This window comes from Triticum urartu, chromosome 7A, assembly GCF_056163025.1.
Source record: "Triticum urartu cultivar PI428250 chromosome 7A, HENAU_Tu73, whole genome shotgun sequence".
NCBI lineage: Eukaryota > Viridiplantae > Streptophyta > Magnoliopsida > Poales > Poaceae > Triticum > Triticum urartu.
In genome coordinates this window covers 28946194-29016290 of record NC_141879.1, presented here as the reverse complement: position 1 = coordinate 29016290, position 70097 = coordinate 28946194, and the positions used below count along the sequence as shown (strand labels likewise).

Sequence of the window (70097 nt, the reverse complement as noted above, 5' to 3'; positions counted from 1 at the left end):
GGTCAGGTGGCTACCTCGTAGCCCGGCCTAAGTGGTCCAAGACTGAGAATGATCTAGTTCATAAAGGGATCGAACCAGAGACAATTAACTAGCCAGACCGTTGCCGGAATTGGTTCTTCGGGGCTGGCGGAACACTAGACCCTGTAACAGGGAAGTGCATTTGGACGAACGATCAAATGGACATACCAGTCAGTAAGCTTAAGCAGTATATCGAAGCAGCGCAGGAAGGGACGTTCTTTCCACATAGAGAGAACGACGAGCTCACAATGGCCCTCGGGAATCCTGAGCACCCTGGACGGACACGAGGCACACCAGGCTCCATTCCGTGGAAGGTTGGGTTTCCGGACGCAGGCGGTTACAAATCCCAGGAGAGGAGGAAAAAAGTGCAGCAGACCCAAATACAGGCGCTGCAAGCAAGGGTAGACGCGATAGAGGAACGAGAAGCAAATCGCAGCAAACGTACTGCCGAAGCCTCCCCCAAAGCTACCCCGCCATCTCAGCGCAGAAGCAGCGTGGCTTCCACCGAGCTGCTTCAGCTGGAGCATGCCTTGACGGCTCCTGCCAGCTATCCCGTGGATGCTATAACTGAAGGAAATATGCCCTAGAGGCAATAATAAAGTTATTATTTATTTCCTTATAATCATGATAAATGTTTATTATTCATGCTAGAATTGTATTAACCGGAAACATAATACATGTGTGAATACATAGACAAACAAAGTGTCACTAGTATGCCTCTACTTGACTAGCTCGATAATCAAAGATGGTTATGTTTCCTAACCATGAACAATGAGTTGTTATTTGATTAACGAGGTCACATCATTAGTTGAATGATCTGATTGACATGACCCATTCCATTAGCTTAGCACCCGATCGTTTAGTATGTTGCTATTGCTTTCTTCATGACTTATACATGTTCCTATGACTATGAGATTATGCAACTCCCGTTTACCGGAGGAACACTCTGGGTGCTACCAAACGTCACAACGTAACTGGGTGATTATAAAGGAGCATTACAGGTGTCTCCAAAGGTAGATGTTGGGTTGGCGTATTTCGAGATTAGGATTTGTCACTCCGATTGTCGGAGAGGTATCTCTGGGCCCTCTCGGTAATACACATCACATAAGCCTTGCAAGCATTACAACTAATATGTTAGTTGTGAGATGATGTATTACGGAACGAGTAAAGAGACTTGCCGATAACGAGATTGAACTAGGTATTGGATACCGACGATCGAATCTCGGGCTAGTAACATACCGATGACAAAGGGAACAACGTATGTTGTTATGCGGTCTGACCGATAAAGATCTTCGTAGAATATGTAGGAGCCAATATGGGCATCCAGGTCCCGCTATTGGTTATTGACCGGAGACATGTCTCGGTCATGTCTACATTGTTCTCGAACCCGTAGGGTCCGCACGCTTAAGGTTACGATGACAGTTACATTATGAGTTTATGCATTTTGATGTACCGAAGGTTGTTCGGAGTCCCGGATGTGATCATGGACATGACGAGGAGTCTCGAAATGGTCGAGACGTAAAGATTGATATATTGGAAGCCTATGCTTGGACATCGGAAGTGTTCCGGGTGAAATCGGGATTTTACCGGGTTACCGGGAGGTTACCGGAACCCCCCGGGAGCCATATGGGCCTTCATGGGCCTTAGTGGAAAGGAGAAAGGGGCAGCCCAAGGTGGCTGCGCCACTTCCCCCTCCCCTAGTCCTATTAGGACTAGGAGAAGGTGGCCGGCCCCCCTCTCTCTCTTTCCCCCCTTGGGAATCCTACTTCGAATAGGATTGGGGGGGGGGGGAATCCTACTCCCGGAAGGAGTAGGACTCCTCCTGCGCCTCCCTCCTTGGCCGGCCAGCCTCCCCCCCTCTACTCCTTTATATATGGAGGCAGGGGACACCTCTAGACACACAAGTTGATCCACGTGATCTATTCCTTAGCCGTGTGCGGTGCCCCCTGCCACCATATTCCTCGATAATACTGTAGCGGAGTTTAGGCGAAGCCCTGCTGCTGTAGTTCATCAAGATCGTCACCACGCCGTCGTGCTGACGAAACTCTACCCCGACACTTTGCAGGATGGGAGTCCGGGGATCGTCATCGAGCTGAACGTGTGCTCGAACTCGGAGGTGCCGTAGTTTCGGTGCTTGATCGGTTGGATCGTGAAGACGTACGACTACTTCCTCTACGTCGTGTCATCGCTTCCGTAGTCGGTCTGCGTTGGGTACGTAGACAACACTCTTCCCCTCGTTGCTATGCATCACATGATCTTGCGTGTGCGTAGGAAATTTTTTGAAATTACTACGAAACCCAACAGTGGCATCCGAGCCTAGGTTATTTATGTTGATGTTATATGCACGAGTAGAACACAAGTGAGTTGTGGACGATACAAGTCATACTGCCTACCAGCATGTCATACTTTGGTTCGGCGGTATTGTTGGACGAGACGACCCGGACCAACCTTACGCGTACGCTTACGCGAGACCGGTTCCCTCGACGTGCTTTGCACATAGATGGCTTGCGGGCGACTGTCTCTCCAACTTTAGTTGAACCGAGTATGGCTACGCCCGGTCCTTGCGAAGGTTAAAACGGAGTCTATTTGACAAACTATCGTTGTGGTTTTGATGCGTAGGTGAGATTGGTTCTTACTTAAGCCCGTAGCAGCCACGTAAAACATGCAACAACAAAGTAGAGGATGTCTAACTTGTTTTTGCAGGGCATGTTGTGATGTGATATGGTCAAGGCATGATGCTGAATTCTATTGTATGAGATGATCATGTTTTGTAACCGAGTTATCGGCAACTGGCAGGAGCCATATGGTTGTCGCTTTATTGTATGCAATGCAATCGTGATGTAATGCTTTACTTTATTACTAAACGGTAGTGATAGTCGTGGAAGCATAAGATTGGCGAGACGACAATGATGCTACGATGGAGATCAAGGTGTCGCGCCGGTGACGATGGTGATCATGACGGTGCTTCGGAGATGGAGATCACAGGCACAAGATGATGATGGCCATATCATATCACTTATATTGATTGCATGTGATGTTTATCTTTTGTGCATCTTATCTTGCTTTGATTGACGGTAGCATTATAAGATGATCTCTCACTAAATTATCAAGAAGTGTTCTCCCTGAGTATGCACCGTTGCGAAAGTTCTTCGTGCTGAGACACCACGTGATGATCGGGTGTGATAGGCTCTACGTTCAAATACAACGGGTGCAAAACAGTTGCGCACGCAGAATACTCAGGTTATACTTGACGAGCCAAGCATATACAGATATGGCCTCGGAACACGGAGACCGAAAGGTCGAGCGTGAATCATATAGTAGATATGGTCAACATAATGATGTTCACCGATGAAACTACTCCATCTCACGTGATGATCAGACATGGTTTAGTTGATTTGGATCACGTGATCACTTAGAGGATTAGAGGGATGTCTATCTAAGTGGGAGTTCTTAAGTAATATGATTAATTGAACTTAAATTTATCATGAACTTAGTACCTGATAGTATCTTGCTCGTTTATGTTGATTGTAGATAGATGGCTCGTGCTGTTGTTCCGTTGAATTTTAATGCGTTCCTTGAGAAAGCAAAGTTGAAAGATGATGGTAGCAATTACACGGACTGGGTCCGTAACTTGAGGATTATCCTCATTGCTGCACAGAAGAATTACGTCCTGGAAGCACCGCTGGGTGCCAGGCCTGCTGCTAGAGCAACGCCAGATGTTATGAACGTCTGGCAGAGCAAAGCTGATGACTACTCGATAGTTCAGTGTGCCATGCTTTACGGCTTAGAATCGGGACTTCAACGACGTTTTGAACGTCATGGAGCATATGAGATGTTCCAGGAGTTGAAGTTAATATTTCAAGCAAATGCCCAGATTGAGAGATATGAAGTCTCCAATAAATTCTATAGCTGCAAGATGAAGGAGAACAGTTCTGTCAGTGAGCATATACTCAAAATGTCTGGGTATAATAATCACTTGATTCAATTGGGAGTTAATCTTCCAGATGATTGCGTCATTGACAGAATTCTCCAATCACTGCCACCAAGCTACAAGAGCTTCGTGATGAACTATAATATGCAAGGGATGAACAAGACTATTCCCGAGCTCTTCGCGATGCTGAAAGCTGCGGAGGTAGAAATCAAGAAAGAGCATCAAGTGTTGATGGTCAACAAGACCACTAATTTCAAGAAAAAGGGCAAAGGAAAGAAGAAGGGGAACTTCAAAAAGAACAGCAAGCCAGTTGTTGCTCAAGAGAAGAAACCCAAGTCTGGACCTAAGCCTGAAACTGAGTGCTTCTACTGCAAGCAGACTGGTCACTGGAAGCGGAACTGCCCCAAGTATTTGGTGGATAAGAAGGATGGCAAAGTGAACAAAGGTAATGTGATATACATGTTATTGATGTGTACCTTACTAATGCTCGCAGTAGCACCTGGGTATTTGATACTGGTTCTGTTGCTAATATTTGCAACTCGAAACAGGGGCTACGGATTAAGCGAAGATTGGCTAAGGACGAGGTGACGATGCGCGTGGGAAACGGTTCCAAAGTCGATGTGATCGCGGTCGGCACGCTACCTCTACATCTACCTTCGGGATTAATATTAGACCTAAATAATTGTTATTTGGTGCCAGCGTTGAGCATGAACATTATATCTGGATCTTGTTTAATGCGAGACGGTTATTCATTTAAATCAGAGAATAATGGTTGTTCTATTTATATGAGTAATATCTTTTATGGTCATGCACCCTTGAAGAGTGGTCTATTCTTATTGAATCTCGATAGTAGTAATACACATATTCATAATGTTGAAGCCAAAAGATGCAGAGTTGATAATGAAAGTGCAACTTATTTGTGGCACTGTCGTTTAGGTCATATCGGTATAAAGCGCATGAAGAAACTCCATACTGATGGACTTTTGGAACCACTTGATTATGAATCACTTGGTACTTGCGAACCGTGCCTCATGGGCAAGATGACTAAAACACCGTTCTCCGGTACTATGGAGAGAGCAACAGATTTTTTGGAAATCATACATACCGATGTATGTGGTCCGATGAATATTGAGGCTCGTGGCGGATATCGTTATTTTCTCACCTTCACAGGTGATTTAAGCAGATATGGGTATATCTACTTAATGAAACATAAGTCTAAAACATTTGAAAAGTTCAAAGAATTTCAGAGTGAAGTTGAAAATCATCGTAACAAGAAAATAAAGTTTCTACGATCTGATCGTGGAGGAGAATATTTGAGTTACGAGTTTGGTGTACATTTGAAAAACTGTGGAATAGTTTCGCAACTCATGCCACCCGGAACACCACAACGTAATGGTGTGTCCGAACGTCGTAATCGTACTTTACTAGATATGGTGCGATCTATGATGTCTCTTACTGATTTACCGCTATCATTTTGGGGTTATGCTCTAGAGACGGCCGCATTCACGTTAAATAGGGCACCATCAAAATCCGTTGAGACGACGCCTTATGAACTGTGGTTTGGCAAGAAACCAAAGTTGTCGTTTCTTAAAGTTTGGGGCTGCGATGCTTATGTGAAAAAGCTTCAACCTGATAAGCTCGAACCCAAATCGGAGAAATGTGTCTTCATAGGATATCCAAAGGAAACTATTGGATACACCTTCTATCACAGATCCGAAGGCAAGACTTTTGTTGCTAAATTCGGAAACTTTCTTGAGAAGAAGTTTCTCTCGAAAGAAGTGAGTGGGAGGAAAGTAGAACTTGACGAGGTAACTGTACCTGCTCCCTTGTTGGAAAGTAGTACATCACAGAAAATTGTTTCTGCGACACCTACACCAATAAGTGAGGAAGTTAATGATAATGATCATGAAACTTCAGAACAAGATACTACTGAACCTCGTAGATCAACCAGAGTAAGATCCGCACCAGAGTGGTACGGTAATCCAGTTCTGGAAGTCATGCTACTAGATCATGATGAACCTACGAACTATGAAGAAGCGATGGTGAGCCCAGATTCCGCAAAGTGGCTTGAAGCCATGAAATCTGAGATGGGATCCATGTATGAGAACAAAGTATGGACTTTGGTTGACTTGCCTGTTGATCGGCAAGCAATTGAGAATAAATGGATCTTCAAGAAGAAGACTGGCGCTGATGGTAATATTACTGTCTACAAAGCTCGACTTGTCGCGAAAGGTTTTCGACAAGTTCAAGGGATTGACTACGATGAGACCTTCTCACCCGTAGCGATGCTTAAGTCCGTCCGAATCATGTTAGCGATTGCCGCATTTTATGATTATGAAATTTGGCAGATGGATGTCAAAACTGCATTCCTGAATGGATTTCTGGAAGAAGAGTTGTATATGATGCAACCGGAAGGTTTTGTCGATCCAAAGGGAGCTAACAAAGTGTGCAAGCTCCAGCGATCCATTTATGGACTGGTGCAAGCCTCTCGGAGTTGGAATAAACATTTTGATAGTGTGATCAAAGCATTTGGTTTTATACAGACTTTCGGAGAAGCCTGTATTTACAAGAAAGTGAGTGGGAGCTCTGTAGCATTTCTGATATTATATGTGGATGACATATTGCTAATTGGAAATGATATAGAATTTCTGGATAGTATAAAGGGATACTTGAATAAAAGTTTTTCAATGAAAGACCTCGGTGAAGCTGCTTACATATTAGGTATTAAGATCTATAGAGATAGATCAAGACGCTTAATTGGACTTTCACAAAGCACATACCTTGACAAAATTTTGAAGAAGTTCAAAATGGATCAAGCAAAGAAAGGGTTCTTGCCTGTGTTACAAGGTGTGAAGTTGAGTAAGACTCAATGCCCGACCACTACAGAAGGTAGAGAGAATATGAAAGATGTTCCCTATGCATCAGCCATAGGATCTATCATGTATGCAATGCTGTGTACCAGACCTGATGTGTGCCTTGCTATAAGTTTAGCAGGGAGGTACCAAAGTAATCCAGGAATGGATCACTGGACAGCGGTCAAGAACATCCTGAAATACCTGAAAAGGACTAAGGATATGTTTCTCGTATATGGAGGTGACAAAGAGCTCACCGTAAAAGGTTAAGTTGATGCAAGCTTTGACACTGATCTGGACGATTCTAAATCGCAAACCGGATACGTGTTTACATTAAACGGTGGAGCTGTCAGTTGGTGCAGTTCTAAACAAAGCGTCGTAGCGGGATCTACATGTGAAGCGGAGTACATAGCTGCTTCGGAAGCAGCGAACGAAGGAGTCTGGATGAAGGAGTTCATATCCGATCTAGGTGTCATACCTAATGCATCGGGTCCAATGAAAATTTTTTGTGACAATACTGGTGCAATTGCCTTGGCAAAGGAATCCAGATTTCACCAAAGGACCAAACACATCAAGAGACGCTTCAACTCCATCCGGGATCTAGTCCAGGTGGGAGACATAGAGATTTGCAAGATACATACGGATCTGAATGTTGCAGACCCGTTGACTAAGCCTCTTCCACGAGCAAAACATGATCAGCACCAAAGCTCCATGGGTGTTAGAATCATTACAGTGTAATCTAGATTATTGACTCTAGTGCAAGTGGGAGACTGAAGGAAATATGCCCTAGAGGCAATAATAAAGTTATTATTTATTTCCTTATAATCATGATAAATGTTTATTATTCATGCTAGAATTGTATTAACCGGAAACATAATACATGTGTGAATACATAGACAAACAAAGTGTCACTAGTATGCCTCTACTTGACTAGCTCGTTAATCAAAGATGGTTATGTTTCCTAACCATGAACAATGAGTTGTTATTTGATTAACGAGGTCACATCATTAGTTGAATGATCTGATTGACATGACCCATTCCATTAGCTTAGCACCCGATCGTTTAGTATGTTGCTATTGCTTTCTTCATGACTTATACATGTTCCTATGACTATGAGATTATGCAACTCCCGTTTACCGGAGGAACACTTTGGGTGCTACCAAACGTCACAACGTAACTGGGTGATTATAAAGGAGCATTACAGGTGTCTCCAAAGGTAGATGTTGGGTTGGCGTATTTCGAGATTAGGATTTGTCACTCCGATTGTCGGAGAGGTATCTCTGGGCCCTCTCGGTAATACACATCACATAAGCCTTGCAAGCATTACAACTAATATGTTAGTTGTGAGATGATGTATTACGGAACGAGTAAAGAGACTTGCCAATAACGAGATTGAACTAGGTATTGGATACCGACGATCGAATCTCGGGCTAGTAACATACCGATGACAAAGGGAACAACGTATGTTGTTATGCGGTCTGACCGATAAAGATCTTCGTAGAATATGTAGGAGCCAATATGGGCATCCAGGTCCCGCTATTGGTTATTGACCGGAGACATGTCTCGGTCATGTCTACATTGTTCTCGAACCCGTAGGGTCCGCACGCTTAAGGTTACGATGACAGTTACATTATGAGTTTATGCATTTTGATGTACTGAAGGTTGTTCGGAGTCCCGGATGTGATCATGGACATGACGAGGAGTCTCGAAATGGTCGAGACGTAAAGATTGATATATTGGAAGCCTATGTTTGGACATCGGAAGTGTTCCGGGTGAAATCGGGATTTTACCGGGTTACCGGGAGGTTACCGGAACCCCCCGGGAGCCATATGGGCCTTCATGGGCCTTAGTGGAAAGGAGAAAGGGGCAGCCCAAGGTGGCTGCGCCACTTCCCCCTCCCCTAGTCTCCCTCTCTCTTTCCCCCCTTGGGAATCCTACTTGGAATAGGATTGGGGGGGGGGAGTCCTACTCCCGGAAGGAGTAGGACTCCTCCTGCGCCTCCCTCCTTGGCCGGCCAGCCTCCCCCCTCTACTCCTTTATATACGGAGGCAGGGGACACCTCTAGACACACAAGTTGATCCACGTGATCTATTCCTTAGCCGTGTGCGGTGCCCCCTGCCACCATATTCCTCGATAATATTGTAGCGGAGTTTAGGCGAAGCCCTGCTGCTGTAGTTCATCAAGATCGTCACCACGCCGTCGTGCTGACGAAACTCTACCCCGACACTTTGCTGGATCGGAGTCCGGGGATCGTCATCGAGCTGAACGTGTGCTCGAACTCGGAGGTGCCGTAGTTTCGGTGCTTCATCGGTTGGATCGTGAAGACGTACGACTACTTCCTCTACGTCGTGTCATCGCTTCCGCAGTCGGTCTGCGTTGGGTACGTAGACAACACTCTTCCCCGCGTTGCTATGCATCACATGATCTTGCGTGTGCGTAGGAAAATTTTTGAAATTACTACGAAACCCGACAATAACGGAGTCTCAAAATTGCCACCTTATGACGCAATGGATGAATTTGAAGGTCAAGGCGGCTGTTGGCTCTGTTTATCCTACTGAACCCGGCGCAACTTTTCACTACCGGCCGATTCCAGAAGGATATGCTAGGGTGATGGTGGATGAGATAACGGAGGGATTTGAGGACCTCCAGCTTGACCACCCTACCGGTGAAGGGGAGACTCGGCTGGGGTCTGCTCTGAAGACTCCATGCCTATGGCGGAAGGAGCTCATCAACCTTCCGAACTGGACGCCACCGCCTCCTCCTCCTCCTCCAGCGAGTCAGGGCACTCCGCCTCCACCGCCTCCTCCTCCGGCGAGTGACGATCAGGGCCCTCGGCCGGCTCCTTCTCCGGCGCGTGGCGGCACTCCGCCTCCTTCTCCGCCTGCGCCGACGCGCCCGAACAGCCAGCCTCCTCCTTCTCCGCCTCGTCAGCAAGGGCGGAAGAGACCTACCGCCGCTCCAGCTGCTCCGGCGCGTCGTAGTCCTTCTCCTCCGCCGCTTAAGCAAGTAAAGAAGACAACCGCCCCGTCTGCTCGGTCGGCGTCTAGCAGTACAACCAGAGGCGGGAGGACATACAGATTCGGTCCTTCTCTGAAGACTCCAGAGAAGTTACCATATGAGAGGACCCTGGAGGAGAACGCCGAGATCGCGCGAGAAGAAGTGAGGAACTTCTTTGAAGGGGCGAAAGCAAAGAAACATCCACCTCCGGAGGAGAAGGTAGATCGGGTGAAAGTGAAGCGCACTCTGGCTGCCCTGACAAAACCACCGAAGTCTGATCCGCCGAAAGGAAACTATGACCGCATTATTGGAAAGGAATTTGCCGAAGCGGAGCGGTCGGGAAGTACTGTCAGTGATCAAAGGCTGAAAGAACGACGAGCTGGGAAACAAATTGCCCAGCTCGGCGAACAAGCGAAGTAATCGTGCCCCCCGCTCAAGGTGCCTAGCCACAACGTCGATAATGATCCGAGGATGGTGCCCGGTTATAGCAATCTTGCAGATTACCTGCCCGACGAAGTACATTATGAACCCATGGAGGTGCAGATACAAAGATACGAGTACGGGAAGCCTCTCGTCAAAGATGAAAGATCTCTATCAACGATGATGCGAAGATTGCATGATTGGTACTTGAAAATCTGCAGAGACTCTGGGGGGAGGAGTACTTTGTATGTGAAAGTTAAAAAGGAGCATGACCTCGTTGGAATTGATCTGTTGCCTGTTCCATTTGAGGAGTTCTATCAGTTTTTCAATCAATTGGCCCTCGATAAAACAACGGTCGCCTGCTACTGTCTATAAGTAGTACTACTTCTGTCATTAAGTTTCTCTATATAGCTTAGCTCTTTCATTGCATGTATTTATAATCATCCTCACTATATTACGCAGATTGAAGATCGTCGAATTGAAGAAAAGACAAGTCGGTGATATTGGGTTCATTAACACATATCTCATAGATGCAACTCAGGTTAAACTTCATGCCGCAGCTACCGAGGCCAACTTGCTACGATCGTTCGTAATAAATCAAAACAAAGATATAATACTCTTTCCTTACAACTTCAGGTGAGTGTTACTGTCTTGTGCGTATTCGGTTTCCCTTATATATTAGTCAAGGTTATAGTAATGTAATTCATGAGTTATGCATGTGTGTGCAGTTTTCACTATATTCTCCTAGAGATTAAGCTTGAGCAGGGAGTAGTAACCGTCTTGGACTCTAAACGAAAAGATCCCAAGGAGTATGCGGACATGACTGAAATCCTCAAGAAGTAAGTTAAATCGATCATTATCCACCATATCAGCAACTTTGTTCATTTCCTGATATCAAGTAATTGTTTTCTTTGTCCGGCAGGGTTTGGAGAAAATTCACCAAAACAGTTCCAGGACTGCCGAAGGAGCTGGAATTTAGACACCCGAAAGTAAGTACTATAGTAGCATGTTCCGCGCATCTCCTAGTGATTCAAGCGCTAGTTTCATCAATACCATTTAGCATTCTTGCTTATCAGTTTGATTGACCTCTATTTCTTGTAAAGTGGTTGTGGCAGGAACAAGGGAATGATTTCTGTGGATACTACATCTGCGAGTCCATCCGCCACACGACCTGTGAGCGGGGCGGGTACTCTAACGAACAATATGAAGTATGTAAATAACAACATTCACAATTTTATTTTATTACCATCATTTGTGTTGAGTTTCATTCATTTATATATATATGTATTGACCCCCTTCTTCAAATTAGATGTTTCGGAAGCGGGATGAACTCCTAGCACCAGCTCGCATGCAAGCAATTCAAGAGGAATTGGCGGCATTCTTTCTTGACCACGTGATCCCTGAAGATGGAGAATTCTATGTGGACCCTGAGTCCGTATGATTATATTTGTAAGAGATAATTATTGTATATATGTAGCCGGTAGTGTCAGATAGATATACGAGAACTTGTTGTTCGACCAATCTCTCGAAGAAGGAGAGGTGGTCGATATCACTTCTCTCTATATATATGCATATATGTTCATGACGATCTTCTGTTTCCTTCGTTTGCTTACTAGCTAGCTAGCGTGTCTAGTCCTCTCTATATACGTATGTATAGTACGTAGCGTCGACCAAGCACGGACATAACAGAGGACACTTCTCTCTATTAATTATAACTAGCTAACACAATATATGAAACACCTAAATTAACCCCCCAAAACCCCCAACCCCCCTCCCCCTTTCAAAAAAAAACAAAAACCCCAGCCACAGAAGTGCTGACGCGTGGATGCCTATTGGTCCCGGTTGGTGCCACCAACCGGGACCAAAGGGTCTCCTGACTGGGCTCTGCGCACTGCCCACGTGGAGGGCCTTTAGTCCTGGTTCTGGATTGAACCGGGACTAAAGGGGGGAGGTATTAGTACCGACACTTTAGTCCCGATTCCGGAACCGGGACTAAAGGCCCTTACGAACCGGAACTATAGGCCCTTTTTCTACCAGTGCTAGTCTTGCCTCAAAGAATAGCTCATGTATTGATGATGATATTGTTTTCCTGATCATGAGCATTGTTAGGATGCTATCAATAATTGAGAACACCATTGTCGTTGGATAGACCCAACTTATGATTTTTTTTTACTACGGACCCAACATATGAATTAGTGAGAGATGTTTTTGTTGTTATGTTATCGGTAATTTCATATAACTTTTTCATAATTGCCTAGTTCCTTAGACCATGAGAATATTGTATATCAACATACCGTATGGTTACTTTGGGGTTACTGTGGCCCTATTTGGTTCAGCTTTTATCGACAGATTCCTCTGCCGCGCAGTAGAATCTGAACCAAAGGGCGAACCCAGCAGAATCGGATTCCGGAAATCCGCTGCCAAAATCTGAACCAAAAGCGGAAGCAGTCCAGGACGTGCTTTCCAAAATCTGATTCCGCTACGGGCCAAAATCTGAAAAAGCTGTATCAGCTGGTTTGCCAAATGACCTATATCTTTTTCACATTAGATTTTCCACAGCTGTTTTTCCACAACAGATTTTTCACATCTGCTTTTAGAAATTCACAGTCGAACCAAACAGGACCTGAATGTCACTCCGTAACTTGATGTGAATAAAGGTGACTTACGGGTATACTGGAAAAATATGTCTTGATATCGATAGTTCAAGATTGGGATCCTCTCACGGTAGAGAGATACCCTCTAGGACACTTGGTGTTATTGTATCTTTATCGTCTGGTCAGACACTGGTGGTTATGATCACGGGATGGCGGAACACAGACACAAGTAAAGAAAACAAAACCGATAACGAGGATAACCGGTATAGTGATCAAAGTATTGATAACTCCACTAAGTTTTACTCCACTCCTTATATATAACGACGTAAAGTTTCATTTTTTCTAAACTTATGCAATTCTAGTGTACATTGCAACTACATATTAGCACATATATAGAAACTAAACATAAATACGAATGTTCAAGCCAATCACGAATATAGTTTATAAATCAAATTCAGAGTTTACAAACTAAATTATTCAAATATGTACACACTGAATGGTCCAAATGTAGCAAATAACACGTGATAGAACAACTAGGAAGCACTATGACGTTGCCAGTGATGCTCAATAAGATCAATGAGGCCATGGTGGATAGATGCCATCGCAAGGTACTAACCCCATCGAGTAGTTGTGCCCATTGACCGAGTAGTTGCAAGCAGGTTGGCTTCGGAGCAAAGTAGTCTCATGATCTTGGCACGGCCCTCATCTCAACCTCTTCAACTACAATTCAAACGGCTAGGTTCAATCTAAATGGTTCGGTTCAAAAAGAAACGAATGAAAAAACTCATCTAGGTAATTCGTCGAACACTTGTGGTGTGGTAGTGATGCACCAGCCAGCTACCGCCGTTTCAGCCAAACCGGCGGGTGGCGAAGCCTGAAAATGACGTGCAGCGGCATGGAAGCAAGGTCAGGGAGCGGCGGCCTCTAAAGAGGAAGAAAAAGTGAATCAATCCGTCGAATCGGTTATGGCGACGACGACGACATTTCACCTCGATTCCGGCAACGGCGATGGTGGACGAACGGCCTGGGCGTCTGGCAGAACGGCGACGAGGGCCAAGGGAGGCAACGCTGTAGCGACTAGGGCCGGCAAGCGGTCACCGGCGAAGAGGTAGTGGCGGTGGGGAGGGGGGGGGGGATATAAATACGCGAGAGTTATGCTCCAAGTGGTAGCGGCGGAGTAAAAATAGGGGTGGGATTGACGCTGGAGAATAATTTATCCTCCGCTAACGGCTATTGGGGATTGACTAGGTGCGTGCTAGAGGAGGATAAACGAATTTATCCTTCTCTAACACCGGACAAAGGATCGGTTAGAGTTGCCTTAAAAGCATCTCACCACACTCCTCAAAACTCTCACATATCGAGATGGATAGTCCTCACTCGATCGGGCACAGAAAAGCCCGTCCAGCAAGACTTTTCAAACTTCCCTCATATGTTCGAGCATTCCAAACCTAACTCATATATGGTGAAGAAATGAGGCTGCCCAAACATCCGCAACATCATCTCGACACATTCCGGACCAAATTATCACTTCCCCTTTTTCTCTCTTCATCCCCTCTTAATCACATGCAAAAAAATAAAAAGACGACGTTCAAGTAAATGTAGTGAAGCGAAAACGTAGAGTTACTACAATTACTAGTAGTACGCCAAAACCAGATGGAGGTCAAGTAAATAATTGTAATGAAGTGAAAACGTAGATTTTCCTCTCTTTTACAGCCACAACGATCCACAATTACTAGTAGTATTGCCAATTACATCCTCTCTACGTTTACAGCCACAATAATTGTAATACAAGTCATATATTACAAAAAATATATCAATATAAACTTTAGATGTTCTATTTTCAAATGATATAATTTTTATGTTATATAGTTTATATTAGGGTGATAAAATTGGCAACCTAAGTATACGCGTAGGATTTGTAAACTGAAACGGAGGTAGTAGCAGAAACCAGATGGAGGTCAAGTAATAATAAATGTAATGAAGTGAAAACGTAGATTTTCCTCTCTTTTACAGTCACAACGATCCTCTCGTCCATTGCATTGCACCTGCGCACGCAAACGAAACCAAAATAAAAGACGCGAGGCTACCGGCTGACCCGCGGGGCCCACAGGCGTCGCCCCGTGCCTGACGTGCGGGCCCGCCGAGGGATGGCCCTCCCGTGCCACTGCCACTCTCCCCGAGAGCAGATCCACCCCCGCTACTCGAGCCAATCCCGACCTCCCTGCACTACGCGCACCCAAAACCCTGCCCCCCCACCCGCTGACAGCCATGGCCCACCGCGCCCCCGCCGCGCTCCTCCTCCTGCTCGTCGCCGTCGCCGCCGCCGCGTCGGGGGAGGGGCCGGCGTCGGAGGTGGTGGTTGGGGAGGAGACGGCGGAGGCGGGGATGCTGGGGCAGCTCGCGCGGCTGGAGGCGGTCGCGGAGTCGCTCGCCAGGTCCGTGCGCGCGCTGGAGGCCGCGCTCGCCAGATCCGCGGGCCCGGGGCCGCCCCCGCCCGCGCAGCCGCAGCAGCAGCAGCAGGAGGAGGTGGCGGTCTCCGACGCCGTGGCGGAGGAGGCGCCGGGCGGGGGCGGAGCGGGGCGGCGGGCCCCGCAGGGCGTGGCGGTGACCAAGCGCCGGCCTTTGTGGTCCGAGCGGTTCGTCTTCGCCGCGGCCGTGCGGCTCGGGGACGGCGCGCACGCGGCCGCCCAGGCCGCGCTGCCCTACGAGGACGCCGACGGCCTCACCAAGTACTTCGCCGTCGGCGACTCCCTCGGCCGCGTCTTCGTCTTCTCCGCCGCGGGGGACGCGCTGCTCGAGCTCGGCCTGCCCCCCGGCGAGTCCTCCTCCAGCCCATCCTCCCCGGTGACCGCCCTGCTCGCCTACCTCTCCCCGCGCCGCGCCGACTGCCTGCTCTTCGCGGGCCACGCGGACGGCTCCATCGCGGCGCACCGGCTCACCGAGTCCTCCCCGCACGGCGACGACTGGCTCACCCTCGCCGCGGCCTCCTCGCGGCTCCTCGTGCGCGGCCTCGACGGCGCCCCGGTCCTCCACCTCGAGGCGCACCACGCGGGGCGGTCCCGCTACGTGCTCTCCTGCGACGCCGGCCGCCGCATCCGCGTCTTCACCGAGAACGGCACGCTCTACGGCACCGCCATCGCCTCCTCCACGCCGCTCGCCTTCGTCAAGCAGCGCCTCCTCTTCCTCACCGAGGCCGGCGCCGCCTCGCTCGACCTCCGCTCCATGACCGTCCGGGAGACGCCCTGCGAGGGCCTCGCCGAGGCGCTCAACGGCTCCCGCCCCAGGTCCTACTCCTTCGACCCTTCCGAGCGCTTCAAGGCCTACGGCTTCACCGACGCCGGCGACCTCGTGCACGTCCTGCTCATGGGCGACGTTGCCAACCTCAAGTGCCGGGTCCGGGCCGTCAAGAAGGCGGAGGTCGACAGCCCTGTTGCGATACAGACCATCAAAGGTTACCTCTTGGTGGCCAGCCAGGACAAGATCATGGTGTACAACACCTCGTCTCAGTACTATGGGAGGGTCGGGGCGCCCCGGCCGCTGTTCACCACTGCCATTAGGGACATCAAGGCTGTGTTTGCGGGTTCTAGCGCCGTCATGTCAGCCGCACCAGCTGGGAAACCTCTTATTGCCGCGGACCGTGAGAAGCTCGTCATCTTGGGGCTTGGGGATGGTTACATCGCCATATACCGTTCCAACTTCCCGGTGTACAAGCCGGAGAGCAATGCTGTTGTGTGGAGTGGCCCGGCGCTGCTCTTCCTCCTCTTCTTGATTGGCATCTGGCAAGTCTATGTGAAGAAGAAGGATTCGTTGGGATGGACACCGGAGGAGACGTTTAACACCTCGGTCACAGCTCCTACAGGGAGCATCTTGAATCATCCAGCCAGTGAGCGAGCATTCGCAGACAGCACGACAAGAGCTGCTGATCGAAGCTATGTGGATGGCACGACCAGAGCAAGCGACAGAAGCTATGTGGATGCCACTGCAAGATCTACTGACCGAGGCTATGCTGAGGCTACCAGGGCTGTGGACCTACGCGGCGGGGCGTTGAGAAGTGCTCCGAGAAGGTACGTGTCCCCTACTAGGTATGCAGGGGCAGCCGGTATTCCGTATCGACCTGTTTCGGCCGAGCCCGGGCTTAGAGGAGCCACTCCAGAGCTGAAGTACCGAGGCCCAGGTATGGAGCCCCCTGGTTTCCCCAAGAAAAGGGAGACATTGTTCTCGAACAACCAAGCCGTAGTAGATGATCACGTCGAATGAGGCCGCCGGACTGTCGGTGCAGACAGTCGCCCCTAAATTTTGGTCTGGCTTGAAGTTCCTGCACCTAAGAGGGATATATGCCGCTGATCCACCCGCCTGTTGTTGTAAGTTGTAAAACTCAGGAAATGTTTGTATGGTACGAGTACATTATGGCCATTAGGATATCCGGCTGCAAATGGTGGAATAACATGAAGACTATGGGTTGCATCTGTGCATTTTACAATTAGAGGGACTCCAACCGTCTAAGCATGTTTACTTTGCTTTTCACCTTTAGCAATGTAAGGCAATCACTCTAGTCTCAAGTTTACAATGATCTCCAGCTGTGCTGGGATGCTTGGAGTCCCTCTACTTCTGAAGTGGTTTTCTAAGTAGCAGCATAAGATTCTCTTTTTATGGTAAATAGCAGCATTAGATTCTCTTTTTATGGTAAGTAGCAGCATTAGATTCTCTTTTTATGGTAAGTAGCAGCATTAGATGTCTTAGTTGCATGTGAAGATTTGCCCCAGCATTTAAAGTTTTAAACTAGGAAGAACCAGTAGATTCAGTCAATTACATTAGCATTCTGGTAGCCATAGGCCATATGTTCAATGTTGCTGAAGATGCAGGGACATCTTTTTGTTCTTCTGAGAACTTGCGAAGGATCGATCTGTGCACTCTAAAAAGTTTGGTGCGTCACGTGCTGCATTAGAGCTTCCGTTTCCTGTCACTATCTAATCCCTGTTCTATTTTTTTCTGCATCAATGTAAGGATGATCTGCTCACTTTCATTGAAGATACTTTGGCAGTGCTTGATAGCGCCATTTACCAAATCTGCTGACATGGACATGGGGGTGCAGTTATCCAATTTTGAGTTTTTTTTTCTCCTTGTCCGTTTCTCGTCAGTTGTGGCTCCTTCTATCTGCTTATCTGCTTCACATTTGGACGATAACAACGTTTTGTCTGCTTCATATATGTATGCTCCCAAACGTACATAAACATCTTTCTTTTAGTGAAAATGTACATAAATATCTTGTGACAACAAGGCCGGGTTCCGTCTATGCATTTCATACTATCCATGGGTAGGTCTAAGTCATTTTTTATATGCTTTTCATCTTCAACTTTCACCTTTAACAATGTAAGGACATTGCTATCAAGTTCATAATTACCTCCAACTTGCTGGGATGCTTGAGATTGCTTTGGGACTGAATTTCTAAAGTAGCGGCATTGGGCGTCTGAGCTGCATGTGAAGATTTGCCTCAGCATATATTGTATAGAGGTTGCGTCAATCAATTCGGATTGGAGGGAGTAGAACCAGTAGATTCAGTCAATTACTTTTAACATTCTGGTAGCCATAGGCCATATGTTCATGTTGATGTGAAGATGCAGGGGTATCTATTTTTTTTCCAAGAACTTGCGATTTGTGATTTTTATTTCAGGAACATGTGACTACTCAGGAAGGGCACGGTTTGCCATGTCACGCGCTGCATTGAGCTTTCATTTTCTGTCGCTACATAATCCTTGTTCATGATATTTGTTGACATTAACGTGATTTTTTATCTGTTTTTTAAATATGCATATAATATATTTTTAAATACACGATGTAAACTTTTGAAGTGCACGGCAAACTGTTTTAATGTAGGGTGAACTTTTTTTAAAAACACATTGAAAATTAATTCAAAGTCCACGATGAACCTGTTAAAAGTACACCGAACGATTGTGAAAACACCATGAGCCCAAAAAGAACCGGAAAAAAAAGAAAAAAAGAAAAAAAATGGAAAGAGAAAACTGGGTAAAAGGAACGAACAGGATAGGAAAAAAATCGAATTAAAAATCCTGATACTAGCGGGCTAGTAGGAGGAGGAAGTAACACACAGAGGAAAAAAAACGCACCAACTGTAGGTGGAATGAAACACACAGAAGGAACAAACAAGTTGTAAAGACAACCGTGCTACATGAAGTTGCACAACAAGTGCAGTTTGGTGCTAAAGTTGAAAAATACGGAAAATTGGTGCCAGAACCTGTCCCAGCGTGCACGCACGGTCCAATTCTCGTCTACATAAGTCATATGTAACGCTTCGCCAGTTTTCCTCTCGTCCCTGGCGGCTGCAACCCTAGCCGCCGCCAGGGCCAATCTCCCAACGCCGTTCTTCGGCGGCTTCCCTCCGCCGGCGACCTCGGTCGTCGATGGTGAGGGGGGCCGCCAGATCCATGCGTGTGGATCGATTTTTCTCCTTTATAGTTTAGGTTTTTAGGTTGTTTATCGTCTTTATTTCGGTGATGGCGATGGCGGCGCTGAATAATGAATCTTCGGATCCTTCTCTGACGAGGCCATCGGTCCTATGGTTGGGGATGGATTTGGAAACCAGTCTGTTCAAGCAAGGATGGTGTGGCGGCGGCGGCATCCTTGTGGTGGACCTGTGCCCTCGGGCTCCGCCGTTGCGACGACGTTTGCTCCAGCGTCGACGCGGAGCTTGGGAGGTAGTCCAGGAGCGGATGCAGATTGTGGTCTGCATCGGCGACATCTGGAAGACGGAATATCTACTGGGTTCGTGGTTTGTGGATGGAAGGTATGGTTTCCTCCTTCGGCGTCTTAGTCGTGGTGGAGTGCCAGATCTGGAATTCGATGGCGTGTCCGGGGTGTTGCCCCGGTCTGATTCGTTCAACGGCAAGGGCTTCACTTTTGGTGAGCCACTTTGGAGGTCCGCAAAGCTGCATATCAGCGATGGAGCCGCGTCGAGCTCGGGTGAGGTGGTGATTCGTCATTCTTTTTTTCGGTGGCTGCTGTGGTGGTGCCGGAGATGTTCTACTATCTTTTCAGTATTGTCATGTCGGTCTTTACGTGATTTGTACTTTGTTCTTTATGATATGAATGAGACATATATGTAAAAAAAAAATCTCGTCTACATACGCCGCTCACGTGGCATGACAGCATGGCGCTATGCCCACTGACAGTGACGGTTGGAGGCTGGAGCATTGCTGTTTTGCAGAAAACCCTAAATTAGTACAATATCTCGTAAAAAAAAACACCCTGAAACGGCACCTATGCTTCTATATGACTGTCGGCTCCCATCTGTCGATGCACAGTACAAAGAAATACTCCCTCCGTTTCAGAATATAAGGTGCATAAATATCCATGAAAGTCAAGAGCATGTATGTTTGATCAAGCTTCTAGAATAAAATATCAACATCCACGATACAAAATAAGTAAAACATAATAATACTTTTCATGATGGATCTAACTATACGAATTTGGTATTATAGATATCAATATATTCTTATGAAAACTTGATCAAACATGCACAAGTTTGATTTTTGAAAAAACTAACACACCTTATATGCGAGAGTATCAGCTGTGACATATATGAGCGTAGCGATAGCGGTATCTTTTGATAGAAGCCCACATGCCCACTCTTCTATCCCACCTATCCACATAGGGTATCATTGGCCTCGTGAAAACAACTATATGAAACGGACTTATTTTTTAAATGACCAAAAATACAAAATGGAACTTGAAAGAACAAAAATCACGAGGCAAATCGAAAAGAAAAGAAGGCATAGGGAGAGAGATATGGAGCGCTTCTTCCAATGGACTATTAAGAGCGACTAGAGCAGTGGCTTCGTCCGCTTCCGCAGCGGCTTCTTGATAATAATTTGATGCTTCCGCAAAATTTGCTTCGACATCACCAAGGGCCTTTTTTGCCATTGTTGCTTGCTCTTTCTAGACAGAAGCTTGCTTCAGCTCCTCCGCTGCGTTCTGGATCCGTTGCACTTCTTGTATATGAGCAACAGCCCAAATGAACCTCTCACAATGGTACCTGTTTGTGATTAAATCCAGACAGAGATCAGCCGGCCCTTCTCCCCCATTTTTTGAAACATATAAACGTGATTTTTCTAAAATGGTATCATCGGAGCATTTAGGGTGTGGTATCACTGGATATTTGCCCGCCATATTTTTTGGAATGGAGGGATCATTCATATGAAAAATCGTGCCCACACAATCGTGTTTGATGTCCATATAAAGGGATAACTGCGCTCAATGTCTGGTGGGCTGCAAGCACATTTATCCTTTGTAAGAACACGCTCTTGGGGCTTAGATGGGCTGCAATCACTGCAGCCTATTTTTACATGTTAGCTTATTTTCTTATTTTTTTTTGTAATTTTGCAATACATTTCTAAATTCTAATCACAGTAAAAATTAAAACTTGGAATATACGTGTTCATATATTTTAGAATATGTTATAGAAAAAGTGTTCATATATTTAATAAAAAATATTGACTAATGTTCGTAATATATTTCATAAAACATATACACGTAGTAATTGGAAAAGTATTCATATAACTAAAACAAATTTAAGAATTAGTAACCTTTTGTCTAATTTTAAATAATATTCAATTAAGGATCTGCAGTCTAGGGGCTTACTTTCATACATCTTTTCCTACTTGTTTTTAAGAAATATATAAATATTTTTTTGGCAAACACACAAACTTTATTAAAGCACATGAACACTTTATAAGAGAACATACCACATTTCTCATATATTACATGAATATTTTATTAAAACCATGGACATCTTACAAATTATTCAAACGTTTTCAAAAATATTTTTAAATTATAATGATATTTTTATTATATATACGTACACGTTTTCAAATTATACAAACATTTTTATAATTCATAAATATTATTTTAATTATACGAACATTTTAAAACAATAAGTGGTTTTTTAGAAATTTTGAAAACGATAAGTTTTCTTGGGAAATTTTTAAAACAATAAGTGAAATATATTAATCTTCATGCCTCACGCAAATAAGGGCACCGGAGAGAAAAAGAAGCGTCGGCTGTGGCACAAACCTCCCATCAACCACGCGTCCCTCTAGCCAAGACCATCTCCGAAAATGATGCGTCCAATGGTAATAGTAGTAGTTTTTCCAAGAAACCAAGAAGATGAATAATATAACTTTGAAGCTGTAAGTAAAGAATTAATCTGGGCCGTCCGATTTTCAGAGCCTGAACCTGAGCTCTTCAGGTGTACCGAGGCCAAGGTCCTAACTCCTAACAGGAGAGCAGCGACTGCGGAGAGCTCGGAGACGGGAGAGGAGCGGGGGAGGAGAAGGTGTGGGACTGCCACAACAGTGTTGGAGTCTCAAGTTTACAATGTTGTGCTGGGATGCTTGGAATTCCTCTACTTCTGAACTGGTTTCCTTTAGTAGCAGCATGCGATCAGTTTTTTCCAACGGTAAGTAGCAGCATTGGTTGACTTAGCTGCACGTGAAGATTTGCCTCAGCATATAGACTAGGAAGAAGCAGTAGATTCAGTCAATTACATTAGCATTCTGGTAGCCATAGGCCATATGTTCAATGTTGCTGTGAAGGTGCAGGAACATCTTTCCTTTTCCTTTCAAGAACTTGCGAGGACTTGTGAAGGCACACTGAAAAGTTTGGTGCGTCGCGTGCTGTATTCGAGCTTTCGTTTCCTGTCACTATCTAATCCGTGTTCTATTATTTCTGCATCAATGTATGGAGGATCTCCTCACTTTCATTGAAGATACTTTGTACAGTGCTTGATAGCGCCACTTAACCAAATTTGATGACACTGACATGGACTCCTTGTCCTTTTGTCATCATTTATGGCTCCTTCGATCTGCTTATCTGCTTCACATTTGGATGGTAACAAATTTATACGTTAATCTTACCATAATTTAGTCTGCTTCATATATATATGCTCCCAAATGTACGCAAATATCCTAATTTTTATGGAAATGTATATAAATATCTTGTGACTAAAAGACTGGGTTGCATATGTGCATTTCATACTGTCCTAGGGTAGGTCTAAAGTCATGTTTGATATGCTTTTTCACCTTCAATGATGTAAGAAAGACATTGCGATCAAGTCCATATATAATCGCCACCAACTCTGCTGGGATGTTTGAGATTGCTATGGAGCTGAATTTCTAAGTAGCAGCAGTAGGTGTCTTACCTGCATGTGAAGATTTGCATCAGCATTTAAACTAGGAAGAACCAGTATATTCAGTCAATTACACTAGCATTCTGGTAGCCATAGGCCATATGTTCAGTGTTGATGTAAAGATGCAGGGATATCTTTTTATTTTTTTTCCTTTCAAGAACTTGTGACGACTCGTGAGGCGCGCAATTTGCGCACACTAAAATGTCCGCCACGCACGTGCTACATCTGAGTTTTCGCATCCTTTTCATTTTTTGGGGACCGGAAGCTTTCCTTTCCTATCACTGTCTAATCACTGTTCTATCTTTCTTGCATCAATGTGTGGAGGACCTGCTCACTTCCTTTGAAGGTTTCTCTTGCATCAGGAAACTTGTTGACGTCGACATTATGTTCCATTGTTCAATTGTTCAAAAAGAAATTTTCAGTTGCTCCCACATTTCTGGCTCTTCTCTACATATAGAAGATCACACGCGCAGAGATCTGTACTAGTGTTGGGCCATAGTTGGGCTGTACTTTCACAGAGACCTCTACTAGCTGTTGGGCTATAGATAGACTTGTACCAGTGTTGGCCTATGGTTTGGCGGAAGCTCCCGCGTTGGGGGGAGCCCCAGATCGGCCGGCCCAGCCGCGCCGGGAGGCCATGGCCTGTTTTTTGTTTCATTTTTTTCTCGTTTTTTGCTTTTTTTTGTATTTTTCTTTATACTTTAAAATATTTTACATATATACAAAAAACACTCTTCAAAAACATATTTGAAAAATGTTGAACAAGTAATTGAAAAAAGTTGAATAAGTATTAAAAAAATTGAATCAGTATTTAAAAAATGTTGAGTGAGTATATGAAAAATGTTGAATAAATATTTGAAAATGCTGAATAAGTATTAAAAATCTTGAACACATATTTGAAAAATGGTGAATAAATATTAAAAAAAATGTTAAATGAGTATTTGAAAAATGTTGAATAAGTATTAAAATGTTAAACAAGTATTTAAAAAATGTTGAATAAGCGTTCGGACAATGTTGAACGTGTATACAAAAAATGTTGATCACTTATTAAAATATGTTTTTGACATATACGAAAATGTACAGTGAAAACGAAAACAAACATAAGGAAAAAAACAAAAAATGAAGAAGAAAATAGAAAACCAAATAAAAAATGGAGAAGAAAAAAGATAAGCAAAAAAAGGAAGAAAAAACAAAGAACTATGAAAAACAAAAATAAAAAGCAGAAAAAAAAACCCCCATGAAAACCAATGGAAAAATCGGCTTTGTTCGCCTCAAGTATATTACACGCCTAGTCCTAACCATGTGCAAGACAAGTGACCTCCTAGGAGACCACAGATCGATCCCCACTTCTCCTATATCTTTCTCTTTTTCATTTAACTCTGCGCGAAAAATAGGCTGACCCAATTACTGTACCCTTCAGCGAGAGTTCCTACGTTCTCTGGCTTAAAGCGAGATATAGTCGCCGCGATAGTATACCCCGACTTTCAAGTCCCTTTTATTAGGAACTTCAAAACCCTAGAAAGGAAACTTTGGCTCCCATGGTAGGAGCAAGGCGCTGGTCGGGCTCACACCGCCGCCTATTCAGGGCTAATTGACGATTGAGTTCTGGCGGACGATGGGGTTCATGATGACTGGCGGGTCAGCGGTGTGAGGCCAGGCCTGGAACTTGGCGTCTGTGGCCTGCCACCACTCCTTGTCGACCACCATCTTGCAAACGGTGCTTGGAGCCAAATGGAAGAAGCAGTGTTAGATGCATTCTTCCAAGAGGTTAGGGGCACAAACCTCCAAAGATCTTGTCAGAAACGATCGTGTCGCATGTTTGAAATAGAGATAGATATCTTTGTAACAACTTGTGTGTAATCTCAACAAACTCTATCTCCTCTCCCTCTCCACGCATCTATCCTCTCGATGTAACAAACCGAATCCTAGCGACCGGTTCTGATGTAAACGCCACGGTAGGGGCTTTTCCTACCCAACATCAATATAAACCACGCGGCTCTCCTCCAGGAGAGTAGGAACGCTTCCATCTAATATGGTATACAGAGCCATCCTCTTCCTATCGATCTAGCCAGAAGCTTTCTTCCCATTGCCTTCGCCATGTCCTCCACCTCGGCAACCATCACCCTAAACCTAGGAGCTCCACTAGCCGATAAACTCACCAAAACAAACTTCATCCTATGGAAAGCTCAAGTCATGCCTGGCCTGCGAGGAGCACAGGTCACCGGCCTCCTTGACGGAACCGACGCTGCGCCACTGAGGACGGTGCAGACGCAGCAGACGGACAAAAGCACCACCACAGAGCCCAACCCTCTGTATGCGCAGTGGGTCTTGAAGGACCAGCAGGTCCTGAGCCATCTTCTGAACTCCTTGTCGAAGGAGATCCTCGCCCAAGTCATGAGTAAGGAAACATCCTTTGAACTTTGGACTGCCATCACCATACTTTTTGCCTCGCAGTCTCAATCCTGCATCACAAACTTGCGGATCGCCATCACCAACACGAAGAAGGGATCCATGTCCTGCAATGCCTTCATGGCCCGGATGAAAAATCTGGGAGACGAGCTCGCTGCAGCGGGCCCGCCGGTCTCGGACCTGGAGATGGTGGACTACGTTCTCGCCGACCTTGACAGAGACTATGATCCTGTCATGGCGGCCATCGGCGCTGTCAAGTCCACGATCACCGTTGATGAGCTCTTCGCCCAGATCGCGATGTTCGATCAGCGGGTGGAGATGCTCGGCGACGGTGCAGATGCCGGCTTCAACTCCTCCGCAAATATGGTGTACAGGGGGCACGGACATGGCTACAGCAAAGGCCGCGGTCGCGGCTACAGCAGGGGGTGCGGCCGAGGCAGGCGCCCCCCTTCAACTCCCTCTGGTGGCAGCGGCGGTGGCCGCGGCCGTCCACAACAGCAACGTCAGCAGCAAACCCGCGACTACCCGGAGTGTCAGATCTACCTCAAGCATCATCCAGGAGGTGCTCGAGACTGAAGGAAATATGCCCTAGAGGCAATAATAAAGTTATTATTTATTTCCTTATAATCATGATAAATGTTTATTATTCATGCTAGAATTGTATTAACCGGAAACATAATACATGTGTGAATACATAGACAAACAAAGTGTCACTAGTATGCCTCTACTTGACTAGCTCGTTAATCAAAGATGGTTATGTTTCCTAACCATAAACAATGAGTTGTTATTTGATTAACGGGATCACATCATTAATAGAATGATCTGATTGACATGACCCATTCCATTAGCTTAGCACCCGATCGTTTAGTATGTTGCTATTGCTTTCTTCATGACTTATACATGTTCCTATAACTATGAGATTATGCAACTCCCGTTTACCGGAGGAACACTTTGGGTACTACCAAACGTCACAACGTAACTGGGTGATTATAAAGGAGTACTACAGGTGTCTCCAAAGGTACATGTTGGGTTGGCGTATTTCGAGATTAGGTTTTGTCACTTCGATTGTCGGAGAGGTATCTCTGGGCCCTCTCGGTAATGCACATCACTTAAGCCTTGCAAGCATTGCAACTAAATGAGTTAGTTGCGGGATGATGTATTACAGAACGAGTAAAGAGACTTGCCGGCAACGAGATTGAACTAAGTATTGGAATACCGACGATCGAATCTCGGGCAAGTAACATACCGATGACAAAGGGAACGGCGTATGTTGTTATGCGGTCTGACCGATAAAGATCTTCGTAGAATATGTAGGAGCCAATATGGGCATCTAGGTCCCGCTATTGGTTATTGACCGGAGACGTGTCTCGGTCATGTCTACATTGTTCTCGAACCCGTAGGGTCCGCATGCTTAAGGTTACGATGACAGTTATATTATGAGTTTATGCATTTTGATGTACCGAAGGTTGTTCGGATCCCGGATGTGAACACGGACATGACGAGGAGTCTCGAAATGGTCGAGACATAAAGATTGATATATTGGAAGCCTATGTTTGGATATCAGAAGTATTCCGGGTGAAATCGGGATTTTACCGGAGTACCGGGAGGTTACGGGAACCCCCCGGGAGCTATATGGGCCATGATGGGCCTTAGTGGAAAAGAGAAGAGGCAGCCCCTCATGGGCCACGCGCCCCTCCCCTCCCTTGGTCCGAATAGGACAAGGAGAGGGGGCCGGCCCCTCTCTCTCTTTTCCCCCTTCCGCGAATCCTATTCCAACTAGGATTGGGGGGGGGGGGGAATCCTACTCCTAGAGGGAGTAGGACTCTCCTGGATCGCCCTCCTTGGCCGGCCAGCCTCCCCCCTTTAGTCCTTTATATACGGAGGCAGGAGCACCCCAGACACACACAAGTTGATCCACGTGATCTTTTCCTTAGCCGTGTGCGGCGCCCCCAGCCACCATAGTCCTCGATAATATTGTAGCGGAGTTTAGGCGAAGCCCTGCTACTGTAGTACATCAAGACCGTCACCACGCCGTCGTGCTGACGGAACTCTTCCCCGACACTTTGCTGGATCGGAGTCCGGGGATCGTCATCGAGCTGAACGTGTGCTAGAACTCGGAGGTGCCGTAGTTTCGGTGCTTGATCGGTCGGATCATGAAGACGTACGACTACATCAACCAAACGCTTCCGTTGTCGATCTACTAGGTATGTAGATCACACTCTCCCCTCTCGTTGCTATGCATCACATGATCTTGCGTGTGCGTAGGAAATTTTTTGAAATTACTACGTTCCCCACAGAGACTGCTGGCATAGGTATGATGATGATGAGCATGAGGAGAAGGGGACAAACCTTGTCACCGACTCCTATGGCGTTGACACAAATTGGTACGCGGACACCGACGCCACACACCACATCACCGGCGAGTTGGACAAGCTGACAACAAGAGACAAGTATCATGGGCAAGATCAAGTCCACACCGCAAGCGGTTCTGGTATGAACGTTACTCATATTGGTCATTCAATTGTTCAAACCCCTATAAAAACATTGCATCTTAACAAAGTTCTTCATGTGCCCCAAACATACAAAAATCTCCTTTCTCTTCATCGCTTTACTCGAGACAATCGTGTCCTTATTGAATTCTACCCCTATTTCTTTTTGGTCAAGGACTTGGACACGAGGAGAATTCTTCTTAGGGGCAAATGCGTGGGAGGTCTTTATCCTCTCATATCTTCGTCATCATCATCATTGAATAAACAAGCACGCATCGCCATCAAGCCTTCATCATCAAAGTGGCATAGTCGTTTAGGGCATCCTTCTTCAGTTATTGTCAAGTTTGTTCTTAGCAAAAATAAACTCCCCTACTCAAATGAGTCTAGTATTGAGTCAGTGTGTGATCCATGTATGCAAGCTAAAAGTCATCAGCTACCATATCCTGTATCTACTAGCATATCTACTGCACCCTTACAACTTGTCTTCTCAGATGTTTGGGGGCCGGCTCCCACCTCAGTTGGTAGATATTCATACTATGTAAGCTTGATTGACGATTACAGTAAATATACATGGATCTATCTTCTCAAAAAGAGGTCTGAAGTGTTTCAAGTTTTCTCAAACTTTAAGAATCTTGTTGAGAGACAACTAAACACTAAGATCATTGCTATGCAAACTGACTGGGGGGGGGGGGGGGTGAGTACAAGAAGTTGAATTCCTTTTTTCAACAACTTGGCATCTCCCATCATGTTTCATGCCCTCACACACACACCAGCAAAATGGCTCCGCTGAAAGAAAGCATCATCATGTCGTCGAAGTAGGCCTAGCCCTACTTGCAAATGCATCTATGCCACTCAAGTTTTGGGATGAAGCATTCTTGACTACCACTTATCTCATTAATTTACTTCCCAGTAAAGTCATCAAGTTTGAAACTCCTGTCACACGTCTTTATGACACCACACCTGATTACAAATCATTATGTGTCTTTGGTTGTGCGTGCCGGCCCAACCTTCAACCATATAATTCTCGCAAACTCGCTTTTTGTTCCAAAAAGTGTGTCTTCCTAGGATATAGTCCTATTCACAAAGGAGTAAAATGTCTTGATGTCGCCAGTGGCAGAGTCTACATATCCCGTGACGTTGTCTTTGATGAGTCCGTATTTCCCTTTGCATCTCTACACCCAAATGCCGGAGCCATTCTCAAGAAAGAACTCATTCTCCTTCCTCCTAGCCTTCGAAACTTTGAGCAAGGGGGCGATGATTGTACTGAAAAATATGATAACCCAACCAGTTCCAGTTGTGTATCTTGTCCTGTGCAGATCCATGGAGAAACAACAGAAGAAAACGATGCTCAAAATGACCAAGATTTGATGCAAAATGGTGCTATATTGCATGTGCTGGAGAATCTGGAGGCAGGCGCGGCGAACGAGGCTGATTTGGAGCAGCATGCGACTCCGCAGCAACTGGCGGCCTCGGATCAGGCGCAGAGATCTTCGTCGGATCGCGCGCTCGCCAACGGCCCGTCTCAGCTGGCCACGTCGTCCGCCAGTGGGCCAGCTTCGAGTCGCGCGCCCACCAGCTCGTCCCAGCCGGCCACATCGTCCGCCAGTGGGCCGGCTTCGAGCCGCGCGCCCACCAGAAACCGGCCCCAGCCTGACACGGTGGGCTCGGGATCGCCAACTCCCATGCGTGTGCGCGCCTGGACAGCAGCGCCTGAAGGATCCTCTGCGGCGCGCAACTCTGCAGAAGCTGACTCCGCAAGTACAAGGGCAACCACACGATGGGCTACAGAATCAGGGTCTGGATCTGCTTTGCAAAGTGATTCGGGAACTGCTCCTGGATCCTCTGTGGCAGGCTCGCCCATGTCGTCTCCTGTGCAAAAATCTACTCCTGTTCAAGCACAACCGGCTCCAACCTCACGCGTGATGACTCGTCTGCAGAAAGGTATAAAAAAAATCCAAAAGTCCGAACTGATGGCACCATGCCCTATGGCATGTTATGTATTGCAGGAGAACCAACTTGCTTGAAAGATGCATTTGAAGACTCAAAGTGGAAAAATGCAATGGATGAAGAATATTCCGCACTCATGAAAAACAAGACGTGGCATCTTGTACCAAAAAAACGTGGTAAGAACATTATTGACTGTAAATGGGTGTACAGAATCAAGAAAAAGGCAGATGGTTCCATAGACAGGTATAAGGCACGGCTTGTTGCAAAAGGTTTTAAACAACGTTATGGTTTAGATTATGAGGATACCTTCAGTCCAGTTGTTAAAGCTGCAACCATTAGGCTTGTGCTAGCTATTGCTGTTTCCAGGGGATGGAGCTTGAGACAGCTAGACGTTCAGAACGCGTTTTTGCATGGTGTTCTGGAAGAGGAGGTTTACATGAGGCAACCACCTGGGTATGCAGATAAAAGGACACCTCACTATGTGTGTAAACTTGACAAAGCTCTCTATGGTTTAAAACAGGCACCAAGGGCATGGTATTCAAGATTGAGCTCTCAGCTGAGGTGTTTTGGCTTTGTTGCATCCAAGGCTGACACATCACTCTTCATTTACAACAAGGCAAACACGACTATCTTTGTTTTGATTTATGTTGATGATATTATAGTTGCTAGCTCTTCACAAGATGCTACTAATGCTCTCCTACATGATTTGAGTTCAAAGTTTGCCTTGAAAGATCTTGGTGATCTACACTTCTTCCTAGGCATTGAGGTTAAGAAGATTTCAGATGGCATAGTGCTAAGTCAGAACAAATATGCTATTGAGCTTCTAACTCGTATGGGAATGAAGGACTGTAAGCCTTCACCTACACCTCTGTCATCTTCAGAAAAACTTTCAGCTTTTGAAGGGGAGTCACTCAAGGAAGAAGAAAGCACAAAATATAGGAGTGTTGTGGGAGCCTTACAGTACTTGACACTGACAAGACCAGATATATCGTTTGCAGTCAACAAGGTTTGTCAGTATTTGCATGCACCTACCACTGTACATTGGACAGCTGTTAAAAGAATTGTACGATATATAAAGCATACTGTGAGCCTAGGACTTCAATTCAAACGTTCTAGCTCCACCCTTGTTAGTGCCTTTTCTGATGCTGACTGGGCAGGATGCAGTGATGATAGAAGGTCAACAGGGGGCTTTGCAATATTCTTTGGTTCTAATCTTATTTCTTGGAGTGCTAGGAAGCAAGCTACAGTGTCAAGATCAAGTACTGAGGCTGAGTACAAATCACTAGCCAATGCAACTGCTGAGATCATCTGGGTTGAATCATTACTCAATGAGTTGGGTGTTAAACAACACCGTACATCATGTTTGTGGTGTGACAATTTAGGGGCCACTTATCTCTCTGCTAATCCAATCTTTCATGGCAGAACCAAGCATATTGAAATTGATTTTCATTTTGTAAGAGAAAGGGTTGCAGAGAAGAAACTGGATATCAGGTTCATTCCTTCTAAGGATCAGGTGGCAGATGGCTTCACTAAAGCACTACCAGTCAAACCATTTGAAGAGTTCAAGAGGAATCTTAATATAGGATAGTTGAGATTAAGGGAGAGTGTTGGAAATAGAGATAGATCTCTTTGTAACAACTTGTGTAATCTCAACAAACTCTATCTCCTCTCCCTCTCCACGCATCTATCCTCTCGATGTAACAAACCGAATCCTAGCGATCGGTTCTGATGTAAACGCCACGGTAGGGGTTTTTCCTACCCAACATCAATATAAACCACGCGGCTCTCCTCCAGGAGAGTAGGAACGCTTCCATACGCAACGCCAAAGAATCCGACCAGCGCGTCGATGATGCACTTGGTCGCCATTGCTGCAACACAACAGAGAAACATGGCATATATCATCAAATCTAATGCACTGCTCTGAAGAAATTATTCACATTTCGTGTAAATCGTCAAAAAACAAACACCGCAGGATGGAAAACAAACAAGCACCACCACTAACACACACAATCAGCTGTTTTCTCGATTCGCAAAGACATGGACATGGCACATGAGGGCCAGCCGCTATGAGACAACAAAACCATCTAGTTGAACACGGGATGGATTATGATATTATTGGGTAAATGAAGGGCCATGCAACTCTCTGCATGGATAGGGTAGTTTTGTCAGTGTCTTCCTTACCCACAAACTTGTCACTCCTAATCTCAAGTGCAGGGGCAGGGGCAGAGGAAACTTACCCACAAACTTACCACCCCCACTAGGTTGCCCAGCAGCCAAAACATTTGTACATTTTGTTCCAAAATTCTTTGGATTCAGGATCTTCTTCCGCATCTTCAGTCGCCTCAGAGAGATGAAGCCTCTCTCCTGACTGCCCAAGCAGTCCAAATTTTTATCTTTATTGCACTTTGTGTGCAGGGATATGATCCTTCTAAGCTTGTGTCAAAGAGGGGAAATTGGCAGTACACAACATAACTGCCTCATACTATGGCATAACCACAGTCCCCTGCTCTGACAAAATAACTGCAGGAAAATCATTATTGGCTTCCTCTTTATTGCACTTTCCATCACCACCAGCATCATCATCAAGTTTTTGTTTTTTATGAAGCCTATATTCCTATGAGAAAATGGATTATTTGCCACACTTTACTTCTAACTTCGATCATTTGCCCCTCCCCTCCCTCCCTCGAGATTGACGGGTGGGGCCGGGCCCACTAGACATTGAGACAATCCTGGGGAAAATCATCAGACCCCATGTAAAGTGGGGCAAATGATCCAATTGCCCCATACTACATAAGGGTTGTCTAGTGGTGCACAATCTTTTTATCTAATGATCTTTTGGACATGTCTGCCATGGTGGGTTTGAAGAAGGATGTGCTCGGGGTTATGCACCTGTTGCAGGAATTTACTTTCCTTAAGATTATAAGAGGGAGGCCAACTTGCAAACTAAGGCATAGTCTAGTGGTGTGAAGGGGCTGATGCCTTCCCACCCACCCAGGTTCAAGACATGGTACTTGCAATTTGGGTTTGTTGCACCAATTATACTGTAGGGGGTTCCCTTACAGTCTTTCTGTCAAAAAAAAAGAGGGAGGCCAACTTTGTGGCTCATGAAGTTGCTAAATTCTGTTTCAATAGTAGAGTGGATGTCCGTTAGTGCGTGGAGCTCCGCTAGGTGTGGCGTGGTGGGTTGCAAATGATTGTATTTCTTGATCAATATATAGAGTGCTTTCGAAAAATAAAAAAAAAGGTTCCACATTATATTAGAAAAATGTCAAGGCGTGTCACGTAAAATGCTCATGGGTATCACGAAGCCCGAAGACCCATCTGGTTGTGCGGCACGCTTGTTTGAATCATCGATTAGCAAACCCGAAGCCCCATCTGGTTAAATTTGTCATCTTGCTCTAGAGTTGCAGTTGTTTATGAGGTACGGTAATACTATATTTGATTCGTTCTGACCAACTAAGGTTTAGTAGCACTTGGGGTTGGATGCATGCACACACACACATAAAGAACTCATGTTTGTTTGAAGAGAGTAGAGACCTCGGATGCTCTTGGTGGAGAGGCAGATGGATGAGCCATTGCATTGGGCCGATCTGGTTTTGGGAAACGAGTAGGCGGCATTAGAAAAGTTGCAACGAGCCGGCGTTATTTCCGGTCGGAGCCAATGAGGTTGAAAAGCTGTCGGCTTGATCCATGCCGCCTACTCGTTTCCCAAAACCAGATCGGCCCAATGCAATGGCTCATCCATCTGCCTCTCCACCAAAAGCATCCGAGGTCTCTACTCTCTTCAAACAAACATGAGTTCTTTATGTGTGTGTGACAAAATATTATGAGAGATAGATGTGTGTGTGTGTGAAAAGTTGCAACGAGCCGGCGTTATTTCCGGTCGGAGCCAATGAGGTTGAAAAGCTGTCGGCTTGATCCATGTCGCTCACGTGTACCTGCTGGAAACAATCAAAAGCCTCCATATTTTTTTCTACGCCTCACCACTTGCAAGGCGCCTCACTCAGCTGAAATAGCCTTACGTTTGCACTATACACCGTAATCCTTCAGTCCAGAGTTTTCCTAGCGCAAGTTTGTCCTTGGGTCTCGCCTCCTGCAGGTTAGTGTTGAACTGTTGATTCGTCCTCTCCCAACTCTAGATTTGTTCTTTTTGCTATTTCTGTTAGTCAGCGTTTGGAGACTGTTGTTTGGGTTTCTTCCTTCTTGCTAATGGGTGGAGAAGATGCATGTCTGTCTCTTTTCAGACTGTTCTGGTCTTTTTTGCCATCTGTTTACCATCACAAAATATATACTGTTTATGGACTATCATACTTACCTATCCAGGTTGAGGAGTACACAGCTTCGATCTAGCTCGGTTTCCAAGTAGCTTGATCCGAGATGGATCCTGACGGCAGTGAACTTCTTGCTCTGGAGATGGCACTATATTTTTTTTTTTGAACGCAAAGAGATGGCACTATATGATGAAAGCGTGGATCCAGCCCCCCTGTCGCTGCCACTTTTGAAGGCCATCACAAAGAATTTCTCTCAAGGTCAACAAATCGGCACTGGAGGGTTTGGAGAAGTTTACAAGGTAATTAATATGATTAGTAATGCATGTGCCGACTTAAAATCTCCTAGCCATTTGGCCATGAGGTTACACACGTAATCAAGGTTGACAATTTAAGCCTTGAAATGCAGGGAGAGCTTCGAAATGGGACGGTCGCCGTAAAGAAGCTTTACAGCGCAATTGTCATTGATGAGAAGAATTTCCAAAGTGAGGTTGATTCTCTCTTAGGGGTCAAGCACAAGAACACAGTACGGTTTCTAGGATACTGTTCCGATACTCAACAAGTAATGGACAAATTCAACGGAGTAACTGTCTGGGCAGAACAACGGCAGAGATTGCTCTGCTTTGAGTTCCTACCAAAAGGAAGCCTCGCCGACTATATTACAGGTACAATCTGGCACATTCTCTTGTTCTATAAACTTCCACGGGCTTGCCTACATACATTTATAGTATTTCTTTTGGCCTTCTTGCCCAAACAAATATAAGAGGAATCACATGCCTTTGGTGTATACACCCAACAGATCCATCTGCTGGACTTCTGTGGGAAACACGATATAAGATTATTAAGGGCATTTGCGAAGGTGTACATTATCTTCATCAGCAGCATATCATTCACATGGATCTAAAGCCCCAAAATATACTACTAGATGGTAATATGATGCCCAAAGTTGCGGACTTTGGTCAATCAAGGCGCCTAAGTGAAGATCAAAGCCGGACCATCACACAACACATAGTTGGATCATGGTAGGCAAGCTAATTCTTTTCGAGAAGTCCATTGTTTTTGTCTGATACCACCAGCTTTGTACCCTTTGTTTGTTAACATGTGAAATCACATCAATCATGATGCAGGAGATATTGTGCACCGGAATTCATAGGAAGCGGAGTAATAACAAAAAAAAAATGACATATATGGTCTAGGTGTTATTTTTCTAGAGGTGCTGACGGGGTGTAAAGGGACTGACAAAGTTGAGGATGTAATTACCATTTCTTCTTATTCCCAGCGAGTTCTATACATGGAAATTTTTATTTTATATTTGAAGTTAACAAAAGATTAAAAACAATACGATGAGCATATCAAGCGCAAAACACAGGTTTGTTGCAAAAAATGCAAGCCACAATTGATAAGCGTAGGTAAATAAGATTCATATTCAGAAAGAAGAAGATGTGAATGCTGTTTTTATAGTAATCAATCTTCTGGTAATGTAACATCTATCTATCTATCTATTATACACTAAAATCACAATATGAACCAAAAAAATAGTAAAATTGGCTAGAAAATCCCACAATAATCAGAAACATCCAACCCCTCTCTAAACTAATGAATCACAACTATTGAAACTTAAATTCCATATATTTGTCAAATTTGCAGGTACTTGAAAGTTGGATGAACGTGCTTGAAACAACGCAAGGGCACCATATACCGCTCGAACAAGTAAAATTATGTGCTGAGATAGGGATACAATGCATGAACGATGATCCAAAGAATAGGCCTACTACATGGGATGTCATCCTCATGCTCTTTGATGAAGAAGAAATTTCAAACTGGTCTGCCAGAGGTGTCGTAAGGAGTGCATCTATAACACAGGTGCGATCACTTGGAGTAACTTCATTGAATACTTGTGGAGTGGGTGAAGTTTAAGTTTCCATTAGTGTTTTCTCCCTAAAACTTGTGACATAGCCTTGCTTTTTTGCTCAAAAATCGGACCAAAATATTTCCCTTTTTGTTTTCGACGAATGTTAAGTGCAGGTACGATATGGTGGTGTGAACCTTCTCTTAATACAGCCAAATAATAATGTTTGCTTAGACTAGTAAAAAAGAAGAATGAATAAATGGAGAAAGAAGCGATGGTGACTCTAAGACTTACTGAGCACAAGAGCTGCTTCGGAACAACCCCACCACTCACTTTAAAGTGATTTTTCATACTTCACTTAATCTAATCACTAATCAAAATTAGATCGCTAGTTAGATCCTAATCTGCCTCTATCTCATAGTCCCACCGCCGCCTAGTTCAGGGTAAACTCTTGCACACAATGGAGTAGTTTCTCACAGTCCCCGGAATTACTTCATGTACAATCACTTGTGTCTGATTTTTGTACGACGTCAGATGGATGGATGTGGCAGGCCCTTGATAGCTGATTAATCCATGGTTGTGATTATGTGACATATCAAAATTATTCAAATTCAACCGTATGTGCACAACAGACCGGTTATAGGGTTTACGGTACAGGGCGCACACCCCTTTCTCCATGCTCGGCCGGCCCACGTTCCTTTTTTCTGTTTAAAGACGCAAAAAAAACATGTGTACAGCGATTCAAAAAGGCGATCTCCTAGCTCAGTGTTACTTGTCACAACCAAGCAGCCACCTGCCTTGACGTGTTAACTTGTAGCTTTTTTCTTCTTTTGTCAAATTCGACAAACTTTTTTCAAATTCAGTGAACATTTTCAAATTCAATGAACATTTTCCAAATTTGATGAACTTTTTCTAAATTTGATGAACTTTTTTCCAAATTCGATGAGATTTTTTGAAATTCATCGATGAACTTTTTTAAATGTGATGAAATTTTCCAGTAAATGTTTTTTTCCGAACTCGACAAACTTTTTTCAAATCTGATGATTTTTTTTTCAAATTCGATGAACTTTTTTTTTAAGTTTGTGAAAAACAATAAAAGTCCGTAAAGCATTTTTGAATTTACGATTGTTTTTGTTTTTTAAGAAAATCCTATTTTTTTTAAATCAACGGTTGTCCAATCAAATGACCAACCGCGACTTTCTATTTTGGAGGGAGTGGTCCATGACTTGAGGGCGCTCAAGCAATCAGGGAGGGTGGCTGTTGAAGCGACCGGAGCAGGGGAGAAAAGGTGAAGCGCTCGCCTCACATGGGCCAGCTCACGAACAGGGGCTAGTGAGCGCCTGTTCCCGATAATTCTACACTTACGGGCAAGCTGACACGGAAAGCATCTACAAACTACTCCCCACCAATCTTTTTCTCCCCTTGATTTCCAGCGCGGGTCCCACCCCCTCCTTATTTCCAATCAAGGCTTCACACTTCAGTCTATAACTTCAATCTGTAAAAATCCATCGGTAAGTGTAGCATTTCTCGCCTGTTCCCCACGTGAAGGGCAAAGTGCGGCCATCGTGGGCGGTTGGCGGGGCGGGCTCCAACGAACTGCAACATCTGAAGCCCATTTAGGCAGGTCACGCACAATAGGGCTGGACGGGATGCTTTGCACACTAGTGTTGGACCAATATAATTAACAAAATTTGATTATTACTTGATTCATGTATCAATAGCTACCGATTCTGAACTTTCACTTCAATCTTGTTCAACTCTTTTTGCATGCAATGCTTTTTTTAGGGGCTGCTTCTAGGCATAACTGATTGCGAATTTAGCTCATAGAGGGTGTACCAAAGCATGAATACTAAATTTATTTCACAATACTGGTACTTTTGTGCTTGTCCAAACTCAAACCTCCCTAAGTTTGGAAAACATTACAGAAAACAAACTGAAATCTACAACACCAGATTGGATCCAGATTCATCATAAATCATATGCTTATATTGTATTTACTTGGCATTATAGATGTTAATGTATGTTCTCTAAATCTGTCGTTAGATTCATTATAAAACATATGCTTATAATGTATTTATTGGGTGTTGTAGATGTTAATATATTTTCTATAAATATAATCAAACTTAGAGAAGTTTGACTTAGGATAAACCCAAATGTACCACTACTGATTTCTAGAATCTTCGCTTCCACGTTTTCTGTTATAGGAAATGCCTCTCATTGCCAAGTTGGAGTATGAGATGAAGTTGATGAATTTGTATGGACGGCCATTCTTACCGAAGCGAGTTAGTGCACTCAAGAGAATAGAAGAGGCAAGCACTAAGGTTGGTTACCACCTAACATGTAGAGAAATCAAGCATACGCATGGGTAGTAGTAGTAGTGTAAGGCAAATTAATTTGAAGTATGCACTTGTTGTAGTCCCCTCACTTAATTTGACCCGTGCATGTATCACAATATTAGTGAAAAACGATATCTTTACTAGAGATATAACTGCCAAATAATTCCTGAAAAGCTCATCATGGTGCCACCCGTGTTGGCATATGTTGTTTGCAGACAATACACCTTGGGTTTACGGATAGTAAGATCCTGGATATCCACCCTCTCAAGCTCCAATTTGGCTTCGAGGCCGGCAAGCGAACCAGTTGCCCGTTGAGCCTAACCAGCAAGGCAGATCAGTATGTTCTCTTTAGCATTATACCGGAGTTCAAGGATATGTACTCGTGTGAAGAGAATGAACTTGTGCATCCAATGTCCACTTGTGACGTCAGCATCACATTGGTGGAGCAACAGCAGCGACCGCTAAAGATGATATATATACTGATGATTACGTCTGAGAGCAAGTCTGCGCTCGACAATTTCATGACATCCATTAGCTGGGATGATATGATGGAAGAGGTGGATTTACCGCAGCGAGTTGAGGAGCTGGGGTGCCAGATGCATGTGGCGATGGTGACGGGTGCAGTCTGCCCACAAAGTTCAACGGCAATAACCCCCAAGGTGAGCTAGATTGCTCTAGTAACCCACCAAATTAAAATCAATCCACATTATCTATTATTAGTCGTCACAACTAGCATTGGAGGTTTCACTAACCTAGCTAGGTTTTATTGTTTGGTGGTAATCGATCGATCAGATTATAGTCACCGAGGAATTTAAGTCAACCACTACGATGGATGTACATCCAACGGAACCATGGTGAGTAGATTCTTTCACGATGGCACCAAAACTAGCATGCATGATGTCATATTGAAATATATTTTCACACTTTAATTGTGCCTTGTTTACGTACTACAGGATTTTGGTAGTTGAGAACTTAAGGCAAGTTTCCATTTGGGACTACCAGACACAGTCACACAGGTAACTGTCATATAACACCTTCTATGTTAAGTTCATTATTCTGTTCATGTTAAGTTCATTATTCTGTTATTTTTTCCTTTCAGTAGTCTGAGACGAAACCTAGCTAATAAGGGCTCTATCTTTAATGAATCAACAGAGAGTAGTGATGTCGTTTGACTCCAATGAGAAACAACGTTGGGTTAAGAAGATAGTAGATAACTATGTCTGGGTTCATGCGGCAAAGTTCATCCCACGGAAGCAATGGTTTGTAACTGGGGAAGACTTTGGGAAAATCCGTGTGTACTCGTGTGTTACAATGACAGAGATAAAGAAATTCCGAGCTTATTATTCTGCTCATATCCATTCTTTGGCGGTTCACCCAACCTATCCATTGCTAATAACGCTAGCAACGTGGGATGATTGTGAGGACCCCATCAGGCTTTGGGACTGGGATAAGGGCTGGAAATGTTGTCAGAGAATTAGCGGGGGCTCGGCATGTGGACCTGACACTCAGTTAAGGTTTAACCCCAAGGACACAACAACATGTGCTGGTGCTCAAGACGGAATTTGCCATGTAAATGACTTGTTTCTTTCTACATCATTTCATTTTCAGTGGTAACTTAATGCATGCACTTGCCATAGAGTTGAATTTAATTTTGATCTCTATAATTAACTAAACTTTCCAGGTCTGGTCAGTTCATTCTTCCAAGCCTCTCATCACAATAATGCCCCCGAACTGTTATGGAGACGTGTGTGACTACCTCTACACTGATAGTCACCGACAATATCTTATTACCATCACTGAGGACTGTGCTTTAAGGGTATGCCATATCTCCGCTCAACAACATGCATGCCTGATTGCAGTTTTAATTGAACTTCTTTTACCTTCTGTACGTGTTCAATTAGGTATGGGATTTGCAGACAGAGAAGTGTGTTCATGAACTCTCTTTATGTGGCAAGTCGATTGGCCTTGTCGTTTGCCACCCGGAACTTCCCCTATTAGTTGCAGCAGCCTCAGGAGAGGGGGATGACAAGACCGTTTGCTTCTGGAACTCCGCTAACTACAGGTAATTAATACTACTACTGCATCAGCTCAATATTTCTTTTCTTTACAGACGGAGTACTTGCCATGGAGTAGCATTTTGAATGAAAATGTCATTTACTGAAAAATTAATAAAACTACTGCTGATTTTTTGCATATACTACTGTCTACATAAATGCGCTAGCACTAAAATTCTGTATCCAACCATGCAAAAATGTGTGCCTATTTCTCAGGTGAGTGTAAAATATATGTGTGTGTGGTCCGAACAATACACTGTCTCGATTAATACCAGGTTTCTTGTGTGCTTGATCATAAAGGGTTTCTCCCCGCTTTATATTGCAACCATCCCATACACCCTCCGGAGAAGTTCCACCACACTCCTTGCACTCTGAAGCATCGTACGGAGCAACAACTTCAAGACGGAATGGAATGAGATGACGACGCCCGTACATATCCTAGGGGCTAGGGTTTGCCTGGTACGCGGAGGCAATGGGGGATGGGTATACCCGACGCCCTTCAAGAAGGCCCGTCGATGGATAAGCTGCCAGGGAATTCTCCCGACCCAACCACCCACCACCACCCCGGACGATCTGTAGTGTACCACCGAACCTACCGCCAACCAGCCTGTGCCACCATGGTCACCGGACCAACTTCGGCGTCTCACTGAGGCCACCGACACGAGACCTGGAGGACGGAAGAGGGAGACAATGGGCTCGGGGGCATCCGCAACACAGCCGATGGGAGGGACATCCTCCATCGCCGACGCGGAGCCGACGACAAGGACCTACTAGACCCCTATTGGCCCGACCGGAACCAAAATGGTCCAGACAGCCCCTGCCGCCGCGCTGCAGCTCGTCGGCCGACAAATCCTCCCTCGCCTCCTCACCACCACCATTAGGGAGCAGCGCTGCTTCCCGGTGACCCACCGGCCCACCCCAACCCAGATGGAGCACAAAAGGGCCCATGTCTAGGCACCACCACGCCGCCCCACGACCAAGGGCCGCGCCACCATATCATGGGATACATACCGCCAAGCCACACTGCCGCTGGCTGAGCAGCACCACCGCCATCAGGAAGCCCCTGCACCCCCATACACGCGCGCGGGCAAAGCTCGGCCAACCGCCACCAGCACCGCGCGGGCAGGGCCTAGCGGACCATGCCAGCGGCAGTGGGAGGGGAGAACATCGGGGAGGGGGCTAGAGGAGAGCGGGATCAGGGGGTTCACCTGTCGCCCCCGCGGGGGGGGGGGGGGGGGGGTGGTGAGGGGCGAGCAGGATCAAACAAGAATATATGCATTATATGCCAGTTACTTTTATGATTTCTCATCTAAAATGTAAAGACTATGATAAACTAATTCCCCACGTAAAAGCGAACTAGAATTATGGTGTTCAACGATGCGCAAGGAGATGTGTATTCGCAAAAATAAATGGTTATCCTTCTTTTGGGGAAAAAATGCTCCATGCATGGAAGTCAGGCGGGTACATATGGATATTGCCAAACAGTATTACATACCATATTTTCTTCCAGTGCCAAAAGTTGGTGTCGATAGTGTCAAGATATGAATATAGAAAGTGTCTACATATTAAGAATATGGAATGAACACACCAAAAAATATGATATGGAATGAACACATTGAAAACACCGCTTGGTCTCAACTGCTCCCGCGAGCGGCTAGGCGAAGCCCTAGCCCACCTCCCACCTCACCTTCCCCTCGCCGCCGCTGGAGGGCGCGGGCGGGCAAAGCCTGGTCCGCGTCGGCGGCGGCGGGGCTCTCCTTCCTCCTTGTCTGGCGGCCCGTGGTGCGAGACGCGGTGGTCAACAGGGGCGCAGCGCTTGGCGTGGGGTGCGGCGGCTGCGGCGAGGCGTGCAGGCGTCCTTGCTGTGGTGGCTATGCGGACACGTGCGCAGCAGGGGCAGGTGGTGCGTGCTTGCGCGGGACGGCGGTGGTCGGTTTCTTGATTCAGATCTGGACCAGGGGCGTCTCCAGTCGTCTGGTAGCGGGAGGCGCGGGCCATGGCGGCGCGGGATGCTGGGTGGTGTGGGGGCAGACATGCTCTGCGGGCGTCACTCCTTTGGAGTTGGTGCAATGAGCGGCACGGTCGCCCCGGCGGATCCGAGCTTCCGTCGATCGGGGGAGCCATGGGTGGCGAGCACGGGTTGGCGTCGGCCTGGCTGGCCCCGTCGCAGCTTGCGGTTGCGCCGATGGGCTAGGGCTCGGTCCGACAGCCGGTGGTTGTACCGTGGGTTCTCCCTGCGAGCGTGGAGGCAGGGTTGTGGTCAGCCGGCGGTGGCCTGGGCGTGGTCGGCGATGACGGGACCATGTGCGCGGAGCCGAGGTGGGGCGGGTTGCCGGCTGGCTCGTAGGTGGCCGGACTTGCCGGCCGCCATGTGTCGCCCCCATGGTTGGGCCAATGACCGCCTGCACTGGATGCGTCTGCTGGCAATAGGCCGACGGTGTGGACAAGCCGCCAGGCAGGAGTTTGACCTGGTCCTCCTGCCTAGAGTTCTTTGATTCCTTCGCGTGGTTTGGTTGCCTTTGGCTATGTCAAGGTGGGTGCTGCGGCCCAGTTGGCGAGGCTTCCTCACATTATAGCGTCGGTAGAGGTCCTGGGTAGTGCCGGCGGTTGGATCGGTGCTTCAAGCCACGGCCTTGGCGTCGTCTGAGCTGGTTTCTTAACGATGGCCGTCGGAAGCCACTGAGTCATGCCCCCGGTTCATCGGGATTGGTGTGGGACTGCAGGCGTGGGCGCCCCGACGATGGTGGCGCTGACACTGGCTCGGTGGCTGATGCCGGGCTTATCCTCCCGTAATTTGTGCACTGTGAAGCAGGCGATGGGCGATCTCTCGTGGCTTGGAAGCCGAGGCGGTGGCCCTAGAAGGTAGTCCTCTTGGTTGGCCCTCCGAAAGGCACCATGGCGGTGGTGGTGGCTATACCTCTTGGTCATGTGGGCGGCATGAGGTATAGTGATGGGTGGCTTGGGCAGGCCATTTGTCTTCCGCAGTGGCTACGCGATCCGGAGCTGGGGATCTGGACCCGCTACGCCTCTCTTGAAGAACTCATGGTGGCATGGGGGAGCTACTGAGCGAAAGCTCTGCGCCTTGTCACCGACAATGGCGACGCTCATGGGATCCGTTATCTTCTCGAAGACATCTTCGTGGTGCTCTTCTCCATGCCTGAGTTTCGGGTGCAAACCCTTGACCGTTGGACTCGACAGCGGCGACGCCTGGTGCCGTTCTCCCTCCTGAGGGTGTTGTCGTGGAGCTTAGGTGTTCTAGGGTGTTGTGTGGCAGTGTTCTCAGGTCTTCCTATGATATTTTTCAGTCACGTAGTCTCTAGCGGTCTGCGTTTCCCGTTTATACCGGAATCTGCTTTGTAAAAGGGTCACCTCATCATCTTGTATCATTCAGCCGTGTACTTTGTGTGGTTGGGGCTTTATTTATAAAGCGGGGTGAAAGCCTGTTTCAAAAAAAATATGATATGTTAAAAGGTTATACTTAGCCAGATATTTCTAATAGGAAAAATCTATTTTAGAACCTTCAAGAAACTTGGTCGTATCTGGGCGGGTGGATGCGGCGGATCCCATCTGAGGCGGCGGGGGCGGCTCCTCTCGTGCGATCCAACAGCAGCGGCTGGGACGGCGACTCCGGGCTGTGCGGCGGGGGCCGGAGCACCATCGCGGCGGCGGCGGCCCTGAATGGGTGGCAGCCCATCCGGCGGGGTGGGCTGTCCTGGTCGTGATGGTGATGGCGGTCACTGCGGATCCAATGCCCCGTTTGGATCTGTCGCGAGGAGGCCTTCCGCCGACCGGCGGCGCGTGGAGGGACCGGTGAGGAGATGCCGGATCTCTGCCGGACTACCGACGACGACATACGTCTTCGTGACGAGGTTTCGCTCGGTTCCAGCCAGCTGCGAGGTCGGGAAGACGTGGCTTCTGGTGAAAATCGCGCCTGACTGCGGTCTTGGCGGACGATGGCAGCGTCTCAGACGTCGTTCCCTTCTGGAGGCATCGTCGTTGCTGGTCACATCCACCTGATCGGGAAGTTCCAGGGGAAACCCTAGATCTGGGTCTACCGGAACGGACAATGACGATGCCTTCGGTATCGTTCTCCCTCATGGGGGCATCGTTTTGGAACAAGTGCTGGTTGGAGGGGACAAGAGGAGGAGCGGTGATTCATCTGGTCCATTGATGACGGCGGATCTCGGCGGCGTGGCGCAATGGAGACTCAGCGCCTGATGAGCGGAGATGGACTCGCGCAGGAGGGTGACGCTGCCTGGCGTCGTGGTGGTGTCGGCGGTAGATAGACCGGGCAAGGTCGATGCAGCAGTACAACTTTGAAGATGGATTGGTGGCAGGTGGCCGCGGCGGCCTCGCAGACGTCCTGGTTGAGGGGCACGCCGGACTGGTGGGTGCTCATACCCGGCAGGCGTCCTGATTGGGACCTCAAGTCTTAGATGTTAGGTTTGACTGTGAGATCTGTTTGGTATTAGGCCGAGACTTTCAGCGCCACTACATCAACTGGATAGGGATAGCGACATGTGTTGCTTAGTTGGTGGCTTTAGACTTATTGTTGTATGACTCTGTAAGGTTTTGTGTCAATATTTAATAAAATGGCCATATGCATCTTCCAGATGCAGAGGCAGGGGGTCGTCCTCCTTTAAAAAAAAAAACTTAGTCGTTCACATAACCCTTTGATGTTTTGTTCGCTTCCTTACCCCCTCAACTATCTCATACGCGTCAAAAAATGTCCTTGGCTGGTTTGCCCCGATTGGATGCTGACGCGGACGCGGTCAAAGACGATATATTTGACCTACGGGTGCATCCCCCTCGTTAAGTTAGGCTGCCATTTGGGTAGGACACTCTCTCCCTTACGTGTGGGGACCATGGGAAAAAGAAAAGTTAGATACTATCTTTGTTTTTATAGGTGGGGCCCTCCAGGAAAAAAAACAAAAGGAAAAAAACAAAAGAAAAATGAAACAGTGGAGCAGACGCACGCGGTGGAGCCAGTGGCCATGGCTTCTCCGAGCGACCAATACATACGGTGGAGCAGCAAGGGAACCTGCGGTCGACGCCGGCCAACTACAGGTCTCCTAGAGCTGCAGCACGAGCATGCATGCGGTGGTGCCGGCCTCCATGTACGCTGAGCATCTTCAATAGACGATATAAAATACATCATCAAATTGTGCTTCGAGTAAAATTTACATCATAAAAATATGGTTTTACATCATAAAAACCCTTCAACTTCAATAGATGATGTAAAATTTACTTCACCAAAAAAAAATTCAACTCTAACCGATGATGTAAAATTTACATCACCACGGAGACGGCCATGGTGAGGTGTGTTGGAGCGGTGTTGGCGGCGTCGGTGTCCGAGGAGGTGTCCATAGGATTTGGCAGGCGACGGGCACATGGCGGGATGGTTCCACTCGGCAGTTGGGGTTGCGCATGTTTTGCCTTAGTTTTGCTCGAGCACCCAAGTACTGCAATGGTGCACAATTTTATATCATTTTGAATAAAACAATTTGCATCTATCAGCGGTTTTGTGCGATGTAAGAATTTGTTCGAGATGCTCTAAGCTCCACCAGGCCGGCGGCATCGACAGGACCGGAGGCAGACTAGATGATGGAGGCGCCAACAATTTAGGATGCGTCGATCTGATTCTTTCGGTTGGGTGGCTCCATGGGGCTACACGAATTCATTTGACACCCTCGCAACAAAAATCATTTTCACAACTGACTGTGGACTGTATGTTTACAGGCTTCTGAAGACTTTTCAATGGACACATGACAGTGAGAATTTGGATTTTGCATTTGTAGGCTCAAGAAGGTATATAATGCATCTTTTTGGTCACTTTTATACCATATTCAGATGTGCGAATGAAGGGACACCTTAGTGGATTGCATAATATCTATTTTTTTGAACCGATGGATCGCATAATATTGGCCTATAAATGGTTCAAAGTTCATTTTTAAAAATATATCTTTGGAGCCAAAGATTTTCTATGGAAAGACGTTCAATTTTTAGTTTCTTACTGCCCGTGTGCAAACTGAGCAGAAGTACCCACATCCTAGAAATGTGGAATAATTAAAAAGTCTTAAATAAACAAGAAATATTTGAGGGTCAATCAAAGCATTAACAGTTTCCCCGCAAAAAGAAAGCATTAGCAATTAACCATTTCTCAAGCTCTATTGTCTTGTACTCCCTCCTTCGGGGGTGCTAGATACATCCGTTTGAGCGTCAATTAATATGAGGCAAAGGGTGTATTACTTTTGACCCTTTCCAACATCTAACTCTATATGTCCTTCTAGTGAAGTTCTCTTTGAAATGTAGCAATTGAACTGCAACATGGATGTTTTTATAGAAAGTAGTTGAGTTTTTTTTTATTTCAGGCACACTGAAACGTGGCTTATATATATTCCCTCCGTTTCTAAATATTTGTCTTTCTAGAGATTTCAACAAGTGAATACATACGGAGCAAAATGAGTGAATCTATACTCTAAAATATATCTATATACATCTGTATGTAGTAGTCCATTTGAAATCTCTAAAAAGACAAATATTTAGGAACGGAAGGAGTACATACTAGTGTATTTTACAAGCGTGGGGTTATAAAACGGTCATTGGTATACTAAAGTGTAGGATAAAAGCATCAGTAGCTGGCCTCTCTTAAGCTCTGTTACTTTTTGTTAGTTTTTGGCAGGCAGTTTCCGACTTGTAACTCCATCCTTTGGTGAAGTTTTGCTTGAAATGAAGATAACTTATATATTAGAGGTACTGTAAATGGTGGTATCTTAGAATCGTAGAGATATTAAACGGTCTTCACTAAACTACGTATAGTGAAGAATCAAGGCATCATTTCCTTCAGCTCTATTGTATTGAGTTTGTTTTTTGGCATTTCGGACTTAACTCTACCTTTTGAGAAAATTTCAACCTATAATGTATTTTCCGTGTAGGGTTATCATCGCACATGATGAAGGGATAGAAGTCCTGGACATGGACCTGGAAGCACTATCGCGTCAGCAATAGGGACAGCAAACCAAACGCCACCTAACTATCTGCCTGCAGTGTAATAGTACCAACTACGTACAGTTGAAATGTCAAGTCATTTTTGTTCTCCACAAATCCAAGCGCAGTACAGATAATTTATGAATTTTCTACTGAATTAATTTGATGTGAGGTCCGGAGCGGTGCTCATCTCAACCCAGCCCGATCAATTTCCTTGCGTAACAGACGTGCGATCCGATCACCATGCCCTCTCTGAACATGCCATCCCGCCATCCTATGGATCAAGGCCACACATGCAGCTACTGCCCCGCCGTAAAAGAAGCACGACTCGGCCCTACTACTTCTACGCAAAGAAAACAAACTAACGTGACACCATGCAAGGTCCTCACACACATGCTCAGTTCTTTCTTTTTTGTCTTTTGTACAGCGTATTCTCACCTGAGAGGTACTGAACAACCCATCCACTTGTCATCCTTCCAAACCAAACATAAAACTGATTATCCCCAACCACCATTATCCTCCCAACCAAACGAATGAAATTGACTATCCTTAACCAAACGAATGAAACGCCCCCTTATTTTGCATACGGGCAGGTCATTTGTTGTGCTTTCTTGTGCATAGCGTGTCATGTATCATGATAGATAAGGAACTTTACATGAATCAACACCTTGAAATCCCAAGTGACGTGGTGTAGTGCCTGCCATGTTGGGATCTGAGATGGGGTTTTGTTAGCCGGCCGAGTGACAGGTTGTACATATTGTACGAAAACTCTGCTAAGTGCAACCACTGAGAGCCCACTTGGGTCGGCACGATGAGTAAAGCATATTCACTCTCTCTGTTTGACCGTCTATCTGGGAGTGCCTAGCTGAGCGCATTTGCAATTTTGCATTATCCAATCTGAACAGTTCCTGTCACATTTCGCTGCTTTGGAGTTGAGTATTTTCTGAAAGAGCAGCCAAGCAAAGATTTGCACGCGGAGATTTGGCTCGGCATATGACCTAGGAAAAAGCAACGGATCCAGTCAATTACATTAGCATTCCAGCATCGTTCTGATGCAGAGGCCGGGGAGCCTCCCCTTTTTGAAAAAAAAATTTACATTAGCATTCCGGTAGCCATAGGCCATATGTTCAGTGCTTGTATCAAGATGCGGGGATATCTTTTATTCCCCGAGAACTTGCGACGACTAAAAAAGTTTTGTGGTTCATTTGTGATTCTAATTCCTCTTTTTTCTAGCGGAAGCTTTCGTTTTCTATCACCATCCAATCCCTGCTCTATCTTCCCCTCCATGAATGTAAGGAGCCACATCACCAAATTTGTTGACATTGACATGGAACATGGGAGTAGTCATCCAATTTCACGGTTTTTTAGCTTGTCCTTTTGCCATCATGCGTGGCCCCTTCGATGTGCCCCATCCGGAAGCAAACACATTCAGAAGTCTTATGTTCATGTTACCATCATTTTAATCTCCTCCATGCATGTAGTATGCTCCTAATTTTACAGAAATCTGTTGTGTCAAAGACGCTGATGTTAACTACAATTGGCATGTAAACCATTTCAGCGGATCAAGAACATCAGGTTCATGTGAATGGCTCGTGGCCATTGTGTTACATTGTTCAAAACGCAAAATAATTGAAGTTGATCGCACAGTTCTGTCCAAAAAGGAAAAACATCCTCTCTGCATACAAGCCCACAGGTGCAAAGGCTTGCACTAGTGTTAGGCCATAGTTTGGCTTCAGTGGGCACTGATATATCGCAAAACTCCAGCTGAGTCCAGCGTTCTCAGCAAGATAACACAAAACGATATGCAATCTAAACAGCAGCTGATGTATTCTTGTCAATAAAAGTTTGCAATTGTGCAGTAACAGCAGCACAGGCAGGGTGCAAAGGCAGCATAAATCAAGCAAAAATAATTATGGTGCACTACCAGACAAAAACAGTAGGCTGGGTATCATCACAGCATAAACGTGCAGCATCATCAGGAAGAAACACAGCACATGAAATACAATGCAGAAACTACAATGCAGTTATTTTACTGCCTCGTGGGAAATTTCACCGAGGAACATAGTTCATCGAAAGGCGAGTGAGCGAGCGGTAAAGCCCCCCAAAGTTGCTCACGGAAACTGAAATTCGAGAAAAAAATAGTATACCCTGACTTTAAAGTCCCTTTTATTAGGAACTTCAAAACCCTAGAAAAGAAACTTTGGCTGCATGGTGGAAGCAAAACGCTGGTCGAGCTTGCGCCGCAGCGCATTCAGGGGTCCTTGACGATGAAGTTCTGGCGGCTGATGGGGTTCATGACGACCGGCGGCCCGGCGACACGGGGCCAGGCCTGGAACTTGGCGTCCGTGGCCTGAAACCACTCCTTGTCTGTCGCCGTCTTGCACACAGTGCCTGGATCCGAATGGAACAAGCAGCGTCAGATGCATATTCTTCCAAGAGGTTAGGGGCGCAGGCATCCTACAGGCATGTTATGTAACAGCATGGTACTCACCTCCAAAGATCTTCTTGTCGGAAACGATGGCGTCGCAGACATATGCAATGCCAAGGGATCCAACCAGCGAACCGATAATGTACTTGCCCGACATTGCTGCTGCACAATGATGAAACATGATGCAGATCGTCAAATGTAATGGACAGGTATACAGAACTACTCACATGTATCAAAATTCAAATGCATGGCATGACAGAAAGCGAGCAGCCCCACTAACACAGTCGGCTGATTTCTCGATCCACATAGGCGGCTGTTTTCTTAATTCGCATGGCATAGTCATGAACGAACGCAATCCGCCATGTGACAATGGAAGATGGCGCGTCATGGAAGGGAAAGGGGCGTGCATATGGGGTGCATTATGTGCAAGGGTACACATGAACCACCAAGAGATGATTTATGCGCCCTTTTGACCATGCTAATCACAACTAGTACCGTATCAATGATCAGGTTGAAGGGGAACTCAAAAGGTATGCATGCACATGTGCAGAGATCAAGATGAGACATTTTTATATGAAAAGCCACCACAGATCCACCGGGTAAAAATGACGACCCACCCATCCATCCCGTCGGCAACGAACCGAAGGATACGAATCATGGTAACAAACCACTACGTATCCACCGACCATCCTGAGACCGCGGCCTTGATTTCCCAAAATCAAATCCTCCCCGACGAGACAAACGACGACGATCATGAGGAGCCAAACCCGGCGCCACCAATCACGGACCGCGGAGAGCGCGGTTGGATCCGATCGACGCGCGCGGAAGCGCCCTTCACGGCGCATGCTACGGATCCCGCGGTATCCTCGGCAATCCCCGTACCCTAGATTAACCGTGGGAAATAAAAACGGCGGCAAACCTCGCTCGAACGCGCGCGCGCACAGGTACGCGGTCGGCGGCGGAGACCCAGGTTCGCACGTACAGAAAGGGGGGAGATGGAGAGGAGTCGGTGGTGAGATTACCTCGCGACTGATCGGTGTTCGTCCGCCGCCGCCGCCGGGGAGAGGGAGGAGACGCACGCGTTTGTGGGGGAGGGAGAGAGAGAGAGAGAGGGAGCGAAGGCGAGCGAGAGAGTGGGCGGAGAAATCATAAAGGCTCCGCGACCCCTTGACCGCTTCTCCTCTGGGCCGCGTTTACTCCACGGGCCGGGTCGGGCCTCATTTCGCGTTGCTGACCAACTGACCCAACTCTCTCTCTCTCTCCGTACATTTAATGTAATGATTTTCTTCTATTAAAATAATAATGTAATGGTTCTCTAGCGTGCATAAACGAAGGAGGAACGCATGTGAGAGGTAGGGGACCTCGCATCTTCAAGACTTCTATGTTCTTTACCATCGTCTAGTCATCATCATAGTTTTGTGAGAATAAATTCCTCTCATTCTTTTGGCAGTGTCATAAAGTTAGAGAGTTTTCCGTCCTCACAAATCCAGTTATTCAGATCCAATGAGTTTATATTGTTGTGTCAAGCCTTTTTTAAGCGCGTCTAGCTGGCGACCGGGGGCTGGGTAGCGCTCGCGAGCGGCCGGCCAAAAGTAAGGGCATGTCCCCTGATTCCAAAAAAGGCAGTACGTCTAGTTTCTATTGCATACTAAAAAAAGGCAAAATTATTGTAATCCAAAAATGCTAAAACGGACACTGCTAATTAATCATCCTATATGATATTTTCTCACGTGATGGATGCTTGTATGTCTTTGCATTAATGTTCCTCATATTGGTCCGTTGTGTATTAATTTTTGGTTTTTAAAATTATAAAAGACATCTTCTAAATCGCGTGTCGAAATTTAGATCTGTTTTCATCGTTGGAACCCTCGTGACGTGGTCTTTAAAAGTAGATCCCGCATGGGGATGTTTCGACGAACTAGTCTTCCTGCCAACTAAACATCAATGCGTGTGCAACTATACTACATTGTCGCGACAACTGAACATATGTGTGTGCCAATAGTCCTGCCTACTAAATATCAATGTGTGTGCAACTAAACTACATTGCCGCGCCAACTAAGCATATGTATGTGCCAATATTCCTGCCAACTAAATATCAATGTGTGTGCAACTAGACTATATTGCTGCGCCAACTGAGCATATGTATGTGTCAATAGTCCTGCCAACTAAACATCAATGCGTGTGCAACTAGACTACATTACCACGCCAACTGAGCATATATGTAACTAGTCCTGCCAACTGAATATCAATGTGTGTGCAACTAGACTACATTGCCGTGTTAAATTATGCATATGTGTGTGCAACTAGTGTCATGCCAACTAAACATTAATGTGTGTGCAATTAGACTAACTTACAAGCCAACTGAATATATGTGTGTGCAACTAGTCTTCCTGCCAACTAAATATCAATATATGTGCAACTAGACTATATTACAAGCCAACTAGACTTCAGTGGCACCGCGACCAAAGCAATGGCAGCACTCCAACTTATGCTCGTCTTGCTAGATTCAACATGAATGCACTTAGCAAAAAGCAAAAATGGCGGACACGGAAGAACTCCATTCCTAGCAATCTTCTTCTTTTTCTTTCTCCAGATTGGACATAATCCTCCACCCGCGCTTCCTCCTCCTGTCCTCTCCAGGCTAGAGCAAGCTCCTACTTCCTTCTCTCCCAACCGCTGTAGCCACACCTAGAGGTTCCGCCTACAGCCCCGCCCAGATCAGGGAAAGAGAGAGAGAAAGCAAAAGGAATGGATGAGGACAGGATGAGACCTTCCTTTGGGGCACCAGGCATGGCATCAGGGGCACAAATCGAAGCAGAAGCGCACGCCATGGAGGGGCACCCAGGTTGAAGAATCCCTTGTAGCTGTCGGCTGCCTGATCTAGTCTGGTTGCTCGATCTCCCTCCTCTCCTCTCTGCTCTTCTCTCGTGACAAGGGAAGGGGCTAGGGGAGGGGACGGGGAGAGGGTCGGGGTAGATGCCCGTGGACCGCGGTGAGGTATGATTTCGCCAGAGGAGGTTTGGATTGGCGGCGGAGTGGCGAGGAAGGGGAGGTCTTCCGACCATGTGGCACCTGGCCAAGCGCGTATCGATAGGAGGGAGATCGAGCGGCCAGGAGCCGGCCGCCGTTCTCTCGCGCGTGCACTTTTTAGATTTTAGGGCCTTTTTTTACTGGTCTGATTATTTGTGGAGGTGAGATCAATTTTCATCGACATCATGATGAAAATATAGTGATTTGACAACCTGCACTTCTAGGGGGTCATACCCGACCTAAATACATTTATCGATCAAGGCTTCCCATCTCTTTGGATGGGCAAGGTGCTTTCAAAAACCATTATTGGTAATGTTTGTGCAGGTGAAAGAATGACAATATCGTTGCTCTATTTCAATTGCAACCTCTTTATCGAAGTCTTTGGAGTATTTCTTCAAGTAGAGATTGCTACAACGAAGAAGATGTTTACAAGAGATTTCATTGTAATTCTTAGTCATAGGAGTTAATTTGTATTTTCTTGAATTTTAGGTACAATTAGTGTACCTATAATTGTTATGATCAATAAAGTTGTAGGTGTTTCTAGAAAAAGGAGCCTGCACGGACTTCGCCGGCATACTCCTCCGGCAGCAGTGAGATGAGGGAGAGCGGGAGAGGAAGGTGGCGACAGATCCAGCGGGTTTCCACGATGGCACCGAGGAAGGGCGAACTCGACGGTGGCAGGGTGACTTTTCTTGCAAAAATGCTAGACTCACGGGTCTTTACAGGGGCATTACGGAGGATATGGGCCAATTTTCTCAAATGGCCAACCACAAACTACCAGATGGATCCACCACGTAAACCCCCGTAGTGACCCCGTGCGTGTACCATTACTGCTTTTCTTTCAACATCTTATTAGTGGTGCGAAACAAAAGGCAAACACGCTTGATACTCCATCCACATGGGAAACACCGGCTAACTAGTCCTGCCAACCCGGCCGCTACCTACCACGGGGCTTTGCCGAAGTAGAGGAGCTTACGCATTTTGGTCGCCGCCTCCTCGTACACGTCCGCCGGTGTGGTCGACCGCGTCAAGCAGGATATGATAGATGATTCCTTGACCGCCTTGGCCTTGCTCCTTGCTTTTTTTTTTTGACGAAAAACAGCATTGTGCTGATTTCATTCATTTAAGATAGGATGAGACATCTCAAGAAATACAGGTCAAGGTTCAGGACGGCTGACAGCCAGAAAGGGGAAGAAAAAGCTATACAAATATACATTAGAAAAAGAAAGAAATTATCTCGCGCCTGTCCATTTTGCTCCTTTGAATCCAGCGATTCTCCAAGAATTCAGCTCATTGATAATGTTCTCAGCAACCTTCAGGAAGTGGTTTGCCTTATTGTTGAATATGCGGTTGTTTCTTTCTTTCCAAACCTGTCAGGACACCGCCATTATAAGTGATGATAGGTCATTTTTCCTGCCTGTACCATCCAAAGCCTTTAACCACCATTCCAATATAGAGCCAGTATGAGCAATAGGTAAGAGGTTGAATGAAAAATTATATATCGCCAGGCAATAGCCCCAGATTTCAGCCGTGAAAGGGCAGCTGGATACAAGGTGCAGACCATCTTCCCACCCTAAGTGGCATAATTGACAGATCGGGTTGTGAGGCCAACCTTGCTTCGCAAGGTTGTCCGCAGTCAAACATTTACCCTGTACAAAGAGCCAACTGAAGAATCTTATTCTTGATGGAACCTTGATATGCCAAATGATCTCAGGAAGAGGAGAATCAGTCTTGCCCCAGAATTGACATAGGTAAGCTGACTTAGTATTATATCTTCCATCTGCCGACCATTTCCAAATGAACTCATCCTTCAGGTTGGACAAAGTGACCACACTGGATCTGTGTCAGAAGTCAATGTATTCGTGCAACACCTCGGTGCCCGGGTTGCGCTTGAGAAGAGTGACCCATTTTCTATTGGTGAGTCATTCAGCCAATGATATTCTTCTGTTCTTGCTATGATTGAAAAGGTTAGGAAACGAAACAGCTGGAATCTCACCGTTGAGTCAGTGATCATGCCAAAAGGATATCTTAATACCACTACCAATTTTGATGGAGGTACAAGCAATGAAAAGAGCCTTAACGTGCTTGTCAACAGGGAGCTGCAGACCTTTCCATGGTTTATCTGGGTCTGTGACGCTTTTCCAAAGCCAGCGTACTTTAAGCGCCCGCCCCTGAGCTTGAAGGTCATGGATGCCAAGCCCGCCTAGAGAGATGGGTGAGCACACCTGGGTCCAGCGGACAAGGCACTTGCCACTGCAGACAGCATCAGAGCCAGACCATAAAAAAGCACGACGTAGCTTATCGATTTGCTTGATGACCCATTTCGGTTGATGAACAACCAGAAGCATGAAAATTGGCATTGCCGAAAGTACAAACCTCACGAGTACCATTCTTCCAGTGGAGGAGATCCACCTAGCCTTCCAACCAGCAATCTTCTTAAGTAACTTGTCAAGCAGGTCTTGGAAGTCAACGAGCTTCAACCGCCTATCAGACAGAGGCATCACAAGGTAAGTGCAAGGGAAGCTAGCCAGCTGGCATCCAAGAGCCAACTGCAGGGGAGTAAGGTCAAGGCCATCGCACCGAATAGGAAGGATCTTGCTTTTAGCTGGTGGAGGCCTTGCTTCATCTCTGTCAGCGCCCACTTTGCGAGCTCGTCGATCTTGGGGCCATCGTCGCAGGATTTCCACCCGGGTGTGGGGGCGACGGCGGCCCATATGACGGCGAGGACGTCGCCGGTGGCAAGGAGGAGGCTGGCTGTCCTCATCCTCATGCTCGCTGGGTAGACAATTATTTGTGGCATGTGACAACATACCTAGCTAGTCAGCATATAATAGATAATAAATAAATCAAATAAGAAACCAAAGCCAGATGACGGCGATTTATTAGGCAAACTTATAATAAGAAAGTAAATACTGTATACTCTAGACTTGAAGGTACCAGCTGGCCTGGCGTGATGCCTAGCTTCTTCTTCTTGGACGGACCGCGATCGGCCGACGTGCTATTCTTCTTCTAATTCTTCACTGGGGGTGGGGTATGTTCTTGTACCACAGCTCTCTCCTCCTCCTCCATGCCAGGGTGCCCTGGTTATTTGTACTCGTGAACGGAACGGAACGGAACGGGCTCGGCACGTACATCCGTCCCTGCGGCTGCATGCATGCATGGCTTGAGTGGACCGACGCGTGCGGACGACCTCCATTTTACTCCGCGCTTGTCACTTCGCCCTTTTCGCGTCCCGGCTGGCTGTATGTACGTGCATGCTGCCAAACGGACGGGCGTGTACGTACAGACATAAAACACGCCACACATGTACGTATACTACACCTTGTTTTTTCTACTAGACCGCTAGGTGAAAATTAATAAATGCATGGCAGTGAGGTGAGCTGGTTAGAGCCCGGCCAGTGGTTTCCTTTTCAAGAGAAAAGGGCCAAGCAGCGCCCCACACTACTGAAATTTGCTGCTTTGCCCCGGGGTCCTCGGCCCGATTCACCTTGTCCGAAAACGACGTGGTGAGTACCCCTAGTCCAAGACACCATCACCGGTCATCTCCAGTGTTATATGGGTTGGGCTTTATCCCTCGCTTGGGCTGAGCGGGTCGTCCTCGGGCTTCACCTGAAGTGCCTGGTGTAATTGTTCCTCCTGGTCGTCCTCGGGCTTTGTCGGCATGCTCCTCCGGTAGCGGTGACACGAAGGGGGAGCGGGGGAGGAAGGTGGTGGCGGATCCAGTGGGCTTTCATGGTGTCGCCAAGGAAAGGCAAACACGGCGGTGGCAGGGTGACTTCACAAAAATGCTAGAATTACGGGTCTTTACAGGGGCATTACGGGCTTCTTCCAACTAACTAAACGAGTCGCCCCCTGATTTTTCAGGAGGGTGTGGGCCAATTTTCCCAAATGGTCAACCATAAACTGCCAGGTGAATCCACCTCGTAAACCCCCCCTAATGACCCCGGGCGTGTAGCATTACTGCTTTTCTTGCAACATCTTATTACTGGTGTGAAACAAAAGACAAACATGCTTGATACTCCATCCACATGGGAAACACTGGCTTAAATTAATCACATTAGCCTAAAATAGTCCTCGCATCCCGGCCGCTGCCTACTACCGGGCTGTGCCGAAGTAGAGGAGCGCGCGCACTTTGGTCGCCGCGTCCTCGTACACGTCCGCCGTGAAGTGGCCCATCCCGCCGGTGCGGTGGAGCGCGTCCAGCAGGATACGATAGATGATTCCTGGACCGCCTTGGTCTTGCTCCTCGCAACGGACCACGTTGATCAACTGGAGGCCTTGCTTCATCTCCGCCACCGCCCACTTTGCGAGCTCTTCGATCTTTGGATCGTCGTCGCTGGGTTTCCACCCGGGTGTGGGGGTGGCATCGATGGCGCAGACGACGGCAACGACGACGCCGGTGGCAAGGAGGAGCCTGGTGGTCCTCATGGTCGCTGGGTAACAATTATTTGGCATGTGACAACATAACTAGTCAGCATATATAGTAATAGATGATAAATCAAATGAAAAACCGAAGCCAGATGATGGCGATTTAATAATAAAGTAAATAGACTTGAAGGTACCTGGCCTGGCGTGATGCCTAGCTTCTTCTTCTTGGACGGACGGCGATCGGCCGATGTGCTATTCTTCTTCTTCTTCTTCTTCTTCTTCTTCTTCACTGGGGTTGGGTATGTTCTTCTACCAAAGCTCTCCTCCTCCTCGGCAGGGTGCCCTGGTTATTTGTAGAGACTCGTGAACGGAACGGGACGGGGTCGCCACCTACGTCCGTCCCGGCGGCTGCATGCATGCATGCATGGCTTGAGTGGACCGACGCTAGCTAAGCTGCCGCGTGCGGACGACCTCGAGTTTACTCCGGCTGGCTGTATCTGTATGTACGTGCATGCTGCCAAACGGCCGGGCGTGTACCTAGACATAAAACACGCCACACATGTGCGTATACTACACCTTGTTTTTCTACTAGACCGCTAGGTGAAAAATAGTAAATGCATGGCAGTAGGTGGCAAGACACTGGCAGTGAGGCGAGCTGGTTACAGCCCGGCCAGTGGTTTCCTTTTCAAGAGAAAAGGGCCAAGCAGCGCCCCACACTACTGGAAGGAATTTGCTGCTTTGCCCAGTGAAGGGCCAAAAAGGAAAGAAAAATAAACTCGGCAACCCCTTTGCCGAGTTAATTTCTTGGTAAAGTGTATTCGGCGTACACCTCTCGGCCAAACAGGATTTTACCGAGAACCGTCCATCGGGATACTCGGTAGATTTGTTGCCGAGAACCAAAAGGGCACTCTCGGCAAAAGCAAGTAACTTCACGTTCATCAGGTCCTTGCCGAGATCAATGCCATCCACTCGGTTTACCAGGCATTACAGCATCTCCAACAGAAGTGCAACGCGCCGCGCGATAAAAACTCATTTGCCGTGCGCCCTTCGTCTAGTTTGACGCGGCCGGTAGCGTTGGCTTCAGCAGCCGTGCTAAAATTGAGTGCGCGCACGTAGCTCCAGCTGCCGCGTTAAAATGCAGTGCGCGCTAAACATTGCGTATATTTTTTAAATAAAAATGCTAAATAAAATTTATATGTAAAAATGATATATAGATATTTTGCATAGTTCCATAGCATAGATAGATTAAAAAACTACGATACAACGACATAAAAAAACTACTAGATAGTGCAACAACATAGTGCAACTACATCCTACTTCCAGTCGTCATCATTATCATCATCATCGCCATCCTCGCTGGTCTGGTCCGAGGTATCGAGCCACATGTCCTTCCAACGGTCATCATCAGACGAAAAGATCGTCTGCCCACTATTTTGAACGATTTCGCACTGCAATAACGCCAGGGCCTTCCGCCGACGCCTGTCCAACCGCTCCGAGCAGTGCTTTGCCGTCTGCTCCTCGCGGCGCCTTGTCCAGAAGGCTTCCTCGTTGGCGACGTCCTCCGGGTGGCGCCAGCGCCACACCGCCATGGCCCGCTCGTCCTCCTCGGCGACGAGGAGGCGGCGCTGCCGCCGAGCGTGCTCCGCACGGTCCTGGTCCGTGATAAGACGAGGCAGAGGGGCGACGTCCTGCGCTTGCTGGCGCGTGTGGCCATCCTGGAAGTTCATCTGCTGGCACGGCCTGTCCAGGCGCCACGCCGCCGCGTCGTAGGCGCGTGCGGCCTCGTGCGAGGTCTGGAACGTACCGAGGCCGAGCCGGACGTCGCCGGACCAAATCTCGGCGGAGTACCAGCCGTTGGGGTGCTGGCGGACGCCGCGGTAGCCCGACGCTCCTCGGCGGCGCGGCGGTGGCGGGGCGCTGGAGTGGCGAGGAGAGGAAGCGGTGGAGGCGCTGGAGCGGCGAAGAAGCTACGAGGCGCGTGTGGAAGTGTAGATAGGCGCGTGGCGAGCGCCGCAATTTGTAGGTGCGCCGTAAGCGGCGCGCCAAAAGTAGTGCGCGAGCTGCCGCCTTTTCCCGCGCCCGCGCAATTGTTTCCCGCACGAGCTTGTTTACAGCCACCGCTAGAGCGCGCGAAACCGTCCAGCGCATGCTAAAAATCAAGTTTACTGCGCACGTGCCTTTTGACGCGGCTGTTGAAGATGCTCTTAGCAACTCCCAGATAGTACCTTTTGCGGAGCACCTCCTACTTGTTCTCGGCAACCCAAACAAACACTACCTCTTAAACAACTATGCTGGCGTTTACCTGCTCACTAACTGACGGGTAGTGACCAGTTAACCGTCAATGGTTGCGTTCACCTACACCTGAAATTCACAAGTCTGACGCGTTCCTCCGAACCAGCCGACTCTGACAGCACTGGCCATCGTACCTCCTGCGTCATCGTGTCACGCTGCACCGACCATCACGACGCCGCATAACCGATGTTGGCAGGATGCTGCCTCTCCAGCCATATCCTGTGGTTCTTCTCTACAACCACTTGCCAAAATACGTACAGTTATCGTAATTTCCCGGTAATAACTAATAACACATCAGCCATCTGCAACACATCAGGTTAACCCCAACAGTCGTTACAACTGACCTGGGATAGTACGTAATGCCCAAACACCTGTCAGGCCGTCACAACCATAAGCATACATACAGTTTGTTTCTGCAAGTTCTTCAGGCAGAAATCACAGGTAGCCTCCATGGCCCATGCAGCGACCACGCCCATTGTTTCTCCAACGCATAAAAGCTCGTCACCAACATATAGTATGAAATGCATGACACTTTTCTTTACCAAAGAAACGACCAAGATAACATGAAAGGTGCCTTGGCTTCTAATCAGTGTCGCGTCGACATCGAATCAGCCAGCATTTGGGTCTACTGCAAGGAAGTGCTAGCACTGCCTTTCATGCATCATCTGAATGCGGTCCATGTAACCAAGCAGCAGGATGAGGTGGAGGTCTACATGCCCGTCTAGCTTCACTTCCTGCTCACATCAAGGTTTAACTTGTCAAGATATTTCACTTTTCCATATGTTGTGGTATAGTTGCCAACTTAATTGCACATTGATAGGTGTATCAGCTTAATTCCTTTGCAAATAATTTAACGTATCACGACAACATCAAATGAACGAGCAACAATACAAGAACTGTTATGCGTAAGCACGATGCAGGGGGACCATACAAGTTATAGGCTGGAAGATGTGGCAGAAAAAACAGTACCAAGTTAAGCGATGATGACGTACGGTGTGCTACCCCTCTTCCTGGCTAGCTAGCTATTCTTCCTCTGCTGCTCGTGCATGCGTGCGTGCATGCTTCTTGTCGCACTTTAGTTGCCCCCTGAGCTGGAAACTACTTCCTGTTCCTGGTCTGCATCTAGGGACGAAGAAAGACTGGAATCAGCAGGACGGAGTAAATAGAACAAACTATGTGGACACAAGAACCTCAATAAATTAAGACTTGGCTAGCTAGGAGCATCTGTGTTGATTTACCTCCAGATTGTGATGGCATGCTTGTCAAGCAGTACTGGGCCAATACATCCCTTGTCCTGACAGCGTCCTCATTTGCCAACCTCCGCACTTGCTGGCTGTAATCCGACTCCTCACTGAACGGTGCACCTTCACCTTCCTCCATGTCTATCACTATGTTATGCAACAACAAGCACGCCCAAATTGCATTACCAGGACTTTTCGGGTGCCACGTACCTGTGTACAACCACTTATATGTGTCTTGAAACCTTGCCATCGCCTTCAGTGTGACGGTTCGGGCTGCAGAGTGTCTCCTGTTGAACTCGACTTGATCAGGGAAGTTTGAGTGATCCTCCTTTTCCAGCTGGTTATAAGGTGTCAGCAGCCAGGGGAGAAGAGGGTATTCTGCACCACCGATTACATATTCCGCAACTTCCGATCCATCTAAAGATACCTTGAGTTTGTTGCCGTTCAGCAACTTGCCCTCCTCGCAGAACTGGAAGAGTTCAGAGTCGTGCAGAATAATACCAGGCTGAATCCTGCTACCTGACCATTTCCATTGACCAAGAATGAACCTCAAATCTGGGCCAACGACGGCTTGCAATACAAAGCTGTAACCTCTCTCATCATCTTGTGGTGTGGTGTGAATTGTATGTACAACACCGCAGCAGTTTGGCAGACCATGGATCTTATGATACTTGGGTTTGGTCTTCTTCATTTCATCGGGGTATGGCCAGCGCAGGTGGTGTATTGCTTTCGCCACCACAGCATCAACAAAGCTATCAGTTACCAGCGAGACAGTAGACTCGCACACACCAACGGAAGATCCAATGGTCTCCAGAGGCTCACCAGAGTTCAGCACTAACAGAGCAAGGGCTACTCGATCTTGTAGAGACAGCACCCCGCCATCAGCAAAGGTGCAGCTGCTCATATCTTCTAAAGATGGCACATACACCAAGCCGCAGACATAGTTGAAGGTACTTCTGTTCATTTTGAATACAGACTCAAATCCTTGTGCGTCCACCACAGAAGAGGATAACGTTCCTGCGAGGCAAGAAAATACACAACTGTCCATGACTTGCAAGGCAAGAGCCAAGAGCTATACATTAACTTTGAATAGACTCCAACAGTCATGATATGAACTTTTTAACTATAAAAAGGATAGCACCCTAGTTTTGTTGAACTCCAAGACACCAAGGAAAACAAGTGGCAGAAATACCCAGATATTTAGCAGCATGCGGGAGAGAAGCCAAATCAGAAAGTAGGCATTACACATCACGCATGCACAGCTAATACTTGCTAAAACTGAATTCACATATCTACTAATGATGTATTCAAATGGAGCAAAAAGGTACGAAATATATTTAGAACTGAGCATGTCGAAGGACACAGAATGAGACTAAGCAGAGCACTTGAATAAATAAAGACACAGCTCATATGTCAATTTACCTGCAGATACAAATGGCCATCACACAGCCCACATGCACAGCTAATACTTGCTATAACTGAAGTTGCATATCTACAAACGACATACTCAAGTGGAACGAAAAGGTACGAAATATATTCAGATATGAGCATATATGGAAGGACACAAAATGAAACGAACTAATGTCAGAACACTCGAGTAACATAAAGACGAAGCTCCTATGTTAATTACCTGCAGATACAAATGGGTGCTTGATGTTTGTCCGCAAGCTGCAGGGATCCCGTGTGTACAACATGAACAATGCTCTGAAACTGTTTCCATCGTCTGCATATGCCTTGACATGTTCGACATGGCTGAACTTGTCCCACTCAGTGCCAGATTGCCCTGCAGCTACTGAGGCGAGCAACAATGGCTTGCAGTCTACCTGCAAATGTCTTGGCTTTATATCTCGCATGTATTCTGGAAGTACTTCCATGGTGTAATCATTTAGCACCAGAATCTGGAGTGCAGGAACAACCTCTAACACATTCAGCTTTGGGCACTTGTTGATGGTAAGCTTCTGAAGATTGGGGAGATTAGTGATCCTCTCCAGGTCGGGGCTGTGAGTTACTTCAAGCTCGGTAACAGAAGCAAAATTCTTCAGTAATTTGACTTGCTGTACAAAAGATATGACCAATTTTTTCAAAGCCCTTGCATTGGAGACAAGGCCAGGAGGAATAAGCCTAAGCTTGCACTTCGTGAGGAAAAGCCCCTCCAAAACAGGAAAGGCTTGAACTTGCTCATCCCATGCCCACTCATCCCACTGAAGCATTCCGCTTAGGTCCATCACGCGTAATCTCGGAAAGGCAAGTGCCACCTGGAAAGGATGAGCGCCATGGTGATGGTAGGGCTGGAGGAATTCTGGTCCAACACGCTTGATGGATGGAGCGTGCAGGATTTGAAGTGCCTCCAGATAGGGGAGTTGGCACAAGCCATCTGGGAGTTGTGTGCAGCAAGCCAGGTCTATCATCACTAGAGTTCTCAAGCTCCTGAGGGAGGATGCTAATAATGTTGACGTCATCCAGCTTGGGAGTTGTCGGCCAAAATATCCTTGCATACCAAGAACATCTAAGCTGGGCGGAGGGCACAACTCATCAAACACCTCCTTAATCTGTCGTTGCTCAGAGACACCTTCTTCATCTTTAATCAGCCCATCAACCCAAAGTATACTACTGCACTGTAAGTACAAGTTAGTAAGATGAATCTTCTCACTAACCCTTGCCTTTGTGGCGGACAAGGTAGTAGATACATTCTGCAGTCCGCTCAAATCAAGAACCCTGAGCTGGGAAAGGGGGCCCAACTCTTCCAAACTACACCAATCACCATCCACCTGGACTGGAAACCCACGTAGTCTCCTCAAATTTTTTAAAGCACAGAACCCCCTAGGTATACCATTTATTCTAGTTCCTCTGAAGTCAAGAGACCATAGCTTTCCTAAATTTACAATGCTATCTGGAAGTTTCACAAATTGTTGGGATCCTATAATGCTGATGTACTGCAAGAACTTCATCTTCCCAATTTCTCTGGCAGACAAGATGTATCAGAATTCTTTATGGACAAGTACCTCAAGTGCTTGAGTTCATGTAAAGATTCAACCAGTAGAGCGACATTTGCAGAATACATATGTAGAATCAGAATCCGCAGGCATGGAAATCCAACCAACGAGTCACCAGGCTTTATGTTTACATGTCCGACACATATTAGTGTTCTCAATGCCTTTTGTGCTTGTAAAGAACTCCAGTCCAGCGCTTCTGATTTTGAAACTTTGCTTTCTATAGATAAGTGCAGAAACTTTTGTCCAGTGAGTTCACTAATATTGCCATTTTCTCCACTCTGGACAGCTACTGCCTCGTCTCTAGCCACAAACTGAGCAAATGAGCGAACAACATCATGCATATTGAAAACTGGATCATCAATATGCTGTATCCCTGGCTCAATAAGGTTCCTAAGTATCAGCTCACTATAGTACTTTATTCCTAATTCTTCCAAGTGATCCGAGGCTCCATGAATAAATCCTTCACTAATCCACATGCCAATAATGGCACTACGATAGAACAATCCACCTTTAGGGAGAAGGGAGTAGTGTAGAAAGCACTGCTTGATGCAAGGAGGCAAATCTTCATAGCTTAAATATACTGCATAGTTTAGTTCTTCGGGCATTTCAGATACTGACCAAATAGAATCATTCAGAACCATCTCCCAGTCATGGCGTTGCTTCCCTTTCTGACGCAAAAGTCCTCCCATTACTTTGACAGAAAGAGGCAAACCATCACATTTTTCAATCACTTGCAGTCCAATATCCTTAAGCATATCGATATCAGGTCCATCTTCATCGCCCGAGACTACCTGTAATCAAGTTAGTCTTTAGAGCAGATTCAATGAATTGGCAAGTTATTGGGGGAAAAAAGGAATGTGAGCTATATAGAACAGTCAGTCAGCATACTGCATGCTAAAATGAATTGGCAAGTGGAATTTAGAATTGCCCATTGGTTATTAATTTACAGGTGCAATCATGCAGATTAGTTAATTGATCGCCTTTTCTTGTTCTCATGAACCCGGATGGAGCTAGCATATAATTATGTGGTGTCAAATGACACCATTAATTTTTTACTAATGCTCTTTCGAAGAAGAAATACCCAATGTCACCAGTATGTTTATAGGAATGGTACTGACAATGTTTTTTCTGGTGTCACACGTGTGACCATGAGTACATGCAGCTCGTAGTTGCAGGCTCACAGCACAAATCAAATTGACTTCATTTGGATAGCATAAATCAACTGGCTGGTCACACAATTAAGGCTACCTACCAGATGCAGAGATGCCCACCCGAACAAAAAACTCGATGCTTATTTCTTTTTGTCACTATATTATCTTTAAAAAATAGTGACTTCTTATTCTATTCGAATAGAATAAGTTATTCTGTGAATAGTCGCAAATATTGTCAAGTACTCCCTCCGTCCCATAATATAAGACGTTTTTTGACACTACGTAGTGTCAAAAAGCGTCTTACATTATGGTTATGGGACAGAGGGAGTAGGTCATAATTCTGTAGAAATAAGTACAAAGAGAAAGGCACTCTATTCATGGATATATGTGCGACTAGGAGCTCCATGAGTGGAGGTGAAAGACGAGGAGGTAGGACGTTGTCTGTGTGTGTGTGGGGGGGGGGGGGGGGGGGAGAAAATGGTATGGCTATCGCCAAGCAATGCGGGTCACGCATCAGTGGGTGTGGGTGTGTGTGAAGGGTGAGGTCTCTCCTGCGTGTATCTGGAGGAGCTGCTATTAGATTGTTTTCAAGTTGACCCATTGATTCGATGGACCCATTTTGTTACCGGACATTAATACTACATAGTATTCAAAATTTAAGTCTTATTATCAACATTTGACCAGTCGAGCCTTTCCAAATTTGACCATCTATAAGAAAGAACCATATAATCTGAAACATCAAATCGATCGTGAAATATAATTTTATAATGTATAGTTACTTTTATGTGCGGCAAACATGTTTATAGAAAAATTATGGTGAAGTATCATCTTGAAGGCTGTGTCATTGTCCTAAATGGCCTACATTTTTTATCAGAGGAACTAGATCTTTACAACTGTACCTAAACATCACATTTCCATTTATCTGGTGGACATCTTTGTTACTCTATCTAAACATAATCAGGCCATTTATCTCATAGACCCTTATCTAATTATTAACGGAGCTCATCCGGTAGAAACTACACAAAATGTACATATTAATGCACGTACCAATCTACATTACAAACCATATTCAGTGCACAGAGCCGAAAATTTAAATAACTCCATGTACTAAACTAATATCAGTTAAAACAATCGATGGAATCGGCATTTTAATTACAAATCATAATGTTTAGTCGGACAAATAGCCAATGATATTGAGGTGACATCTCCGATTATGGTTTTGCTATCCACTTCTAAGGTCAACTAAAGTATAAAACACTTACAAATAGATATACAGTATTAACGAAAGAAACATATAATCAAAACTTTGATTTAGAGGTCACTACCAGTTAATTATTTACGCACCTGTTTCCTGAGCAATGACCAGGCATCCTCGGGCCCTAATTTGTCAATGCGGTGGTAGGGCTCTCTGGCTCTCATGCCTCGGGCAACTGTGTCATTTCTGGTGGTGATAACAATCCGGCTACCAGGGGCACCGTAGCTGAAGGGAGCATTGAGCAAGGAGGTCCATGCTCTATCACTCCACATATCATCCAAAACCAGAAGAAACTTCTGATCTTTGATGGCATTTTTAAGGGCCGGCATAAGCTGAGATTTTTCTTGCGTCCTGGGGAGTTCTCCATTGGCGGCAGTGATGGCCGACCTTAGTAGCTCAACCTTGCTGAAGTCCTGTGTGATGCTCAGCCACATCTTCTTTTCAAACTTTAGTTGAATTTTCTCGTGGTTGAAGACCTTCTTGGCAAGGGTGGTCTTCCCGATCCCGCCGACACCGACGATGGTGACCACCATGATACCATCGCTATCCTTTGTCAACTCCTCAACCAGTGCTCTTGTATCCTCTTCAATCTTCTCACCTACCACAGCTGAGCGTTCCAACACCGAATCCGTCTTCCGGTCAGCTGCAGAAGGTCGGCCGGTCCTGTAGTCCTGGTAGGTCTCCAGCTTGATGAAGCTGAAGGCAGCACCCAGCTTGCAGATGTCGTCCAGCCTCTTGTTGAGCTTCCTGATGCGGCTGCCAATATCATGGGCGAACATGGGATGCCGCAAGCAGAAGAGCAGCGGGTTGCAGCAGGGTGAGGGTGCTGCGTCCCGCCGACCCATGGCCTTGAGCTCGCAGAGGTCGAGGATGTTGGTCGCCTCGTACATGACGCCCTTGAGCTTGGTGACCCACCCCTGCACCCTGCGGTCGGTGATGCGCTTCCTCTCGGCGTCGGCGAGGTAGTCCCTGAGGCTCTCCAGCTTGTCCTGCAGGCTGTCGATCTCCCCGGTGACGCCGAGCAGCATCCCCACCTCGTCCGCCGCCATCTGCTTGATCGTGTCGGCGATGTAGGACGCGAAGGCGTCCAGCACCATGGCCATGGTTGATTTCTCCTTGCTTTGTCCTCAGACCAGCGAAGAAATTAATGGGTAATCAACAGAGTGTGTGTGTGTGTTTGGCTTCCAGACTTGCTAGGACATGTTGAAGGGGACGGTAGCAATTAGGCTGAAATGTGGTGCTCTGCCTTGCTGGTGGGTGATGGATCTGGATGCTTTGCTGGCTAAACAAGCCAGGCTGATGCTTAGCTTTGGGCTCGCCGGCGGGGGCACCGGAAGAAGCCGTGTAAGAAAGACGGTGCCTTGCTTGAGTCGCCGGCAAAGCCACCCGCGACCATGGCCCCTGTTTATTCATTTCTCCTCCTCCGGCTTTTTGGTCCGGGGTGGCAAGAAAGGGATCGAATCGATCTGATCTGACCTGAGACCTGAGAGGGTTGATCCCTTTCCGCGTCAGTAATTTCAGAACAAAAGGCAAAGAATCAAACCCCTACCTAGCAATGGCTGGTGGGGGGCGGTCGGTCACTCACCCGCCGTTGCGCCGACGAGCCGCCGGACACGGGGGAGGATCCATCGATGCGGATGAGGTCGGTGTTGCAGCAAGGCTGTCGGCGCGGAAGGGAGCCGGCTGCCGCCGTAGAAAACTGAAGACACATGGAGGGCCCGACGAGCTACGAAGACGGCGGGCGGAGTCGCCAGCGCCGCCGCCGGCGGCGTACCGGTCGCCGTCACTTGGGGGAACTCTCATGGTTTACTGTTCTTTTTCTGGATTTTGAAGTTTCTTCAGGAGGTAATATCACTCTAAGAGCATTACTAGTAGAACCCTCAAATCCTCAAACCCTCATTAGCGTTTTAAGGGTCCAAAAATGATATTTTTTTTTGCACTTTTACAGGTTGAAAAACAGGGGTAAAGATTAGAACCTTCAAACCCAACCCTTATAACGGAATATTCCCCATGAACGACGTTGTCGTTGCACGCGGGAGGTCGACAGGGCGGCCGCCGGCGACGGCGGCGACTAGCAACGGCGGTCGCGGGCATGGGCGCGGGAGTTGGAAGGATTTTTCCCTCCCCCGCGAGGATAACCGCCAAATGAGGGTTGGGGTAGGTTTTGCTTCCCAACCCTTACTCTTTTTTTGAGATTCAATGCAATTGCATTAAACAGTAAGCGAAGCCAAATCGCTCGCCACTAAAGCTGATACACATGGGTCAGACCCATCAGTAACACTGTTTGGCACCCCGGCCATCAGCGAGCCCTTCGTTGCAAGGGCGTGCGCTACTTCATTACAGGTTCTAGAGCAGTGCACAATCTTGCACTCAATGAAATTACACATGATGAAAGCTTTTAAGCGGTCAGCTACAACACCTAGGCAAGAGAGATCAACGCTAGTCTCCTCCAACGCTTCCTTCAGCAGCAGAGCATCAGTTTCCAAGCAGACTCTGCCCATTCCCAGGTCCGACGCCAAGTGAAGGGCAGCTTCAGCAGCTAGCATTTCGGAATGTAGCGGGTTCAGTAAGTATGGCAAGAAGCCAGCAGCACACGCCATCGCCGCACCTATATGATCCCTGAACACAGCCCCCCAGCCTCCATTGCAGTCGTTTGGCTTGAAAGAGCCATCAATGTTAATTTTAATCCACTCTTACTTTTGAGAATTGGGAGAGGGTTTGAGAGTTGGACCTTTAAAAAAATTGAGGGTTTGAGGGTTAAGGGATTCTAGTCTACAGTTTTTTTCCGACGAAAACTGTAAAAAAGCAGTTATTTTTAGAGATTTGAGAGTTTGAGGGCTCTACTAGTAATGCTCTAAGTAAGTCATAGAACTTGCGTTCAATATTTAGTTTGGTGCTACAATTTTAAAAATACGGATTTGTGGTCATCTAACTTGACATCGCGTGCAAATATGGTCACAAAATACGCATGCGGACATATCAGGGTGTATGGCCCCACCTGTTAGTGAGTGGTGGCGCTCAGCTTACTTAACTTTTGCACAAAACACCCTCACATTTTTTAATTTACGGGAAAAGCCAACCACACTATACTGCATATAGGCACGTAAATGTTTGAATTCATCATTTTGCATAATTCAAATATAAGCTGCGAGTCTATACATTTTGGATTCGTTAAACATATTTATTTAACAAACCTTTTCAATGTCGGTATTAACTATTTTTCATATAATACACAAGTTCATATTTAAATGTTTTTATGTACTAATGATAGTTTTTATGTATAATATTCTTAGAACATAACTTCATTAATTACGTTTTACAAATATCTTGAAGAAATTGCAAATGCAAAATCAGCCTCAATATGTTAAAAAATAAGCCATCAGCACAATCACCTTCCGAAAGACACGCATCTTATGGATACTGCCAAAGAGAGCCAGCCAGAGTGACAGACGGAGAAAGAACAGATTTCCATGCGTAGAAGCTTGATTGATGAAATGTCATTGTATTTACTGCTATGTCAAACTGTCCTGATGTGCAATTAGTATCACTTACATTGTTTTACCACTCCACATGTAAGTACTGTGTGTTTCTCAGAAGAAAAAACTTGTAAGTATTGTGTTGATGGCATTATATGTTGATCTTAATGCGTCAACCTACCTAGACATGACTTCTCATCCTGCTTAACGGAATCACTGTAGCAGTGCGCGCCTCTACATGTTTCAGGTAAGAAAAAAGGACCACTAAAATAGCTTAAATGGGCTGCAGATGTACATCCACTGCTCATAGATGCAAAAAAATAAATATCATTTAAGCTCTCAGTACATCTAACTTAGCTATCCATACGTTACATGCAAACAGGGATGGCTTGTTGGTTAGAGTGGCTTCTGTGGTGAACATTGGTCGTGGGTTGGATTCCAGGCTCTCCCCCATTTTTCACTAATTTGACTTTTTCGGAAATAAAAAAATATGAGGGTGTTTTGTGCAAAA

The 70097-nt window shown here is 46.4% G+C and overlaps 5 protein-coding genes, 1 long non-coding RNA gene and 1 pseudogene across 11 annotated transcripts; 2 read left to right on the top strand and 5 right to left on the bottom strand.

The window, feature by feature from the left end:
• Positions 1 to 15014: 15014 nt before the first annotated feature.
• Positions 15015 to 17278, top strand: LOC125518652 (putative membrane protein At1g75140). Its single transcript, XM_048683471.2, has one exon. It carries the CDS (start codon positions 15081 to 15083, stop codon positions 17067 to 17069), a length of 1989 nt encoding a protein of 662 aa, XP_048539428.1. The 5' UTR covers positions 15015 to 15080; the 3' UTR covers positions 17070 to 17278.
• A 16439-nt stretch (positions 17279 to 33717) lies between these two features.
• LOC125525944 (cysteine-rich receptor-like protein kinase 7) lies at positions 33718 to 47475 on the top strand. Of its 3 annotated transcripts, XM_048690945.2 has the most exons (15): positions 33718 to 33957; positions 34182 to 34428; positions 34536 to 34791; positions 34926 to 35148; positions 35254 to 35378; positions 35774 to 35989; positions 38180 to 38296; positions 38527 to 38970; positions 39104 to 39165; positions 39265 to 39327; positions 39464 to 39880; positions 39993 to 40127; positions 40213 to 40373; positions 46105 to 46173; positions 47301 to 47475. In XM_048690945.2, the coding sequence occupies exons 2-5, from the start codon at positions 34306 to 34308 to the stop codon at positions 35306 to 35308; spliced, it is 657 nt and encodes a 218-aa protein (XP_048546902.2). In that variant the 5' UTR covers positions 33718 to 33957; positions 34182 to 34305; the 3' UTR covers positions 35309 to 35378; positions 35774 to 35989; positions 38180 to 38296; positions 38527 to 38970; positions 39104 to 39165; positions 39265 to 39327; positions 39464 to 39880; positions 39993 to 40127; positions 40213 to 40373; positions 46105 to 46173; positions 47301 to 47475. The 3 variants fall into 2 exon arrangements, with proteins under 3 accessions (XP_048546902.2, XP_087393002.1, XP_087393003.1); XM_087536876.1 differs by lacking the exons at positions 33718 to 33957; positions 34182 to 34428; positions 34536 to 34791; positions 34926 to 35148; positions 35254 to 35378 and having other exon boundaries at positions 35800 to 35989.
• A 1769-nt stretch (positions 47476 to 49244) lies between these two features.
• Positions 49245 to 50906, bottom strand: LOC125512817 (uncharacterized). 3 transcript variants are annotated; one of them, XM_048677896.2, is made up of 3 exons: positions 50803 to 50906; positions 49844 to 49942; positions 49245 to 49743 (listed from the first exon to the last, which is right to left on the bottom strand). In XM_048677896.2, exons 2-3 carry the CDS (start codon positions 49935 to 49937, stop codon positions 49604 to 49606), a joined length of 234 nt encoding a protein of 77 aa, XP_048533853.1. In that variant the 5' UTR covers positions 49938 to 49942; positions 50803 to 50906; the 3' UTR covers positions 49245 to 49603. The 3 variants fall into 3 exon arrangements, with proteins under 3 accessions (XP_048533853.1, XP_087391371.1, XP_087391370.1); XM_087535245.1 differs by having other exon boundaries at positions 49844 to 49939; positions 50803 to 50900; XM_087535244.1 differs by lacking the exon at positions 50803 to 50906 and adding an exon at positions 50398 to 50550.
• A 1220-nt stretch (positions 50907 to 52126) lies between these two features.
• LOC125550354 (uncharacterized) lies at positions 52127 to 53192 on the bottom strand. The gene is made up of 2 exons (XR_007301584.2): positions 52551 to 53192; positions 52127 to 52481 (listed from the first exon to the last, which is right to left on the bottom strand). It is a non-coding gene; the product is annotated as an uncharacterized LOC125550354 (long non-coding RNA).
• Positions 53193 to 56760: 3568 nt separating this feature from the next.
• On the bottom strand, positions 56761 to 57515 carry LOC147957253 (putative cysteine proteinase inhibitor 7). The gene is made up of 2 exons (XM_087536479.1): positions 57373 to 57515; positions 56761 to 57243 (listed from the first exon to the last, which is right to left on the bottom strand). Exon 2 carries the CDS (start codon positions 57236 to 57238, stop codon positions 56906 to 56908), a length of 333 nt encoding a protein of 110 aa, XP_087392605.1. The 5' UTR covers positions 57239 to 57243; positions 57373 to 57515; the 3' UTR covers positions 56761 to 56905.
• Positions 57516 to 58423: 908 nt separating this feature from the next.
• LOC147957252 (uncharacterized) lies at positions 58424 to 59946 on the bottom strand. Its single transcript, XM_087531622.1, has 2 exons — positions 59875 to 59946; positions 58424 to 59145 (listed from the first exon to the last, which is right to left on the bottom strand). Exons 1-2 carry the CDS (start codon positions 59944 to 59946, stop codon positions 58492 to 58494), a joined length of 726 nt encoding a protein of 241 aa, XP_087387748.1. The 3' UTR covers positions 58424 to 58491.
• On the bottom strand, positions 59772 to 67961 carry LOC125515129 (putative disease resistance protein RGA1; annotated as a pseudogene). Its single transcript, XR_015609913.1, has 7 exons — positions 67696 to 67961; positions 66200 to 67593; positions 62342 to 64495; positions 60922 to 61728; positions 60709 to 60852; positions 60440 to 60592; positions 59772 to 60204 (listed from the first exon to the last, which is right to left on the bottom strand). The product of XR_015609913.1 is annotated as a putative disease resistance protein RGA1 (transcript).
• Positions 67962 to 70097: the final 2136 nt, after the last annotated feature.

Bases quoted from the DNA above. Each gene is read 5' to 3' on its own strand.
- LOC125518652 (XM_048683471.2), top strand. From the start codon at position 15,081: ATGGCCCACCGCGCCCCCGCCGCGCTCCTCCTCCTGCTCGTCGCCGTC.
- LOC125525944 (XM_087536876.1), top strand. From the start codon at position 39,473: ATGTCGTTTGACTCCAATGAGAAACAACGTTGGGTTAAGAAGATAGTA. The intron at 39,881-39,992 runs GTAAATGACTTG...TAAACTTTCCAG, and splicing joins CTCAAGACGGAATTTGCCAT to GTCTGGTCAGTTCATTCTTC. The intron at 46,174-47,300 runs GTATATAATGCA...TTTTCCGTGTAG, and splicing joins GCATTTGTAGGCTCAAGAAG to GGTTATCATCGCACATGATG.
- LOC125512817 (XM_087535244.1), bottom strand. The intron at 49,744-49,843 runs GTGAGTACCATG...ATTCGGATCCAG, and splicing joins CGACAAGAAGATCTTTGGAG to GCACTGTGTGCAAGACGGCG.
- LOC147957253 (XM_087536479.1), bottom strand. From the start codon at position 57,238: ATGAGGACCACCAGGCTCCTCCTTGCCACCGGCGTCGTCGTTGCCGTC.
- LOC147957252 (XM_087531622.1), bottom strand. From the start codon at position 59,946: ATGGGCGTGGTCGCTGCATGGGCCATGGAGGCTACCTGTGATTTCTGC. The intron at 59,146-59,874 runs GTATGTATGCTT...CGCGCCTCGTAG, and splicing joins AGAACTTGCAGAAACAAACT to CTTCTTCGCCGCTCCAGCGC.